This window comes from Pituophis catenifer, unplaced genomic scaffold, assembly GCF_029215685.1.
Source record: "Pituophis catenifer annectens isolate HBS135680 unplaced genomic scaffold, rPitCat1.0.hap2 SCAF_9, whole genome shotgun sequence".
Taxonomy (NCBI): Eukaryota; Metazoa; Chordata; class Lepidosauria; order Squamata; family Colubridae; genus Pituophis; species Pituophis catenifer.
This window is the reverse complement of record NW_027256889.1, coordinates 28475288-28545978: the sequence shown is the minus strand read 5'-3', so window position 1 is coordinate 28545978 and position 70691 is coordinate 28475288. Positions and strand designations below refer to the sequence as shown.

At 48.4% G+C, this 70691-nt stretch overlaps 2 protein-coding genes across 3 annotated transcripts in view; one reads left to right on the top strand and one right to left on the bottom strand.

Annotated features, from left to right (window-relative positions):
- The window catches only part of HPCAL4 (hippocalcin like 4), a 12999-nt gene extending 9968 nt beyond the window's left edge, over positions 1 to 3031 (bottom strand). Inside the window, exon 1 of the mRNA XM_070949362.1 lies at positions 2973 to 3031. The gene's annotated coding sequence lies outside the window, so the exon portion shown is untranslated. The remainder of the gene's footprint in view (positions 1 to 2972) is intronic.
- A 36338-nt stretch (positions 3032 to 39369) lies between these two features.
- LOC139321073 (CYFIP-related Rac1 interactor A-like) lies at positions 39370 to 54162 on the top strand. Of its 2 annotated transcripts, XM_070949688.1 has the most exons (11): positions 39421 to 39439; positions 40805 to 40886; positions 42017 to 42138; positions 42510 to 42615; positions 43203 to 43339; positions 50702 to 50779; positions 51201 to 51317; positions 51532 to 51611; positions 51930 to 52056; positions 52614 to 52684; positions 54099 to 54162. In XM_070949688.1, the coding sequence occupies exons 2-11, from the start codon at positions 40814 to 40816 to the stop codon at positions 54160 to 54162; spliced, it is 975 nt and encodes a 324-aa protein (XP_070805789.1). In that variant the 5' UTR covers positions 39421 to 39439; positions 40805 to 40813. The 2 variants fall into 2 exon arrangements, with proteins under 2 accessions (XP_070805790.1, XP_070805789.1); XM_070949689.1 differs by lacking the exon at positions 40805 to 40886 and having other exon boundaries at positions 39370 to 39439.
- The last annotated feature ends 16529 nt before the right edge of the window (positions 54163 to 70691 follow it).

The window sequence follows — 70691 nt, the reverse complement described above, 5'->3', positions numbered from 1 at the left end:
GTTCCTCCCGGTGGCAGTTTATACAGACTTCTAGAACAGGCCTGGGAAGAGGCAAAAGTAGCCTTCAAGGCACCCCAAGTCCTAACGCTGAGCCCTCACATTCAGCCAGAGATTCCCTTTCTTGGCCTTTTCTGCATATTGGCTATTTTCTCCATAATCATGCTGGACAAATACTGAAGCAAAAATAGGCAAGAAGGGTAAAAACAAATTAGTCACGCCACAAAACTCCTCCAGGAACAGAATCTCCGCAGACATAGGAATATCCTGTCTGGGGCTGACCAATTTGCCTTGGATGAGAGAGACCTAACCCAAAGAGATGCCCATGGAAAGGAAGCCAGTGCCTCTCAGGGCAAGAGGCAAGTTCTCCAAATGACAAGATCAGCCTCTTCCAATTCACCACCCTGGCTGGGGGCCAACAGACACAATCCTTATCCAGCATGTCCAAAGACTGGCAAGGAGAGGAGTCACGTAGTCTGTGGTGGGCCAAGACCAGGAGGATCTGGGCACAAGTAGGTGCAGCTGATACCTTTTAATAATTGGCTAGTGGAAAAAGCTGCTGATCTGCTTCTCCTTAGCCTCCCTCTGAGTTTTGTGTGTGTTCTGTGATCTCAGAATCAAACTGAGAAGGGCCCTTTGAGGACAGCGAGCCCACCCTTTTGCTCATGACAGATGGCTGTCCAGCCTCTCCTTGGACCCATCCAGGAAGAGGACACTATGGTCTACCTGGGAAATTGGCTCAGCTCTCAACCTGCCCTCCCTGTTGGGAATCTTTTCCATTCAGTTGGAACCTGCCTTCCTGTTGCCTGGAACAGCAAGTTGTTCCAAGTCCAGTGCTGTGGAGCTCTAGACATGGATCATGCCCATGGGGTGCTCTTTCAGGGAGCAGGATGCTTTTTAGTAGGAAAGAGCTGAGCTACGACACCCTTAGGACTGCCATGCATTCACAGCAGGAGCCACAAAACACTCCGCCTCCTTCGCTTTGCCACAGGAGAAAATGCTGATCTCATCCGGCTTACAAGATGTTCTGAACATGAGAAAACGCTCCAAAAGGACTCCCTATTCTGGCTGCTGCTTGGCATTTTCTGGACAACTATGATCCCTGTTCAGACCTCCAGGAATTCATCCTCAAAACTCAAGGAGGAACAGTTTCATCGTGGACCTTTCTCCCCTTTCCCTCTGACTTGCCTTCACTCAGACTTTTGCAGACTTTTTTCTTGCTCTGTTTTCCAGCCTGGAGCCAAGGCATCAAGGGATCATCCAGACTGTTCAGGGCTCAGTGAATGCAAGAGAGCTTGTGATGCTTGTGATCAAAATGATTTGATGACCAATAAAGACTTTAATTTAAGCTACAGTTCTTACGCTGGTTATTCTCTGGGTTCACATAAACCATTCGATCAGAAACCAAATCCAGTGGTGTGGGCCCACTTACTGAGCCCCCTCCAAAACAACACCAAGGTAGCTCCGTTGGGTTAATGCAGCTGACTCGGGTTTGTAACTGATCCGTCTAAATATGCTTATGAATTCCCTCCTCTACAGCCACTTGCAAAATAAGGCATTCTGCCCATGCTCAGCCCACACCAAGGGTCTCTTCACTGCTGAACCCATGGCTTCTTCCCTAGCAGACGACCCTGGCCACTTTTACCCCCTCGCCCTCAGATAAGATGATAACTGGCTCTTAAAGACAGGCCAGAGGAGAGCAGACCCACAACTGCCGTCCTCCCAGTGAAGGGTCTGACTGGCTCTTCCAGTTCCTGACCCAAAGACGGGGGGGGGGGGGCAATTACAGCCAGACTGGCTCATGATTAGCCAATCAGGTCACTGGCTGCAGTCAATTAAGTGGACCCAGAATAACAGTCAGTCAGCTTCCCTTTCATAAAGATGTTCACACAGTGGGTATTTCTCCCATTGAGGTCGGCTACACCAGCAAAGGAGGAGCCTGTTCCATTTCCCTCTTTGGGTCAGGTATAAACTGATCTCCAGGAAGACGCTTTGTGGGCTTCAGCCTGCTGTCCTTGGAAATGCAGGCATGAGGGTTTCAGACCCAAGACCCCCTTGGGGCCTCCTGATGCAAGGGGTGTGTGTGTGTGTGTGTGTGTGTGTGTGTGCGTGTGTGTGTGTGTGTGACACAACAATGGTTTGCTCACCAACCCCATCCGCCCAGCTGCAAGTTTTTTGGACACAGCAAGAGTCTTTTCATCAATCCCTCTGCCCAACCAATTGTTGCAAAGACCCTGATGGATAAGGGAAGCCCTTGGGGGGTGGGGGTGTATGTGACCTTTTGGATACAGAGAAGCAGGTTACAATCAAAGATCAGCACTTCCTTCTCTAGGCCATTTTAAAAATCAGCTGGAAAATAGGAAAATGCCTCTTCTCACCCCCTCCCACCCCCACCCCGACTTCAGAGACCAGATTTATCATTTCTCTCCTTGGCTGAGAAGAGGCAACAGCGCAGCTCCTTTGCCTCCCCCTCCCCTGGTTTGCAAAGGCAAGAACCTTACCCTGCACCCCCCCACCCCCACCCCCGACAGAGAGTTCTTAAAATCAGGCGTTGACTTGCTGCAAAGAAGGAGGGGGGAGGGAGAAGGGGGCGGGGGCGGGCAGGCATAGGGATGAGCCCAACGGGGCTTGGGGGCGAGTGAGGAGGGGAAAGGGACCGCTTCCCATCTCGCCTTCCCCGGGGCCGGAGGGCCGCGCCCGCTTCGCGTCCCAGCGCTCGGCTCCAGACCGCCCAAGGAAGCCTGAAGGCGCGAGGCGCGCTTCTGCCCGGTCGGCACCCACCTGCGCGCCCCTTGGCCGGAGGAGTCCGGCGCAGCCCTGGGCCAGGAACCCACCGCAGCCCCACCAGGAACAGGCTCCGCAGCTGCCCTGCCAGGGATGGGGGTCCGTCTGCCGCCCGCGAGCCCGGGAGCGGCGGAACTGCGCCAAGCGGCACCTCCCCTCCCCTCCCGTCCCTCGGCGGCGCCGCAGCTCACCTGGCGGGCGCGGGTCGGCCGGCTTGCTTGCCTGCCCTCTCGCGGAGGCGCGCCCGGTGCGGAGCAGGAGCCGCGGGAGCAGCGAGCGCTCCACCGGGAAGCGGAGGAGGAGCTCCGCCGCGCTCAGCCCCACCTGCGCCGCCGCCGCCGCCGCCTTCAGCACCTTCCTTCTCCGCCTCCCCGGGAGCAGAATGTGGCTCACCCGCCCGCCGCCTTCGCGCGGAGCCTCATTGGCTGCGCCGAGTGGCACTCATGCCTCTTTCGCTCCTGGAGCCCCCCCCCCCGCCCGCGCTGCGGAGGGGCCCGGGCCCCCCGGGAAAGAAGCGGCCGTCCGCTCGGCCCAGGCAGGAGCGGGCAGCTCTTCGGGGCGCTTGGGGGTTGGCGGGGCCGGCGGCAGCAGCTGCTCGCTGCGGAGGCGTCGCTCCTGCAAGAGCCGCTGAGGGCCGTCGAGCCTCCTTGGTGAGGCGGCTCGGTGCCCTCGTGGGGGCTGCGGGGCTGCGGCGAGAAGGGCTGCCTGTTCACAAGATGGCTGCCGGGGGGGGGCGAGTATGGAAGGCGGCCCAGATTCACCTGAAGGCTCCTTGCTGTAGCCCCCTCCCCCTCCCTTGTTTTGCCCCTTTTCTGAAGATTGGGGGGGGGCATTGGCAACAAAGAGCGTGCAGGGGCTCACTAGCCGTTTCCCACACAGCTTCGAATTTCTGAAACATTGAAATCGTTTCCCATTAGAAATAGTAGCTGTCTCGTGTAACCTTTAGCTGGAGGAGGAGCCCAGCAGGGGCAGGGATGCGTTGGCCCCTCAGCTGTAAAGCCTCTCTTATCATTCACATTACATAGAAATCCCTCCCCTTTGCTCTATCATGTCTTTGGTTTGGCTTGGGATATGTGTACCCTCCTATGTCTGTCCTCTTTGGGGGGCTACCCCCTTCCGCCACTGCTCAAAGCAAGTTGCTCAGCCCTTCTTGGCTTCCTCTCCATTCCTTCTGCCCTTCCTGTCGACTGGCAGGGCCATCCTGCTGCTCTTTCTAGGATAAGTGGTTGCACCTTGTAAGTTCACTGGAGCAGAAACTCCTACCTACAGAGTTCAGTAGTGATTGTGTGATTGTGTTGCCATCAAGCCAGGATCTACTCTTAGCAACCATATCAATAGATTTTTTTTCCAGAAGGTCCTGTCCGTAACCTGATCCTTCCCTGCTGTGTTCTGAGTCCATCTGGTCACCTTCTCTTTCTTTCCCAGCATTAGAGCTGTCTCTAGCAAAGTAGGTCTTTGCATAATGAGTGGGTTGATCTGGGGTCCATTTGCTTGTTTTCCTGCCTATTTGTGGCATTCTCAGCAGTCCTCTCCACCACCAATGTTCAGAAGCACCGGTACTTATCTATTTTACTGCTTCTTCAAAGTCCAATTTTATATTTTGTGGGCTGGTGCCGGATATAAATAGCAGCCAAATGAGACCAGATGGGTGACTGATCTTCCCCCATGAATTCTGGAGGTTGCTTTGTGCTTTCGTATCATAAGCCCAAGTGGTGAATCTACTCCAGACAGAAGCCCAGTTCTTCCTCCAGGTCTGAGGCCTCACCGCTCGGTGCCTGCCTGGGTTGAATCGTCCTCTGCCCATCACTTTCCAGAATGGAAGATGCAGCTCCTGTTAGCGAATTTTGGAAACTCAGAGGAAGTGTTTCCATGACAACCAGCCAAGATCTCTGTCCTGACATCCTCAGCACCCTTTGCGGCAGCAGTCTAGATTGGTGTCAGTTTGGGATTTTGGGGGCTCCTTTTGGATAACAGTGGAGGTGGGGGGGGTGAGGTGGCTTTTTTGAGACCCCATCTGTGTCTTGGGAAGATCATGGGGAAAACGGCCCAGGTGTCGTTGCAAGGTTGAGGCTGGTGTCTGAGCAGGGTCCTCGCCCACCCCAGAGACACTGTCCGCTGCTGCCATTCCCAGTTCAAAGGAGGAAGGAAGGGGAACAGCCCTTCTCCAGGACAGAGGCATTCTACCCTCTGAGGACCAGCAATCTGATACAGTAACATTTAAGACCAGCAGGAACAGCTCTGCTCAATGGCACCTTGCAGAAAAGCCACCAAGGTTAGAGCAGAGATCTCATGTTTGAATGTGCAACAAGGAACTGGGAGCAGGGATGGGAGGGAAGGGGGGCAGGTGATCAAGACCATCTTGCTCACCTGCCTTCTATCAGGTTCTTCTATCAGGTTTGCCTGATTCATCAGTTGCAGCCCTTTCTGGATCGGGATGCCTTACGCACAGTCACTCATGCCCTCGTCACGTCCCGCCTGGACTACTGTAATGCTCTCTATATGAGGCTCCCCTTGAGGAGCACCTGGAGGCTCCAACTGGTCCAGAATGCGGCCGCGTGGGTGGTTATGGGGGCGACTCGATGCTCCCATGTAACACCTCTCCTGCGCAAGCTGCACTGGCTCCCGGTGGTCTTCCAGGTGCGCTTCAAGGTATTGGTTACCACCTTTAGAGCGCTCCATGGCTTAGGACCCAGGTACTTACAAGACCGTCTTCTGCCACCAGTAGCCTCCCACCGACCAGTACGCTCCCACAGAGAGGGCCTCCTCAGGGTGCCGTCGACCAGACAATGCTGGCTGGTGGCCCCTAGGGGGAGAGCATTCTCTGTGGGAGCACCTACCCTCTGGAACGAGTTGCCTCCAGAGATACAGCGGATCCCTGACCTTCGTGCTTTCCGAACTGCCCTAAAGACGTTTTTGTTTCATCAAGCCGGGCTGGCCTGACCTACTCTTTTTAAAAAGAATTGTTTTAAAAAATTAGGGGTTTTAATATAGGGTTTTTAACTATGGGCCAAATTGATTTAATTGGATTTTAATATTGTTTTAAATTTTGTATCTGTATTTGATTTGCTGGCTGTTCACCGCCCCGAGTCCCTTGGGAGAGGGGGGGGGTATATAAATATAATAAACTAAATTAAACTAAACTAAACTAAGACCAAGCGGTCTTAGCCAACGCAAGAACACCTCAGAGAACTTCCTGAGGGAGGGGAGTGTTGTGTCAGTTCCGTGCTCCTATTGCCTGTAATCATACTCATTTTTTAGCCACGGAAGCTGGGATCTAGGAAACAACTGCTGCCATGTTATTTTTTGCCCAGGTCCCTGAATGCATAAAGTGATCACACTTTGGTGGCTTCTCTTGAGTTTCATTGTCTTGCTCATCCAGTCATATTTTTTTCAGCATGCAAAAATCTGTGGTCTCATTTACTGGAGTGAAACTAAAAAGAACTGCTACACATTTGATTCTCCTTGTCCACCTCTGGTGGGCAACTCATAGGGCAGGTGTGACCCACTGGCATCCCAAGATCACATTGCTCAATTTTTGAGAGATTATGAATAGGAACAGTAATAGTATCTTCCCAAAGGCCTCCCACTCCCATCCTGAAACTTCCTCTAAAATGAACCCCCAAATTGTCATTAAATGGCTTGAAGAGATTTAGCTGCAGTCCTGCCTTGTTCAGATGTTGCCTACAAGGCCTACCTGGACTGCTGCCCATTGGTCAGAAAAGGTATGGTAACAGTTGTCGGAATCATCCTACTTGAATGGGGAAAAAGCTATCTGCTCAAGTACACTTTTTTTTTTTGTCCTGGTTACCCAGGCTGTTCCTTCTGGCTTATTTCTAGAGTCCCTGGTCAACTCACTAAACTTTTTAAGGCTCATGATTGAACAGGAAGTGCTGTAGGAATTTAGAGATAATGATAAAATAAGGAAATGAGAGACACATTCAGAGAGTTGTTGGTTCTGAGGGATTCTGTGTGGGGTGAAAAGATAATGTCCTAAGCAGTTGCTGAACGCTTTGGTCACTACTGGTTGCCTGCTGTGGATGATTGAATGGTGGCTTCCTATTGAGCAAGCAGAGGCTGGTGCGGCAGGGCAGCCAGCTTTCAGGGTTAAGCTGAAACCCAGAAAAGACAACATGGAGAAATAAATCTTTCTATTGGTGGAAGCAGCTTAGAAGAGGAATACATACAACTCTGCAGTTGTAACCTGCAGTGCTTGTGGCATATTTGTCTTCCTGCCTGAAAAGAAGATGGCATGTTGGGGGGGTGCACGAAGGGAGGCTCAGCCAATCTCATTGTATACATGTTGTACTCTGACAATAAAGGACTGAATTGAATTGAATTGAATGAGTGCAGCAGATGCATGAAGGAAACAAGGAGCAGCAAGTTATCTTTCAATTCATGAGGAAAAATGAAGATTTATTAGATTAAGCAAAGCTGGTACTGTATCAAGCGCTGACAGCGGAAAGAAATCTCCAGAAGGAAGTGTACCAAACAAAGGAATAAGCGCAGTGGATGAAAATGACAAGCAGAAGCAAGAGACATAGAAGATATTCACTAGTTTCCACAGGAACGGCTTTGAGGTAAACGGAGCAAGTTTTGAGCTTGAGGGGAGAAAAAAACCCGAGACCTCTAATAGAAGAGAGAAGAATGAATGCCTGAAGAGTGGGATGATCTCACAGTGTCTGGCAAGAAGACTAAAATATCCGTGGGAGCTTTGATTAATCGCCATGAGGTTCAGAAAGAAATGGATGCTGGGCACTGGGTTCAGGGAAGATGGTTCCGTGATGCCTATCCATGCCTTTCAACTGCTCTGTATATCCAACTCTTTTTCTTGGAAGCCTGACAGGATGGGATTTAAAGGTAAAGGTTTCCCCTGTCCAGTCATGTCTGACTCTGGGGGGTGGGGGGAGGCCGGTGTCCATCTCTGTTTCTTAGCCGAGGGAGCCAGCGTTGTTGGAAGACATTTCTGTGGTCATGTGGCTGGCATGACTATACTTGGAGGTGCACAGAACAAGTGATATCTATTTACCTACTTGCCTTTGCATGCTTTCAAACTGCTAGGTTGGCAGGAGCCGAGGCTCACCCCACAGTGCTTGGATCTCAAACTGCCAAACTTCTAGTTGACAAGCCCAGCATCTTAACTGCTAGGCCACTGCGTCCCCTATGGGTGGGATTTAGGCACTGCCTAAAGTTGACAGAATTTTGGCAATTAGTTTAATTCAGAATTAGCTCAGTGGTCGTTTTGAGCTAATGATACCCCAGCATGGATGGAATTTGGGGATTTCCTGATCACAATTTATGATGTTCCCAGAATCCAGCCACACGGACCTTGGAGAGATGACTTCTTTGATTTAGCTGCTCAGCTTTTGAATTTTCCATCTTGCTTCATGCGCTGACCATAAAAATATGTTTTCTCAGAGTTACGGTTTTCTCAGTTGTTACATGGATGTGGACCATCTAGAGAAAAATCAATGCCTTTGAATTGTGCTGGAAATCCTGAAATATTTTGGACATCATTGGCAAAGACTCTGACGCTTTGATAAATAGAAGGTGCTTGATAAAGAGGCAAAGAAAAGACATAGCGACTAGATACCATCCGATACCACCAGCAGATGTTTCAAGCACTTTAAAGAAGCTGATCCTGGCAGACAGTCTGGTGAAATAATTTCTGCTCGGTTCTGACAGTTAGAAGGAACTTTAGCCCTCAATAATGACAATGTTTTGTTTAAGAAACCTGAAAGAAGTCAAAGGCAAATATGTTTTATCCCGGTGTGTTGTGTTAGCCCAGGTTACTTTATGAGGTTGGGGTTGTTATGCAAATCCACGTAGTTACTGTTTTGCTGTTGAAGACTTTCATTTGAGAAAATTATGGTATGCTCGTGTGCATTTGAGACTTGTGTGTGTTGAGACCAGGGGTGGGTTCTAATTTTTTTTACTACCGGTTCTGTGGGTGTGGCTTATTTTGTGGGAGTGGCTTGGAGGTCATGTGACTATGTGGGCATGGCTAGCTGGTCAGAATCATTTCTGATAGGTCCTCGCACTTATGACCAGTCCTCGCACTTACGACCCAACTCATTTGTTTGCTTTTAACACTAATCAGCTGTAGGACGGCCCTTTGAAGGCCCGCTGCAAGAGTTTAAACAGTTTTTTTCCCTCTAGTCATCAGCTGGGACTCAGGAGGCAGCAATAGATTGGGGATGGGACCAAATAAAAGATAAGAATAACGTGGGAGGGGGGGAGAACCGATTCGGTAACGTCATATCGTCACCGCTACCGGCTGGGCTGAACCGGACCGAACCGGGAGGAACCTACCACTGGTTGAGACTCATTCCATAAATAGCAATAGCACTTCACAGAGCTCTCTAAGTGGTTTACAGAGTCAGCCTATTTCCCCCAACAATCTGGGTCCTCATTTTACCAGCCTCAGAAGGATGGAAGGCTGAGTCAACCTTGAGCCAGTCAGGATCAAACTCCAGGCTGTGGGCAAAGTTTGGCTTGCAATGCTGCTGTCAGACCTGCCTCAAAACAATCATTTAGGAAAACAGACTCTCGACTCCCAATTGATTGAAGTGAAAAGAACTTTTACTAAAGATGTCAGTTGCAGGAAGGTTAGGCGGAATCTGAAGTCCCCACTCACCGATACAAAGAGCCAAATCCATCATTCCCCATACCATCCTGCAATATCTGGTCCATTGCCACCCAATCCAGGATTGCTGTGATGTTGTGGGAAACTCTGAGTTGTTTAGGCTGCTGGAATTTCACACCCAGGGCAAACGGTCTTAAAGATACCTGGTGTAACCAGTACACACAGCTCTGCTCCTCACATATCAGCTCCCCCTCCCCATTTCCCACCATTAGATACACAGGTGTGGATTGCCCCAAATGCCTCACCCCCCTTCCCTCCCCTTTGATGGCGAGGCGCCAGGCCAATGATGGAGATCCTGACAACCGCATTCTAACCACTGTGCCACCACAGCTCCTATAAATATGTATGTTTGCAAGTGTCTGATTGGCGTGCTAGCTAAGTGTAGAGGGAACACCCCCACCCCCACCACCCCGCCTGCTCTTTACTCCTTGGATTCTCCAAAGGCATGAAGGATTTATGACTTGGTTACTTCCCAAGTGCAAGACAGAAGCGGACCTGCTTAAGATGCTGTTTGATTAGGCAGTTGTTGGTCTGGCTGGCCCTTAACTTGGTTATTTTTAGGGCATGTGAAGCATGAAATAATTTATTAGAAGGAATTCGGATTGAGGACAGGAAGGAAGCTGCATGCAGGGCCAGAGGTGGGTGGGTGGTTGAATAGATGAATTGAAGGAATGGGAAGGGGGGAAAATGGGAAAGGAGTTTGATCAGTAGGACCTGAATTTGGTCCTGGATAAAGAAAGCAACTGGAGAGGGGGAAAGAGAGGGTCACCATCTTCCATCAGGCAGTTGCAGAGGTATGAGGCATGGAAGAATTGGGTGGAATGGAGAGGAAGTGGCCAATGTCCATGGTGCCATCAAGGCCTGGTGAGGGCGATGGTCACTGGGATGCTGAGTGAAGAACAAGAGGGGGGAGCGAAGGAGAGCAGAGGCAGTTGGAATTGGGACCACTGGAGGCCCCATAAATCAGCTGCTACCATGTTAGAGTGGAGAAAGAAATTGAACCGCCATTGCTCTTGAATATTGCCAGACATTTTCTGCTGCCCCCAAGTAGGGGAAGGAGGGTCCCACTTGCTAATGCACACTTCTTGGACCACCATCTCCTCCTGCTGGCTCTGTGGTTCCTTTCCCGCCACACTCTTAGTCTGGCCATCTCTTTTCAATGCCTTGGGTCACTCGGCTTCATTTCAGCCAGACGGTGCCTCTATTGTACCTGGGAAGAAAGAACTTTGCCTACTGAAACCATTAGTCCTTTTGGGGCTCATGTCACTCCACAGGTATTCCAGAGTTGTCACACCCTTTCAAATATGGCTACATGACATGTAGATGTCATGCATCTGGAGAGCGCAAATCTGGATTGGATCAATGTTTACTACCTTGGCTGGCTGGCCTGCACTTGTGGCCTCCGTGAGAACTGGGCAGATACTCTCAGCCTGAGAATGGGCACAACTGTGATCTGATGTTCTGGTTAAGCTGCAAATTGCAGGCCATCCACGTTGATGGACCTAAGTAGGATGGACTTCACCAAGGGCCTAATGGATCCCAAGTTTCTGGATGGCACTTGGAGAATTCCCCAACTATCTGATAAGCATCGCAGATGGGTTCCTGGTACAAGGAAGAGGCCACAGCACTTGGTATAGTGCCCCTCATCAATCCCAGCTGGTCTCCTGATCCTCAGAGGAGTTTTGGGATATGAAGAGCATGAAAAGATGTTTCAGGACTCCCAAATCAGCGGATATACCCAAAGTATATTCAAGTACACTTAAAACAAGCAGCAATTTTGCTAAAAGCCATTGAGAAAGTGAAATTGAAGAGCCTTGATAGTACAGGGGTTTAGTGCACCCTGTTATTAACACAGCTGCCTGCAATTTCTGCTGGTTCGAATCTCTCCAAGGCTCAAGGTTGACTCAGCCTTCCATCCTTTCTAAGGTAGGTGAAATGAGGACCCAGTTTGTGGGGGCAATAAGCTGACTTTGTATAAAATATACAAAAGAATGAAGGCTATTGCTTAACGCATTGTAAGCCGCCCTGAGTCTCCGGAGAAGGGCGGCATATAAATCAAATTAAAAAAAAAGAAAAGAAAAAAAAAGAAAGCAGATCAGGTGTTTTCCCAGAGTGTCCTGGGATCAGAGCTGCTTTGTATGATTCCCAGGAACCATGAGTGATTCAGGGGCAGAGGGTGAGTTTTCTTCCCTCAGCCAGTAACTGCTGGACAGCTGTTGCTTCTTCCAAATAAGGTATATAGGAAGGGAGGCAGTTGAAGTGACCAACTCAATGAAAGAGGAGACTCCTTGCTCGCTGAAAGGAAAGTCCTCCAAAGCACCTTTCCACTGTTTCTAGGCAATTAGGTTTCCTCCACTTTGTGTGCTTCTCCTGGCCCCTATGGGTGCCTGGGGTAAAAATGCCTCTTTATGCCTGGCTCTTAGAAAGTGGGCCATCTTGTTCTATCCTCTTCTAGTCTGATGGATTGATTATAATTTCAGATTGCTATTCAGATTTTTCTACAGTGCTCAGTCATGAGATGGGAGTGGAATAACAAATACATTAATAAATTCATAAATTTGACTGCCTTTCATGGGCGTGGAAGACTTATCTTCCAGGGGTGAAATTCACTTACCTTCACTACCAGTTTGCAAATATGAGTGTGTGCTCACATGCATGCGCAGAGGGTCAAAAACAGGACGTGATAATGTCCGGGTGGGTGGGCGGAGCCTCCCACCGCTGCTACTGTTTCGCCCGAGTCTGATAGAACCGGCTGAACTTCACCACTGCCTTGATCGCTTCCTGGTTGGACTATGGCAATGCATTTCATGTGCAGCTGCCTTTGAAGGCCACCAGAGGTTAAACTGTTCAGAACGCAGCAGTGCACACAGCCTTGTTTTGTCCATATGATGCCACTGTTGTGCAAACTGCACCAGCTCCCAGTTTCTTTCCAGGTGCAGTTCAAAGGTTCTCAGTGCCATTGTAATTTTGAATGGTCACTAAACAAACTGTTGTAAGTCAAGGACTACCGTGTTTCCTCGAAAATAAGGCCTTGTCTTATATTTTTTGAACCCCAAAATAAGCACTGGGCCTTATTTTCAGGGAGGTCTTATTATTTTGGGATGGTGTTCCTCTTGCCATCTTACCTGATTTCCAGTTCTGCGTTTAAATATTTTCAGGGAGGGCTTATTTTCAGGGGGGGCTTATTTTAGCACATACACTCAAAAGCCCGATTGGGCTTATTATCAAGGGATGTCTTATTTTCGGGGAAACGGGGGTACCTTTATTGCTTTTCTCCAATGTGATTGAAGGGGGAATGCTTAAACAAAGGCGATGAATAGCTTCATAATTACCCCTCTATTAATAATCTCTCAGCTGCATATTAAGAAATAAAACCCTCAAAGTAGAGAGAGAGATGACCATAGACAATAGACGCACCATCTGAGAGCCTGGAGCATGCGGGAGGGGGATTTTGCTGCTGGGGGAGGAGGCTATGTTCCCTCAGTTTACACAGAGATATAAGAGCTTGGGCTTCATTATAGGGCAAAAGAGATTGTCTGGTTTCTTCTCCTTCAGTGTTGTACTGAGGTCCTTGTCAGTCCTGGCAGTGCGACTAATTGCAGTGGCTGCATCACTGCCAGTCTCTGCAGCAGCACTGGTGGCAAACTCCTTTCTTCCTTTACAGCTACCCTCACCACAAACCTGCCTAAACAACTGGGTGGGTGGGTGAGCGGCCACCCCTTAGTAGAGACAGGAAAGCAAAAGGGAAGCTAATTCCAGGTCAGTCTTGTTTCCTATTAGCTCCAGGATCTCCACAAAGCTGCCAAGTGTGGAGATCCTGGAGCTAATAGGAAACAAGACTGACCTGGAATTAGCTTCCCCTTTGCTTTCCTGTCTCTACTACAGGCTGCGGAATTCTGGGAGTTGAAGTCCACAAGGCTTAACGTTGCCAAGTTTTGAGACCCCTGTATTAGCTCAAGGAAATGTGAAGATCACTGCAGCTCAGCAGCATTGAAAGCCCCAAATTTATCCTACAAGAACAAGGAACAAATTCCATTTTGGTGCTAAACCCAAACAGAGACAAGTGAAAGGCATTCTGCCTGCCCACCTCTGAAACCCCAAGATACCAATTTCTTTGATCTGGTGCTGCTTGACACATTAAACCAGGGAATTTTTTCCAGTCTGGGTCAAATTGGAATAAGGTCTTGAATTTAATCTGCTTTATACCAGGGTCCCCAACCTCCAGTCTGCAGCATGCCAGAAACTGGGCCATGCAAACAAGCAAAACCCCATCCACAGGATGCAGGCAGCACATGAAACCACGCCTCCTCCGGTCTGTGGAAAAAACATTCTCCATGGAACCGGTCCCTGGTGCCCAAAAGGTTGGCGGCCACTGCTTTATACAGACGACTTAGAAACAGAGCTAACAAAAAGTGATCCTAGCTCCGAGGACAACACCATGACCGTGACCTTGCCTGAGTGGTTTAATCTTTAAGGTGTAAGTTATTCATCTTCATAGTTCTGTTTCATTCATTGTTCCTCGTTATTTACTCTAAATATTTATACATAAAGCTTTTACATTAGTGCTCTTTAAATCAAGACATTTGAAGGAGGATCCTAGGGCAGTTTATAAAGGCACTGAAAACATTTTGAAAACTACTCTATGCAGTAATTTCCAAAATTGCCCTTTGTCAGTTTGTGTTTAATTTGTTAAAGTTCCTTTAACAGATTGTGGCAATGAGCTAGACTTAATATATCTTGATTTCCACAAAGCATTTTACAAGTTTGGTGGCCAGCAAGGTCTGGTGAAAAATGTCAAGATGGCGTGATTGAAGTGTGACTCATTTTTTAATGTCAGTTACATTAAACAAAAGTCAGAGCTTTGATCCTATTGTTGGCAGCTGCCATCTTGACTTTTTTTGCCTATACCTGCAGGACAAATGATAAGGCATTGGGATTAGCAAGCTAGTCGAGTGGGGGCTCCAGAATCACAGGCGTGCTTCACACACAAAGAGTGCTCATCAATGATCCCACATCGAACTGGAGTCAAGTATCCAAGGATTGGGGTTGGATCTGTCCTTTGCCATTGTTTTAATGGCCTGAACAGAATGGATGCAGAATCCAGAGTTTTTTGTTTTTTTAATTTGATTTATATGCCGCCCTTCTCCGGAGACTCAGGGCTGCTTACAATGCGTTAAGCAATAGCCTTCATACTTTTGTATATTTATACAAAGTCAGCTTATTGCCCCCACAATCTGGGTCCTCATTTTACCTACCTTTGAAAGGATGGAAGGCTGAGTCAACCTTGAGCCTGGTGAGATTTGAACTTGCAGTAATTGCAGGCAGCTGGTGTTAATAACAGTGCTTTAGTCTACTGCGCCACCAGGGTTTTGCCAAAAAAGACAACATTAGCACAGTGGTGAGATTCAAAATTTTTACTACCAGTTCTGTGGCGTGGCTTGGCGTGGCTTGGTGGGTGTGGCAGGGGAAGGATACTGTAAAATCTCTATTCCCACTCCACTCCAGGGGAAGGTTATTGCAAAAATCCCCATTTCCTCCCGATCAGCTGGGACTCAGGAGGCATAGAATAGATAGGGGCGGGTTAGGGTTGGTATTTACCGGTTCTCCGAACTATTTAAAATATCCGCTACCGGTTCTCCAGAATTGGTCAGAACCTGCTGAATACCACCTCTGCATTAACATCATGCTGCATGCTGCACATTCTGCCCCATTTGTGGGTATCTGCAATGTCAACACAAACATGCCATGAGGGGAGAGAGTGTGTCATGACCTCACAACTCTCATTTCATCCTCTGCCCTCCCTGACCGTGTATGTGTGTGTGTGTGTGTGTGTGTGTGTGTGTCTGCAGGGCACGGTCCAAAAGTCCAGGTGGCAACCATATCCATGAGAGCAAAGCTGCACCACTGTGCTCAAACAACAGGCAGAGCTCTGACTGCCCCCACCCCCACAGGACTTTTCTGCCCAGGCTTTGCAGACACCCTGCTTAGCACAAGGTGCAGTCTAGAAGATATCAGGCAAACCTCTCAGGCAGAAGCAAATTGCACCCAGCCCCTCTGGGCAAGGGAGCAGCCTTGGCCCTTACTGCTGGAGGAGCAGGAGGCAATGCCTGATCTGCCTCCTGCAACACTACAAGTCCCATTCCCCTGGCTGCAATTGCTGGGGCTTGGGGTTTTCTGAGAGCTCAGGCAAGGACATGAGGAAAGGCCCTTGGCTCAGCCCACCTGTGCTGGGTTGTTTTCACGGGGAGTCTGTGCCAAGCAGCCTGCAAAGCCAGAGCCCCCCCGAGATTTGTTGCTGTCCACACTGAGGTTTTCAAGGTCTGACTAAAACCACAGCACCAAAAGCAATGCCCCCCCCACCGCCAAAAAAAAAGAGAAAAAAGCTGGATTGCATGGGCAGGCCCTGCCTGTTCCCCCTCCCGCCCTGTTTATCCTCCATGCAAAAGAGACAGAAGCAGCAGCATCACTTCTATGGGGAAGCGGGGGGGGGGGGTTGTCACTCTGTGGCTGCTCCTGCCCCTCAAGGGCTTCTGGGCACTGGAGGGCAGAAGAAGGAAAGATTCGGGTTCTTGGGATGGGGGGGCAACCGGGGGCCCTCTGACCTCAGCTCCCATCAGCCCAGCCACCTTGCAGAGGTTATGGGAATGGCAGGCCAACTTGCCAGGGGACTCCAGTCTCCCTCCTTCGTCTCTCCTTTTGCCCCCAGGCAGCCCGTCTCTCATTCAGGGGTTTCAAACCTCTGCTCTGGAAGAGTCTGGAAGACTCTGGAAGACTCTGGTGAGTCTACGGCCTCTTCTCACATATCATATTCCACCTATAACCAGTGGTGGGATTCAAATAATTTAACAACCGGTTCTCTGCCCTAATGACCAGCTGGGTAGGCATGGCTTGTTAGTCATGTGACCGTGTGGGCACGGTCAACTCAACATCACTCATGTCGATGGGCGCTTCGCCTTAGCTGTTACAATGTAACAAGGGTTAACCAGAGAGGCAGTTTCTGCAAGCAGGGCAATAAAGATTAGGCTAGAAACAACACCAGAATGTTTCCTTCCTGCCTTTCTTACAGGATTAGCCCTGTAAAGTGGGGGGAAAAAAGTAAATAAGATTTCTTCCATCAACCAGTTCTCCGAACTGCTTAGAAAGTTAACAACTGGTTCTCCCAAATAGGGGCGAACTGGCTGAATCCCACCATTGCCTATAACATTATAAAGCAATCGTATTACAGGTAGTCCTCTACTTACAACCTTTTGTTTAGTGACAGTTCAAAGTTACAACAGTGCTGAAAAAAGTGACTTATGACTGTTTTTCACACTTACGACCATTGCAGGATCCCCATGGCCACTTTATCAAAATTCAGACACCTGGCAGCTGATTCATATTTATGACAGTTGCAATGTCCTGGGATCACATGATCACCTTTTGTGACACTCTGAGAAGCAAACTCCATGGGGAAAGCCAGTTTTACTTAATAGCAGTGTCTCTAAATTAACAGTTGCAGTGGTTCACTTAGCAACTGTGGCAAGAAAGGTCATAAAATGGGACAAAACTCACTTAGCAACGATATCACTTAGCAACATGTTTTGGGCTCATAAGTCGAGGATTCGCTGTGATGTTCAAGCATAATTTTTAGAAACATTCAGGCGGCCACTGGATGGCCCAGGAAGATGAGCTGAAATCGCTTAAAGACAAGTAATTCAGGTAGCTAAAACGTTATGGTGCCACAGCCCTATTCATCTCTTTCACTGTGCACAGCCAGTCCTGGACCAGTCCTTCAGCGCTCATTAAAGCAACGGAGGCTGCCAGTCAGAAGATTTGTCATTCCCACCTGCAAAGTTTTACCGACCTGGGAAGGACGGAAGGCTGAGTCCATCTTGAGCTGGTGAGAATTGAACTGCTCAACTGCTGGAAGCTGATTTACAGGTAGTCCTTGGCTTATGACTGCAAGGGAGCGCAAAATCTCCATTGCTATGCAAGACAGATCTTGAGTGAGTTTTGCCCATTTTATGACCTTTCCAGTTGTTAAGTGAATCACTGCCATAGTTAATTAAGTAACATGGTTGTTAAGTGAATCTGGCTTCCCCGTTGACTTTGCTTGTCAAAAGGGCGCAAAAGGGGATGACATGATCCTTGGACACTGCAATTGTCACAACTGTGAACCAGTTGCCAAGCATCCAAATTTTGATCAAGTGACTCTGGGTATGCTGCAACAGTGGTGAGAAAAATTGTCATGTCACTTTTTTCAGTGCCGTTGTAACTTCAAACAGCCACTAAATGAATGGTTGTAAGTTGAAGACTACCTGTTTGCCAGAATCTGCCCCCTTGGATCTAATTTTGCTTTTCTCTTCTCTCCTCCTTCCCTCCCTCCCTCCTTCCCTCCCCTCGGCCCGACAAGCAAATGCACCTTTTCCTTGTCTCTGGGCAATGCCTGGATTGAGCCTGGTTTGCTGAATTTTCAGGTGGGAAGAGCAGACGGTGGTCAGCTTAGATGGATGAGATGAAAGAGCAGCTTTCAAGGCAGGCCCCAGGAGCAACCAGGGGATCCCTTTGCTTGGGGAAGGGTGCTTGGAACCCCCCTTTCCCCTTCCTTTCCTCCCCAGGATTTCCTAAACTGTTCCCAGCCTTTGGTGTAATCTTCTTGTGTAGGTTGCGGATTCTTGCTTTGTTCATTGAGTTTCAGGTGGCTACAGTTGCTTCTAGAATCTAGACCTTTATGTTTTCTTCTAGTAATAGATATTAATTTACATTTGATACATATAATAATAATAATAATAATTTTATTTCTATACCACCCTTCTCCCGAAGGACTCAGGGCGGTGTACAGCCTGTTTAAAAACACAAACAAAACAACAATATAAAATTTAAAATAATTAAATAAAGTGGCTCAGATTTAAAACCCCAATAAATTTAAATATCCCAATTTAAAAGCTATTGTGTTGTTAGTCCGGCCTGGCGGAATAATAGGGTCTTCAGTGAGCAGCGAAACGCCCGGAGGTCGGAGATCTTACGAATTTCCGGGGGCAGTTCGTTCCACAGGGATGGGGCTCCCACAGAGAAGGCCCTCCCCCTGGGCGCCGCCAGTCGACATAACTTGGTTGACGGCACCCTGAGGAGACCCTCCCTGTGGGAACGGACTGGTCGGTGGGAGGCTATTGGTGGCAGGAGACGGTCTCGGAGGTACCCGGGTCCTATGCCATGGAGTGCTTTAAAGGTGGTAACTAACACCTTGAATCGCACCCGGAAGACCACTGGGAGCCAGTGCAGCTCGCGCAGGAGGGGTGTCACATGGGCACAACGAGTTGTGCCCATAACCACCCGCGCGGCAGCATTCTGGACCAGTTGGAGCCTCCGAGTGCTCTTCAAGGGGAGCCCCATGTAGAGAGCATTACAATAGTCCAACCGGGAAGTAACAAGGGCATGAGTGACCGTGCGTAGGGCGTCCCGATCCAGAAAGGGCTGCAACTGGTGAATCAGGCGAACCTGATAAAAGGCCCCCCTGGCCACGGCCGTCATATGCTCTTCTAAAGACAGCCGTGCATCTAGAAGGACACCTAGATTGCGAGCCTAAATATATAAATATATAGTTTAGGTCTTCTGTGGGGATAAGCTTGATATATTTTGCAAGTCATTATAATGTCAGTCTCTATTTTTATGTTTTTTTTTTGTTAAAAAAATAAAAATTATAAAAATTAATATTTTCCCCGTTGCAAAGTGTTGCCATATTTTTTGCTCCATAAGACGCATTCCTGTTTTTGGCCTCTGTACGTCCCATTTTCAGCCTCTGGGTGCACCATTTTCAGCCTCCATTGTGGAGGCTGAAAACGGGATGCACAGAGACCGAAAACGGCCAAAGGGTGGGGGTTGGCAGGTGGGCGGGGCTTCGGAAATATTTGCTCCATAAGATGCACAGACATTTCCACCCACTTTTGGGAGACAAAAAAGTGTGTCTTATGGAGCGAAAAATACGGTAATTTACAATCATCTACAAAAGTTCTTGGCCCTTTGTTCTCTGAATAACAGAGAACAAATAATAACAGAGTTGTAAGGGATTTTGGAGGTCTTCTAGGCCAGGCCCCTGTTCAAGTAGGAGACCCAAGACTATTTCAGATAAATGATTGATTGTCCAATCTCTTTTTAAAAACCTCCAGTGACAGAAAACCCACAACTTCTGGAGGGAAGCCATTCCAGATTGTTCTGTCAGGAAATTTCTCCTTAATTCTAGATTGACTCTCTCCTTGATTAGTTTCCATCCACTGTTTTGTGTCTTGCCTTCAGGGGCTTTGGAGAATAGGTTGACACCCTCTCTTTTTTGTGGTATCCCTTTACTATCGGAAGACTGCTATCCCGTCACCCCTGGTTCTCCTTTTCATTAGACTAGACATACCCAATTCCTGCAACCGTTCTTCACATATTTTAGCCTCCAGCCCTCTAATCATCTTTGTTGCTCTTCTCTGATTCTTTTTCCAGAGTCTCAACATTTTTCCCACATTGTGGCGACCAAAACTGGCTGCAGGGTTCCAAGTGTGGAACACTTACCAAGGCCTTCTAAAGCGGTATTAACCCTTCACGTGATCTCCACCCTGCCCCTCTGTTGATGCAGCCTAGGGTGGCCTCGGCTTTTCTGGCTCCTGCCTCACGCTGCTGGCTCATACTAAGACTCCAAGATCCCCCTCGCAGTCGCTGCTGTTGAGCCAGGTTCCACCTATTCTCAACCTGTACATTTGGTTTTTCTTTTTCAGTGGCTGAAGGCAGCCTCACACCAATACACCGACTCTGCTGGCTTCCACTGGGCACGAGCAGAGATTGCGTCTCGGGTGCAAAGTGCATGAGACTGGATGACCTTTGGGAGCCCCGACATCTCTCTGAATTCCTCCCTTCTTGGGCTCTGGGCGGCTGGCCCCGGCAGGCAAGGGTTAATCTGCCCCGGCTCCCTCGCACCGCAGACGTCAGCAGGGCTGGAGCAGAAGGGGAGGGGGCGCGTGGGGGTCTGGGGGGGGCATGTGATGCGCCGAGCCCGCGCGAAGCAGCTGCACCAGCACCGGCACCGGCACCGCGCCCTCCCCGAGCCCAGCCCGCCGCGCACCCGCGCTCTCCGCCGGCCCATCTGCAAGGGCGGCAGCAGGACCCCCGCCGTCCGACCTGCGCCTTGGCCTCGTCCACGACCTCCGTGCAAAGGTGGGCACCTCGCCCCTCGGCCGGCGATGGGGAGGCGGGCAGGGCGGCGGCAGCCTGGATTCTGGGGGCGTCCCGGAGCTGCGGACTCGGTCGGGGACGAAACTGGTTCCGCAGAGCGGCTAGGCGGGAGGATTCCTTGGGCGCCCCTCGCTCCGCTGCGGCCGAGCCCCGGCAGCCCCGGCTCCTTCCCTCCCTCGTTGCCGAAGAGCGCAGCATGCTCAGCTGCCCGCCCCTTTGGGGACCGAGCCTTGCCGGGGATTCTCCTTCGTTGTCGCTTCTGTGAAATGGGCCGCTGCGGATTCCCCCCTCCCCGCTTTGCCTGCGGAGACAGGAAATAAGACCCCCCGCTCCCCTCCAAGAAGCCCCCAGAATTTGCCTGCTGGGGAAGTTCGCAGAGAGCGGCTGCCTCTCCTTCCAGCAGTCCCAGGCGCAGGGAGCAGCCCAGGATGAGTGGAGCAGGCAGGGGCTCCCCCAAAACCTCTGCTTCCCAAAGGGGCCGGGAAGTGGCCAACCTCGAGCAGGGCTCCTCCCTCCCTCCCTCCCTCGGAGATGGCTCACCAGAGCGTAACCTTCAGCGCCCCCAAACCCACCCGCCGCCTCTGGGGCGCTTGGAGGGATCGATCCCCAAAGTCTGCTGCAGTAACGAAGGGAGGTTTCTGTGGGGGGATCGGAGTTGAAGCCGGAGAAAAGGCCGGGTGAGGGGTGGACACTCCGGAGACGGGATACTGGAGTAGCTGGTCCTGGTCTGAGCCAGCCAAGTGTTCCTTGGGCAGGTAGGTGAGGAGGAGCTTGCCGGTGGGGGATAGAGGTACCCTGGGCCAAGGTAGAAATGATCTTAGCCAACCGGGGTAAATCTAGGGCTCCTGGAGAGGATTCTGCCTGGCAAGATCCTTGGAGATCTTCTCTCTGCAAGGGAAACAGCCCTGCGGAGACCTCATTAAGAATAAAGAGAAAATCTCCCTCAAAGCCCACAAGCTCTGGCCTGGCTTAGCTGCTCATTGATGGAATTTGAATGAGGGAGAGCAGAGCTTTGCATTTCTTTAAGAGTCTTCTTGGGGAGGGAAGGTGGACCTCTCTTCTCCGCACCCTCGTCTGGCGGCCCAGCTTCCCTTGCAAGAGTGTAGAGCATTCAGGCTGTGATGCTGCCAGCAGGGGCTCTGGCTCTGCCCTGTGTCTGCAACCTCTGGGTGCACCAGACTGGCACAGAGACTGGCCGCTCTCCTGCTGGGTAGCAGACTGTCCTGAAGAGGAGGGAAGTGGGGAAGGCTGGGCAGGAAAGGCAAAAGGACTCCACCTGTGGAGCAAGCATCCCCTTGGCCTCAACTCCTGCCAAAGGCAGCGGGCACACAGAGCGTGGTCCGGCCTCTGCTGGACTCACTCAGGGGAGGGACCATAGGGCCTCAAACTCTCTTCCTGCTAGGAGCTTTTTAGAAATTCAATAGAGGATGTATTTATTTGCCTCACATGGATGCTGTTGAATCATAAAGGCCTGGGGCAGCTAACAATTTCATCCTAAAATAAAAACATCCACAAAAAAGAATAAAAAAAAGAAAATCCATCCCAAATACACCAAAAGTACACACAAGCAGGAGTGGTTAGAAAGTCAAGATGGCAGCCGGAATGGCACAATTGGTGCTCTGCCCATTTTTTGTGCATGCATGCAGAAATTGGGGGGAGCTTCACTTGTGCTGCCATGACTACCCTCTTTTTAAAAAAAAAAAAAACCAACCTTTTTTTTAACCACACCCTATAAACACAAAGGAGAATCAAAATAAAAAGCAGAAAATACCAAAGTCACATTCTTGGGAAGCCCCACTTCAATCAGCACCACCTCCTCCTGAACAGGTGGGATGGAACAGACGGGACCTGTCCATCTTCTCAGAGGGTGGAGCTGGCTGAAGGGCATAGGGGGGCATATGTAGGGAAAGGCTGCTTCTGGGCCCCACCAAAGAATACTCGCAGGGAGACAGGAGTTGGAGGGGATCCTCTCTGCTCAGTCTGGTCAGACAGGTGGAGGAACATGGGAGACAGTGTTCCCCTAGCCTAGATGACTGGTCTGGAGCCCTCTAGGTCTTCCCCCTAAGTGGTGTTCTGGGCTCTGGATGAGAGAGAATAGGGTTTGTCCTCCTCCTGAGTGACATTCTCTTGGTTATTTGGGAGGGCTTTCATTAGATCCTCAAGGTCTATTGCTTAATGCATTGTAAGCCGCCCTGAGTCTCCGGAGAAGGGCGGCATATAAATCAAATTAAAAAAAAAAAAAAAGGTTGTCCCCATCTTCTCTCCCCATGGCTGAAACTATCGAGGGCCTTCACTGCCTCCAGATTCTCAATCATCTTAGCTGCCATTTCCAGAAAGTCTCCCAATCATTCTGTCTATTAAGTTGACAGCAGTCTTGCAATCTACTAATGTTATTTGATAAAAAAAGGAAATAAAATTAGTCTGGCAAGTTTTATTTTTAATCAATGCATGCTCACTTTTTTTGTAATTAGTGTGTTGCTTACACAGTGATTTCTTTAGTTGTAGCACTTTCTTTAGCACTGATGACAGGTTGCCTGTTTTTGTCGTTCCCTGGGGTTCCTCTTCCTTTCTTTGAAGACAAGGGAGAGCATCCTCTTTCTTCCAATTATCTTCTTTCTGGAACGTTGCTTCGTGCGTCAATATTATAATATTTCTTTTGTCCAGAAAATCTTCATTGTCTCTTATACTAAAAGGTGGTCACTCACTGGGCCATGTCCTTGTTTCATTGAGTCAACCAACTGCCACAACTCTTTGTCTTCTTGCAGGGTGCAGCTGCATTCACTCTGCTCTTGGAGGTCTCCCCTTTTGCCCCCTGTTCAACGTGGCCTCATTTTCCTCTCTTGAAAGCTCAGAAATGATTATTGTTTCTTCAAGAGGCCCAGAACTGTTTTGGTTACAGCAGTGGAGAATATCATCTGCACTCTCATTTTTATGGGTCATTCTTATGAACTCAGGAGCCCCTTTGCTTAATTCTCTTCATTTTGAAAAGTTTCTTCTCTGCTCCGTTGTATTTTGTTTGGCGTAATAAATCTTTGTCGTCCCTTATCAGTTGATGGGCCCACCTGGTCTTCTGTGCTTTTTCTTCCAGGACAGCTAGAAGTTTAATTTCAGGCAGGAATCCAGATATGCCTGACAAACATAGTTTATGATTGGAAAGTTGTATTTGTTCATCTTCATTTCTGCTTCTTTGGTTTCGTTTGTTTTTGTTAAGATTCCCTCCTCTTTTTGGCTTCTGCTTACCTGGTGTACACTCTTAATAGAGGAAATTGTGACGGCTTCCCTGCCCCATTTCTATTAGCTCACTCAGTTGCTCAAAAAACAGCTGACCTATATTTTGCCTTTTCCTCTGCTGCAGCCTCTGTCTGTTGGCTCAATAGGGAGCAGCCATTCAGCCACCCCCAATGGGCAATTGGCGGCAACACCCTCACCATGGAAAAAAGGAAACCGCCTTTTCTCTCTGCAGTGTGCACAGATCTTGGTCTCTCCTCCCTTCCTCCTGTGGCTGACGAATTCCTGTTGGGGATTTAAAAGCTATCTAGATTCTTTTTATTCAAGTATTTTATTTCCCAAACTTCATCAAATGGTATTGAAAATCACACTTCTTCTGTTATTGGATAATTTTCCAACTGTTGGATTCCTAGGATGATGATATGAGAGGGCAAAATGCATTTTCCCCCTGTTAGCAGTTCTCAACCTTGGCAAGCTGAGTTAGGGTTAGTTGCCCTAAGTGAAAGACACAAATGTGGTTCCGTGATGGCCCTCGGGCCTCTTTTTTTAAAAAAATAGGAAAATTAATGCAATAGCAGGTTTAACATTAAAATTAAATGATCACATACACACAGAATCTGAATTAAAACCTGTAAAAACAATTACCATGCATCCGTTTTGAGGAAGGAAATACTTCCCTTAGAGATATTCTTTTGAATAAAACTACCATACTTTTATTCCTGAAATGACTTTTTTCCCCCCATTTTTGCTTTCTTTCCTCAGCATTTCACTATCAGTTACCAATGCCCTAAGAGTGAGCAGTATCACTTTCAGCTGGCATTCTTGCCAGTACAATCAATTCTTGACTCATAGATCTCAAGTAAGTTTAATTAGTTTCAGGGTTTTGTGGGGGTTTTTTGAGAATTGTTTTTTGAGAATTCACCCTGTGGTGAATTTACTGGGTCGGGGGTGGTGGTGATGTTTCAGTGTTAAATACCATGAACTAGAAGATGTTTTTGTTGTGTGTTTTTCACCAGATTCACTATGATGCACTTTTTCTCAGATGTCCCTGTCAGATGTGTCATCAAATCCTTTCCCTGTTTTTCTCATTGGCTCTGAAGTGTAAGCTTCAAAAGATTCACCCGGAGATCCTTTCACTTTTGCTTGACATTTGTACTGTTCCATCCATCATTTCCTTCTCTGAGCACCTCCAGTTCTACAAAGCTGCTGCAGCAATTGTTTCTTTCATCCACGCAAAACAACAACATTCCATCTTCTCAAATGTCAATCAGAATAGAGCTGGAAGGGATCTTGGAGGTCTTCTAGTCCAACCCCCCTCCCACTCAAGCAGGAGACCCTCTATCATTTCATATAAGTTGCTGTCTTGACTCTTCTTAAAAACCTCCAGTGATGGAGCACCCACAATTTCTGAAAGTGAGCTGTTCCACTGGTTAATTGTCCTCATTGTTAGGATGTTTCTCCTTAATTCAAGGTTGCTTCTCTTTGATTAGTTTCCAACCATTTTTTCTTGTCCTACCTTCTGGTGCTTTGGAGAATAATTTGACCCCCTCTTCATTGTGGCAGCCCCTCAAATACTGGAATATTGCTATCATGTTGCCCCTAATTCTTCTTTTTTTTAGACTAGCCAAACCCAAAATCTGTAGCCGTTCTTTATATGGTTTACTCTCCCGGCCTTTGATCATCTTAGTTGCTCTTCTTTGCATTTTGTCCAAAGTCTCAATTTTTTTTTGCAATGTAGTGAACAAAACTGGATGCAGTATTCCAAGTGTGGCCTTACTAAGGCTTTATGAAGCGGTACTAATACTTCATGTGATTTGGATTCTATGCCTTTGTTTGTACAACCAAGGATTGTATTCGCTTTTTTGGCTTCTGCTGCACACGGCTGGCTCATGTTTACGTCATCATCCAGTAGGAGTCCAAGGTCCCTCTCACAGTGACTGTTTTTGAGCCATGTCCTCCAGGCTGTTCTTGTAGAACTCATTTCTTGGGGCCTGTTGATTATCAGTCTCTTGTTTCCCATCCATGGGAAAACTTCTTCCCATAACTCCCATCTCCTCATCCAAATATACAACAGGATTTGCATCACCTCCTCCTCTGCCCTGTGCACTGGCTTAAATGGACAGCAGCTTTCCCTGCTCCTCTCCAGCCACGAAAGGCTGCACAGGGGATGAAGATGTGTCTGCTGCTGCTGGGTTCCCTTCGGGGCAGCCCCTCCCAGGCCTTGCCAGAGGACCCACAGTTGCAGGGCAGCAGACTCTGTGATGCTAAGAGAAGGGCCTGAGCAAGGGATGGCAGCGGCTCAGCCTGGCCACTAGTGGGGCTGAGAATGGCCACTGGCCCAGAGCATTCATTAAAAAGTCTTAAGAAAGGAGAGCCTGACAAGGGAACTTTTACACTGTTTATTAACACAATATTTTCAGAGCCATATGCCTCATTCAGAGCCATATGCCTCATTGTCTCATTCAGTCTAACATCATCCAGTTTTGCATACAAGAATGCATTCCAGGGGCATTCCATAAACATGCTGAGTGTCAGGGAGACATCCTTGGCTTACATTTGGTCAGTGCTGAATCATTCCTTAAGCTTTCTGCATACTTTCAAGTATGCTTTGCTTCCATCACAAACCACTCCTGTGTAATTTATCATTGTACTTTCAGCCCCATAGAATTTTCGACAAGTCAAACCTCTTTCCTTAATCATTTCTTTCCCTAAACATTTTGCTCATTCTCTTCCTCACACCTTCCAGTCTGAATGCTGCTAAACCCAGGCAAGCATAAATGTCCACCAGGAAGTAAAAAAAAAAAAGACTCCCTATGGCAGCCCCACCATGTGATCAGAAACCCCCCCCCTCTTTTTGTGTGTGCTGTGGACACTCCTGCTGCAAGTGGGTGCGCTTAGCAAATGAAATCCCTCTCTAATTTGCACTCGGGATTCAAAAGGAATAAATGATAAAGAACCTAAATTAACAGAAAGAAGAAAGAAAAAGAGAAGAAGGAGAAGAGGAGGAGGAGGAAGAGGAAAGAAGGAAGGAAGGAAGGAAAGAAAAAAAGAAAGAAGAAAGAAATAAAAAGAAAGAAAGAGAAAAAGAAAAGAAAAGAAAAAGAAAAGAAAAGAAAAGAAAAAGAAAGAAAGAAAGAAAACCTCAGAGGAAAGAAAGGATTCATAGATCTTAAGGAAGGGGTTCTAAACTGTAGAATAGAGTTAATAAATATATGCAGGGAAGTACAAACACAGGTTTCATTGTGAATGAAAGGGCTAAAACATAGGTCAGAAAAATGTCACCTAGTGTCATCTCAGTTGTGTGTATATGAAAGTAGGAACTAATATTTATTAATAGCGTATGATGTAAGGGGTAACTGTGATAGAGCTGGATATGAGTTTTGAATGAATGCAGTCCAGGAGAAATTTGTTCCGCTGCTGCTGTGTCTGTGTGTCTGTGCTGTGCTGTGAATGGGACGGGAGGGAATGAGGTGAGGCGAGAGGTGGAAAAAGTGTCCTGACTGGGCTATTCAGAGACCCAGGAATGAAGAAGAATTGAGTATCTGCTTAGAAAAAAGCCTTTTGTTTCAGAGGGGTGATGAAAGCATCTGTCTGTTCCTGCATGCACATAGCAAAGAAAGGAATTTAAATTTAAAAGCATAAGTCACTGTTAAATAGAAAGTTACGCACATAATCAACAGATTTAAAATGTGATCCTTAGAAATGTGGGTTCCCTTTTATTTAGGGGCGGAGGCTCTAGTACCCAGCTTTACTTGCATGGATTTGGTGACAGCTGATTGACCTGACCCTCATTCGCTTTAGGACATCTTGAGCACAGAAGGACAAGCAGCCTGGCTTAATGCAGCTGAAGTCTGTGCTCCTAGCAAAACTTTGGGCACACGTTCCTGGGCACCATTGACAGGTGCCTCATTTTTCTCCTAGCTAAGCAAACCTTTGAGTTATCTTCTTCATGAGACCATTTAGAAGACAATAGTTCAAAAGCATTCACTTTTGGAACTTGGTCTAGCTGTCTCAGAGTACTTCTACCCGATTGTCTGAAAGATAACAAGTCAGTATTCTTTTAAAATCTGCCCCAACTGGACTGAAAGTGCTTAAATATTGGTCAAAGGTGGTGGATCTTTAAGGAATGCTAAACATCCAGGCAGGTCCTGCCAGAGGTCCCAATTTAGTTTCCTGAAGTTGAGAAGATCCTGCAGCTGCCCAATTCTTTCAAATTGCCATTGTTCTGGTAGGCTTCTCCTACAAATAGGTAACAAACCCCAAACCATTGCTTAGATTTGGGGTGCACTATATAATCATGAGTTTTGAAAGCAAGCTTGAAATCTTCTTGAGCAATATTTGGCTTTATTTTTCAATATACAAAGAGTTTTCAGATTTTTCTGTTGTTCTAAGCAAAGGGAAAAAAGTAGGATTAGTACTAAGACAATAACAGCTTCTTTGCAGCATCAATACTTCATTAACCCATCAGCAGCTTAAAATTCTCTTAGTTTATGGGAGTAACTTAGACTTCAGCATATCCAAGTTGAAGCAAGGCCAAATGGCTTTGTGACATGGGAAGTAATGTCACATGTGTTCCACAGGCACCGCCTGGTCTGGCAAAGAGAAAGAAAATGGTGAAACAAATAAAGGTGCCAATGGGTTGTTTGGGTCTTCTCTGAGACAAGGCAGTCCCAGCAGTGAGGTTGCCATGCTTTGAAAAGTTGGGTGAGACTGTTCAGCAGTGCCCATCAATGTTCTCTTCAAGCATAAAGAAATGGGTGTCCATGTAGATTGCTTAGGTAATTGAGGGACTTCCTTGGCTTGAGGATGGCGAGCATTGGACTCCCAGAGTTCTAGATAAACTTTGATGAAACAAACAAAATAAAAATAAAAACCAGTAGGGCGTCAATTATATGGTTATAGAAATCATCTTAACCTTTTTTTAAAAATCCCAACCCCCAGTTAGTTATACACAAATTAAATCAGGGGTGTCTGACTTTAGCCACTTTAAGACTTGTGGACTTCAATTCCCCAGCAGCCATGGGAGTTGAAGTCTACAAGTTTTACAGTTGCCAAGGTGGAATACCCTTCGACTAGATCAAATCACATATTTCACAAGTATTAACCACCCATCTCCCTTAGACAGAAGAAGGGATGTGAAATTATCTTTCTTTGCAAGCACATTTCTATACTGCCTTACTTCCTAAGACTCAAGGTTACATTGGAGAAGTTAAAACTGTAGTAACATCTAAATATAACATCATAGGAGTTAAAACTGGAGGTGCCCCAATATATGACCCAATAGCCTGTTTGAACGGGATAGTTTTAACTGCTTTGTAAAATATATGCAGACCCAGGAATCTAAAATAAACTGCCTTCCTCTGCCTCAGTTAGCTTCATGTGAGAATGGGACCCAGGTCAGCTTCTCTCAGGAGGAAGTACACAGGTAGAAATTTCCTGGCCAGGACCCTGCAAACCATGGGATACCAAGCTGGGTAGGACTTTGAAGATTAAAACCAACATTTTGCATTAGGATGAGAAGCCTACTAGTGCCGTGTTTCCCCAAAAATAAGACCTATCCTGAAAATAAGGCCTAACATGTTTTCTGCGAGTGTGCCCAATATAAACTCTACCCCCAAAATAAACCCTACTTAAGTGCCTGCCCATTCCATCTGATTGCTTGCTGTGCCACCGATACAAGGTGAGGTGAGGCGAGGGGGTGGATGGAGCTATCCCACACGCACACCAGCTTACCTCATGACCCCCACAGCCAGGCCATCCACACCCTGACATCTGCCTTGCTTCGTGGCAACGGCCCACTTCTTCTTCTGGCACTGGTGCATCACTTGGCCTCCTGCTCCAGTGCTGGAAGAAGAAGTGGGCTGGCGCCGCAAGGCAAGGCAGGTGTTGGGGTGTGAATGGCCTGGCTACAGGGGCCCTGAGGTAAGCCAGTGCAGGGCACATGGAGCAGCTCCATCCTCCCCCGCCTTGTGGCAGCACTCAAAAGAAATAAGACACCCCCAGAAATAAGCCCTAGTGCTTATTTTGGAGCCCAAAAGAAAGTAAGACCAATTCAACACAGGTATCCTTAGTAACCAAAAATATTGCAAGAGAAGAGGTCAAAATAGTCAAGATGGTGGCTATGGACATTTGGTTAAAGCCCTGCTCTTTTTACTTGTGTCACAGTCATATAAAGGGTAAAGTTTCAGTTAAAATGCTACCACCATCATTTTGAGCTTTTTCACTCTTTACCAGTGGACCCCTCTTCCCTGTTAGTGACCACATTCATAAATCAGAAGCATCAGTCTTCTTTAATCCTTCCTCAAGATGCAGTGTCAAACCTTCACAGCCACACATTTCAACTGGTAAGATATGTTTTTGATATTTGTTGCCATGGAAATAGTATATTTTACAATCCTTTACAGTACAAACTCTTGGGTGTTTCACAGCATAAAAACAATATATATATATATATATATATACAAAAGGCATATAACAACAGCAATATTACCAGAAGATGGGAATAGTCAACAGGACAAAAGGTGTACACCCGAAGGGGTTCCAACCATATTTGGTCCAACACCTGGAGGAGGAGCCAGGTCTTTGAGGCCCTCTGGAACAGGGGTGGGTTCTAAATTTTTTTACTACCGGTTCTGTGGGCGTGGCTTATTTTGTGGGCGTGGCTTGATGGCCATGTGACAATTATTTAGGATTTAGCAGAGGTACTGGTCTACCAGGCTTTTAACTGCTTACAGAGCTGTACCGATCTACCCATTTATTTTTGCAGGCACTGATCTACTCATTTGTTTTCTTTTACCACTGATCATCTGCAGGGCGGCCCTTTGAAGCCCCGCAGCAAGAGTTTAAACAGTTTTTTTTTCCTCTAGCCATCAGCAGGGACTCAGGAGGCAGCAATAGATTGGGGGTGGGGCCAAATAAAAGGTAAGAATAACGTGGGGGGTGGGGGTACGGAGGGGCGCAGGTGGGCAAAACCGGTTCGGTGATGTCATATCGTCACCGCTACCGGCTCGGGAGAACCGGGCCGAACCGGGAGGAACCCACCACTGTTCTGGAATCATCAGATGGCAGGTGCCACAAGAGAGAAGGCATATTCTGGGGTGCCAATAGGTGGCACTGTTTGATCAAAGGAAGTGTCAGCCCTGGGCAGAAACCATAGCAGGCACTCCCCCAAGTAACCAGGCCCTGCGCTCTCTAGGCTTTATAGGTCATAACCAGGATCTGGAAGCAAAGTGGCCACCCGCACAGCTCATGAAGCAGGAGTGGTCAGCTGGGCAGTGCACCCTGCTTGGCGGAGGAAGTGCTGCCCCATCCAAAGTTAAAATGAATATCTCCAGATTTAGGAGGTGCTAATATCCACAGCCACTTGGTAGAATTGAATCGAGAGGGTTCCTCCTTGTCCAAACCTCCACATCTTCCAGGCACCAGGAAGAAACCTTGTCAGCCTCACTTGGCTGGCTTGGAGTCAAAAGATATAATTGTGTATAATCCATGTAGTGATCGTAGCAAAGCTGAAACTTCCAAAGGACCTCACACAGCAGTTTCATGTGGATCAGCGGTGGGATTCAAAAATTTTTACTACTGGTTCTGTGGGCATGGCTTGGTGGCGTGGCAGGGGAAGGATACTGTAAAATCTCCATCAAACTTACGACTGTCCTCACATTTTGCGTTTTTGCCCTATCTTGTCACCATGGTGAAGAGAAGCAGTTGTGAAATGAGTGACACGGTTGTTAAGAATGCTACAATGGGCATAAATGATGACCAGTCATAAGTGTGAAGACCGGTCAAAAGTGCGAGGACCTGTCAGAAATCACTTTTTTCAGCCCTCTGGGTAGTCCTTTTGTGCATATGGACTACTCAGAGGGCTGAAAAAGTTATTTTTAACTGGTCCTCACACTTTTGACCAGATTTCGAATTTACGACTATCCTCACATTTTACGTTTTTTGCCCTATCTTATCACCATGGCGAAGAGAAGCAGTTGTGAAATGAGTGACATGGTTGTTAAGAATGCTGCACGGGCATAAATGTGAGGATGGTCATAAGTGTGAGGACCAGTCAAAAGTGGGAGGACCTGTCAGAAATGACTTTTTTCAGCCCTCTGAGTAGTCCCTATACACATAGCCATGGCCACCCGGTAACATGACCAGCTAGCCACGCCCACCCGGTCACATGACCTCCAAGCCATGCCCACAAAATAAGCCACGCCCACAGAACCGGTAGTAAAAAAGTTTAGAACCCACCCCTGGTTGGGGGTCACCACATCATGAGGAACTATTAAAGGGTTGCGGCATTAGGAAGGTTGAGAACCACTGCTTTAATAGATTCTTGTTTGTTGTAAAGGTTCTTCAAATCAAACTTTCCATTATGATGGAAACCTAGAGTTCAGGGACTTCAGAGTTTAACTATTGCATACTGTGCTCAGTGAAAGGTCTCCTAAATCACTCAGACAAATGGCTTACCATTGAAGGTTTGAAGACCTTCCGTGAAAGCAAATCTACCACTTCAGGAGGCAGCCTATTCTACTGGTTGACAGCTCTTATAACAGAAATGCCTCCTAATACCTAACCTGTATTTACGTCCCTGTGGTTTCAAACCCTTGGTTCTATTGCTGCCTTTGGGTGTCAGAGAACATCCATTCCATCTTCTGTCTCACAACTCTTTAGATACTTGAAGACTAATATCTGTCCCAAGTCATTTCGTCTGTAGGCTAAACAGGTTCTTCCCAGATCCTTTTCTTCATGTTCTTCCTCTGAACATGCTCCAACTTGTCATGGTTGCAATGCCCAGAACTGGACACAAGACTCTCAGAAGGAAGAGCCCAGGGCAAAGTACAGGCAGACAATTATGTCCTCTAATCTGGACTCTGTACTCCTGAATATATCCCCAAATAGCATCTGTTCTTTTAGCAAGGGCAGCATAACTCATATTCCACTTGTGATCTACTAGAAGGCACAAATCTTTTTCACATATATTACAACCAAGCCAGACCTCTATCTTATATTTATAGGTTTCATTTTTTTTATCCCCAGCTGCCCCCAGAGTGGACATTTCTTATTGTTAAATTTAATCCTTGTTAAATTTGTACCTGCCTATCAAAGTCATTTTGAATATTGTCTTTTCTATATGTTAGCTATCCCTCCTAGTTTTGTGTCATTTGCTTATTTAATGGATCTTCTCCTCAACCTCAGGTTATTAATAAACGTGTTTAATAGGACAGGCCAAGACAGAATCCTGTAGCCCTCTACCTGATACGACTCTTCCACCTGATGTAGAACCATTTGTGAGCATCCTCTGGGGTGTTGATTCCGACCACTTGTGCAATTTAGTTCAGGGGTCCCCAACCTCTGGTCCATGCTGGTTAGGAACCGGGCTGTGCAGCTGGAGATAAGCTGAAGGTGTATCTTCCACCTCCAGCATGCAGTGAGTCTGCAGAGGTTGGGGCTGGGACTGGGGCGGGAGGGCAGCAGGGCAGAAGCCGTCTTGCCCAGTGTAAAGGTTCCCCTCTGGCTGCACTTGCATCTGGCTTGCCATTCCTGGGCTCCATGTCCTTCCTCCTCCTGCTCTTCCTGGTCCTGCTTACTCTTGTTCCTGCTACCTCTTCTTTCTCCTCGTTTTCTTCACTTTCTTTCTCTCCCCCTCCTGGCACCCCAACCGGGCTCACACACCCTTTGTGCAGCTCTCCAAGTTTGCAAGCCAAACGCTACCAGCTTGCCTTGTAACGGAGGGCTCCCCCAAGGCCTCGTTGTAGGGGGACCCCCCAAGGTGTCTGTGTAGGAGGGGTGTCTTTTCCTCGGAGTGCAAATAGGAGAGGGGAGAAGCTTCCTTCCCCCTTAAGTGCTGCATCTCTAAGGGAATCCCTCTCTAGTCTGAACCTTTTCCGAGACCACTGGGCTCTTTGTGCTTCAACTGGTGTTTACGCTTTTGTTTTGTTGCTCGAGGATGCCTCATGTGCTTTGGCCCCTCATGCTGTCTTCTTGCAGTCTGGTTTGGTGTGTGCTTGTCTCTGTGTTTGTGGGTGTGTTTAAAAGGCTTTCACTGCTTGGAAACCAAGTTATGCAGAGTTGGTTTGGTCTTACTCTTTCTTCCTCTTCCTCTCTCCCTCCCTCCCTCTCCACCTCTCTCTCTCTCTCTCCTCCCCCTCTCTCCCTCCCCCTCCCCTTCATGGTTTTCTCAATGTGCTGGGTCTTTGCCTTGTTTTGCTGGAAGGCTGAGTTAGGATTGTCTTTTCCACCTTCCTTTCCTCTTTCTTAGAAACAGAAAGTTTTCAAAGAGGAAATAATGTTTAACAGAATAACATAGTTGGAAGGGACCTTGGAGGTCTTCTAGTCCAACCCCCTGCTCAGGCATGAAACCCTATACCATTTCAGACAAATTATTGTCCATGTCCATTTTCTGCTTAAAAACTTCCAGTGTTGGAGCACCCACAACTTCTGGAGGCAAGTTGTTCCACTGATTAATTGTTCCCATTCTCAGGAAATGTATTTAGCTTCCATCCATTGTTTTTTGTCCTGCCCTCAGGTGTTTTGCAGAATAGGTTGACTCCCTCTTCTTTGTGGCAACCCCTGAGATATTGGAACCCTGTTATCATGTCACCCCGAGTCCTTCTTTTCATCAAACTAGACATACCCAGTTCCAGCAACTGTTCTTTATATGTTTTAGCATCTAGCCGCCCTGAGTCTCCGGAGAAAGGTGGCATATAAATTGAACTAATAATAATAATAATAGTCCCATGATCATCTTTGTTGTTCATTTCTGTTTCGTGCTGTTTCTAGAGTTTTAATCTAGAAAGTTTTTATCATGGTATCCAAAACTGGACATGATATATATCTATATATTTTAATTTTGATTTATATGCCGCCCTTCTCCGGAGACTCAGGGCGGCTTACAATGCGTTAAGCAATAGCCTTCATACTTTTGTATATTTATACAAAGTCATCTTATTGCCCCCACAAACCGGGTCCTCATTTCACCTACCTTAGAAAGGATGGAAGGCTGAGTCAACCTTGAGCCTTGGAGAGATTCGAACCAGCAGTAAATTGCAGGCAGCTGTGTTAATAACAGGGTGCGTAAACCACTGTACTATCAAGGCTCTATTCCAAAAGTGATCTTACCAAAGCAGTATAAAGTGATACTAACACTTCATGTGACTTTGATACCATCCCTCTATTAATGCAGCCTAGGATTGCATTGGCTTTTTTGGTAGCTGCAGCACAGTTCTGCCTCATATTTAAGTGATTGTCCACTAAGACTCCAAGATCCCTCTCAGAGTTACTACTGTTGAGCCTGGTACCACCTATCCTATACCTGTGCATTTTGTTTTTCTTGCCTAAATGTAGAACCTTACTTTTTTCACCATTTAATTTCATTTTGTTAGATAGTGCCCAATGTTCAAGTCTGTCAAGATCCTTATGTATCTTGAGCCTATCTTCTGGAGTGTTGGCTATTCCTGCTTGGTGTCATCTGCAAATTTGATGAGTTCCCCATCTATCCACTCATCCAAATCATTGATGAATATGTTGAAGAGTCCTGGGCCTAAAACAGAACCAGCTGCTAAAGTCACTGGTAAAGTCACTGGTGTAATCTGGAAGGGAAACACCATGCTGAGCCCTTGAAAAATGGAGGTGATGGTCATCACACCTCTTTCTGCTTCCCCGGGGTCTTTGTTTGGGGGTTTTCTCTGGAGCAGAAGCAGAGAGCCTCTTCCAGTGAAGGTTTCTCTATGTCTTCTGGTTTTCCTCCAGAGCAGAACAAAAACAAGAAAGCCTCTTCCCACGAAGGCTTTTCCATGTCTTTTTGCTGATTTTCCTCTGGAGCAAAATCATCTGATGACAGGCCTTAAGTCAGAATCCCTCACACTTTTTAGTCCGTGCATGGCCTGCCTGTTATTTTATTTACCACTTGTGTCTGTGCCTCTTTCCCATTACTGAGCATTTGCCTAAGTCATAGTTTTGGTATTTCTGACATCCTATCTTTGTGGAGCAGGGTTTTCTGCAGGGACAGCAACCAAAACAAAATACCGAGTAGACTGGACATAAACCACACACTTTGGGTATCACTATCTCTCATCACCCCCAGATGGGACTGTCTAGTTTCACGAAAACAAGCTCAGGACTCCCACTGATTCTGCATTATGATGAGCTGTATAATTAGTTCATTATATATTACAGTGTAATAATAATAGAATAAAGTGCACAATTTATTTATTTAGAAAATTTACAATAAATGTAATGCGCTTGAATCATCCTGATACCATTCCCCCTCCCCCACCACCACCCCCTGGTCCATGGAAAACTTATCTTCCATGAAACCGGTCCCTGGTGCTAAAAAGGTTGGAGACAACTGATTTAGTTCCTATTATACTTTTTTTATTAAGGAGAACATAATGAGAAACTTTGTCAAGTGCTTTGCTGAGGTCAAGGTATAGGAGTTCCCAGAAATTTCAGTTGGAGATTCTGCTAGTTCTTCTGTCTCCTAGGGCGTAATTTATCCAGCCTTGGAGAACTGAAGTCAATTAACTGAGCGAATGGTTCTTTTACTATATTTGTTTGCCTGAGCACCAGTTCCCTCCTTTCATTAGCGGCTCAACGTCCTTGGTGTGTTTCACACAACATCATGAACTACCCAATCCAAAGGCTTTCATGTAGTCAGGATGACAGAGTCTTCTTCTTGTTCTTTCTTTTAGTTGGCCATCTTACACTCACAGTCTCATTTCCTTCTGTCTGTCTTGAAATCTGCCTGTTCATCCGAGTTATTCTATTTGTCTTCGCAAGATCTTAAGCAAACCTTTAATTACATGAATTCAATTATTGCACACTTTGATCATATGTACATTCTACATTCTTCGGGATACAAATACACATTGGTCTTTTTCAGTCTCCAGTCCGCACACTCCTGTTCTGTATTTGTTGACCCAGAACTGTTAGGAGTCATCACTGTATGATAATGCAAAGATTTTCCAACTTTCCTCCCCAAAGGGCACAATTATATCTACTCAAGCTGAACAGACTCCACCAGTTTGCTGTACTCTCTTCAAAAATAGTTAATTTCCACTCTCCACCAAGTGACTTTGATAGACATTGATTGGGGTCAAAGCTAAGGAAATCATTTGTAACTGCATGAGAGACAGGAAGGAGGAGGAGATGAATGACGGGGGTTGCTTCTAAATATTTGGCCTATTCATTCGGATGAGGACACTCATCCAGCTCTCTTCTGAACTTCCCTATTTTCAGAAGACCTCCAGAACTTCATCCTCTATAACTTTCTCAATTGTCTGCACTAAGAATTGGTGTAAAATAGTGTAAAATAATAATCAGAATAGAGCTGGAGGGGACCTTGGAGGTCTTCTAGCCCAACCCTCTGCTCAAGTAGGAGATCCCATATCATTTCAGACAAGTGACTGTCCAGTCTTTTCTTAAAAACCTCCCGTGATGAAGCACCCACAACCTCTGATGGCAAGCCCTTGCACTGGTTAATTGTCCTCACTGTTAGGAAGTTTCGCCTTAATTTCAGGTTGCTTCTCTCCTTGATTCGTTTCCATCCATTGTTTCTTGTCCTGCCTTCAGGTGCTTTGTAGAATAATTTGACCTCCACTTTTTTGTGGCAACCCCTCAAATACTGTAATGTTACTATCATAAATATTGTGAGGTTGCCCACCATCACCTCCTAATATACCCAGTATGGTTGTATTAGGTTTCTTTTTCTTAAAACAGTACCCAACATTGTCCAAAAGGTGCTTTTTCAAAAGGCAACTTGACTTTTTTGGTTTTTTCCTTAAAGCGGTTTTGCTTCTCATCCAAGAAGCTTCTTCAATTCTGACCTCAGAACTGAAGAAGCATCTTGGATGAGAAGTAAGGAAAAAACCCAAGAAAGTCCAATTGACTTTTGAAAAAGCCCCTTTGGGACAACCATGACCTGGATGATTGAGAATTTCCACAGACAGTACCCAACATTGTTTTACATGTCCACATTGATTTTGTTCCCCAAAGTTGTCCTCAATACTCAATGATGACAAATTCTTCCTGATGAAGTAAAAATGTTTTCGTATCGTATAATTAGGGATGGGGAGAGTACCCCCCCATTGCTACCAGTTGTCTCTCCTCTCCCCTTTTTCTGTTTTGACATTTTAATTGCTGCTATGTATTGAGATAGTGGCTTTATTATGTTTCTGAGGCATTTATTTTTCTCTTGTGTTGTTCAGTCTCTTAATACTTCTGCAATCCATCAAAGAATTCTTACTGTTGGTGGGAGAAATAAAAATCAGAACCAATCGATAAGCACAATTGCTTTTGGCAGCTGAATCCTTTGGCTCCCTTCTGTGTGGAACAATGGATGAAGCTTCTCTTTCTGACCTGAGGTGTCCATTTTCGCATCCTCAGTTTACACCAAGGACATTGCTCTCCCGCTGAGACACCCGAGACCGGCCCTCTGAAGGGAACTGCTGAGCTGGCCAGGAGGGTCTGGAGCTGGAAGCTTGACTTACACACACACATATTTCTCTTCCCCTTCCTCACTGCAGGATCCCCCCAGCTGATGAAGTGTGTCACGATCCCCACAGGACTCCAGGACTCCTTGCTGTAGACATTGCCCAGGCACCATAAACAGAGGTAAAAGGGCCACCCCTGCACTGCACAAGCCCACCCCGGGCCCTCTTCCACCCCACCAATGCTTAGCTCTGGCCTTCCCACCTCCTGAGGAGGCAGAGCCAGACTTCGGGGGTGGGGGTTGCAAAGGAGGACGTTCCTACTGTCCAGGTTGTGGCTGCTTGCAAGAAGCCAAAAGGGCACCTTGAGGGATGCTTATCCAGCTGTTCTTAATGCAAAGGAGCATGAAAGCAAAGAGGGGCCCAGCCTGCGGTCTGCTGCCCAGGGCCCAGGTGAGTAGGTCCTGACCTTGAAGTGCCAAAATTGAAAAGACTTGTGAAAAGCAGAAAAAGCAAAAGATGGTAGCGGCGCACTCTGTGAGCCATCATGGCTCAAGGGTTAAATGTAATTTTGCAATGTAAATACTGTGAAAATGTCTGAGGAAAAAAAACATTGGTCCGAGGCTGAATTCCTAACCAGATGGAAAGACGAACCCAACTGCAGGGGGCGCCAGAGGGCCAGAGCCTCACACAGGCTCCAGTGCCTGACAGCCCAGAGGATCCTCAGCTGGGCCCCAGGGGCCCCTCCCAGATGAGCACAGCTGAAATGGGGCCATTCGTGAAGGGGTGCAACCAGGCTGGCCAAAGTGGGAGCCTGAGGTCCAGCTCCCCAGGCGTCAGTTCCTGCCCCCACAGCCCAAAGGGGCAGTGCTGCTGGCACCCCAGGGGAGTTGTGGGAGGGGGGTTCTCCCGGAGACAGTTGGGGTGAGGGGTGCTTGATCCTCAGACAGCTGCCAGCAGGGCTGAGCAGCAGCAGGATTTGCAAGCTGGTGTTTTGGGGGGGTGGGGTGGATGTAGGAGGCCTGCTGGGCTTCTGACGGTGAAGGGGGCTGAGTGAGGGTGGCCCTCTTTCTCACCCTCGTCACTTTCTCCTGCTTTAGGTCTGCCGCCATGGGCAACCTGATCAAAGTGCTGGGCAAAGATTTAGAAAACTGTCCTCATTTCTTCCTGGATTTTGAAAGTAAGTCCCGGACACAAAACAAAGGGGGAGGTGAGGGGCCCATAAATCCTGGCAGGGGAGTCACTGTTCTCCACCAGTTTGGGGGGCCCTTGGGCCATGGCCTCCTTTGGCCTCCTTGGCCTCCTCTGCACAGAGGAGGCAGGTTTGCGCTACAAAAAAGCAGCAACAGGGTTGCTGCCAGGCAGTCTTACAAATTCTCTCTTAGGAAGGGGCAGGCACAGTTTTAGAAGAGATGCTTAGACGTCCCTCAAAGTTCAGGTGCAGAGTTCCCCATCAAGCCAATTGGGGATCATTCAATCCCTGCCCCTTTTTATCAGCACATGTGTTTCAGTTTGCACCCCCTCTTGCCATCCTGGGATGCTCAGAACAGATGACAGATTGGAAAACCAGAAGTAAAAAGCAAAACCATATAAAGCATTTACAACCCAGCTAAGTCAGGGTCTTTCAATTGCAGGCAAGGCTGCATCCGTCAGTCCAGATGAAAAGGGCTGCTTGTAGGCTAGAAGTCTTTCCCCCCAAGTCTTTGGGGATGGGGGTGCCCAAAGCAAGACTTCCTTAGTGTGGGAGGGATTCAAGACCCACTGAATCACAGGCCTTTCTCTGAAGCAATATTTCCAAAAGTCCAAGGGAGCCTCCGAGATGCTAACAGTCCGACTCCCATACAAGAAAGAGAGAATTTTGTTGGCATTGTGAAAAGCTGGCACAAAGACAGAGGCAAAAGGCTTGTGTATTTCTTTCTTGTAATTAAAAAGCTTTACGTTTGGGATAAAATTAACAGGACGTTTATTGATTGTGCTCAACTGAGCTGCCATGGCTGGATTGGCTAAGAGTATAAGATACACACACTCGTGTTGCTCAAGTGGGTATCTCTTGCCCTCACTGCTTCCACCTACAAAATGGGAGCAGTGATGCTGACGGCCTTTGGAAACGCATTCTAGGAGTTACTGAGAGAAGCCCTAGTTTTCAATATTGCAACCAGGGGACGCAGAACTGCTGTACTCCAGCCCCGATGGACCACCCCAGGCCGGCCTGCCACAGGGGTGTCCCCCCCATGTCAGAGAACAGTGGCTCTCCTCTTCCTTATCATTGGTCTTCCTCACCATCAGCCGATGCTCTCCTCCATTTGGGGCAGGAAGAAGCAGGCCAGACCAGTCCTAGTTCAGCTTGGACACCCCCAGTGCATGCCTGGGTTTTCTTGCCTTTGGCTCTGCATTGAATTTGGTCTGACCAGTTCCCCAGGATCTGCTGGTGGTCTTGCTGGAGACTCTTCCTGTCCCAGATGAGGAGCCATTCCCAGCCCCCCCCCCATCCTTGCCCCCTCTCATGACCCATCATGCTTTTCTCCTCTTGTCTCTTCTCTTGCAGGTGTGTCAAATGGGGAACCTTCTTAAAGTGTTGACTTATAATGAGCATGACCAAGGCCCTAATTTTTCCCTTGACTTTGAACGTGAGAAGGGTTTTTAAAATTATTTTTGTCTTTATTTTAATTTCACAAATTCTTTCATTAATTTTTGCCTTATTCACATTGATTTTCTTTCATTTGGTGTTATTTTGCTGGGCGGTAGCTAGGCAGGCTGATGGAGCTGGGAACCAAGAGGGCAAAAGAGAAGGGGGCCACCATCCAGGCAGATAAATGGCAGTTGCAGAGGAAGGGAGGGGGCAGGCCCATTAAAGAGGGGGCCAGGAAGGGCTTCCAAGAGGAAAGTGGGATCAGGAGCTCCATCTCCAGAACAGCATAAAGACCTCTAGTCTAGGTATCATTAGCTGTATTGCTTGTAGAGGGACCTCCAGTGACCAATCAAAGGTGCCACACAACTGTGATCAGTGATCCCTCCCCTGGTTCTGCTCCTTAAGGACATGGACCTCTTTAGGGAGCAACCTGGGTCCCTTTGCCTGATAGTTGACTTCATCTCCCAGAATTCCTGGCTGGGGAGCTCTGGGAGGTAAAGTCCATTCTTCAGGAGGACACCCTCACTGGGGAAAGCTGCTGAAAGAGGAACCCACATTGGGGGAGAAGTGAATGGAGAAAGGCCCATCAGACAGTCCCTGGGGGTGAGAGGGACCCCTGCTTAGTAGCAGCCAGGTAGCCCTGACTTAGGTTGCCACAGCTTAAAGCTCTATTTCATGCTTTCTATTCTGTTTGGTTCTCCTGTATGTTTTTCTGTATATTTGTTTTCTACAATTTCTCCTGCCCTGCTCAGGGCCAAAGGTCTTGGCTTGACAGAGCAAAGCAACTCATGAGTCATGGCTTTCCGGTGAAGCCCCAATATATTTCCCCTCCCTCCTCTCTCTCTCATCCTTGGTGAGGGGGCAAAGGATCTGGGGAAAGAAGCTCATGGCTGCCATGTGGCTACTTCACTGGCTCCCTTGAAGATCCTCCTTCTCCAGGCACCAGTTTGGATTGACTAACCAGCATGGGGAGGCACTTTACGGACTTACAAGAATGCCCTGGCTCCTTCCCATCCCTGGCCAGCCAACCATCCTCCTCCCTGCCACGTGCTCCTCTCGATGGCAACCCCTTTGCCCCCTAGCTTCTGAACTTTGCCTCCCTTCCTTTCTGGGTGGGGTGTGCTGCAGATGCTCAGCCCACAGAAGCCGAGACGGCCGTCTGGAACCAGGTGAACGCTGTCCTGGAGGAGGCCCAGACCATCCTGGCAGAACTGCAGTCCTACACCGGTGCTGGCCAAGAGATCCGGGAGGTATGAGCGGAGCCGAGCTTGCAGCCACCCCAGGCTGGGCCATTCCCGTGGCTACGGTGGGTGGCTCTGTTCTCGCAACCGAGAGCTCCAGCACCAGGGATTCTGCTGGGGAGGATCTGGTTGCTCAACGTTTTTGTCTTGCTGGCCTTGGTTAGTCAGAGCACATCCTCCAGATAGACTGTTCCCAAGTCTTGGGGGCTGAGGGTGGGCCTTTCCCCAGCTATCCCCGCTCCCGGGAGTCAGTCCCGCAGTTGACCCACCAGGGAAAACAGGCCTGGCTGGGGTTGCAGCTGCTTCTCTGGGAAAATAAAACGGTAGCAATGGAGGGTTTGAGGAAGAGCATGCCTAGCATTGCTCTTTCCCTTCTTCAGGCGATCCAGAACCCCAGCGACCTGCAGCTTCAAGAAAAGGCCTGGAATGCTGTGTGTCCTCTTGTGGCGAAGCTGAAACGGTTTTATGAGTTTTCTCTCAGGCTTGGTAAATGTAGGCCTGCCTGGTGTGCGAAGGGAGGGAGGACAGGGGCGAGTCCATCACACACAGACACGCATTGTGCAGCCTGTCTTTCAGAGCGCACCTTCATAGGCAGGGACCGTCATCTCTTTCTTGGTTTATTGATTATACTTACATTATTATTATACTGCCCTTCTATTATATTATACCGGGACCCTGGTAACCTAAGAGAAGGCAGTCAGTGTTGTGCCCAAGTGTCCTCTGGCGCCAAGGGGACAAAGGATCTGTTTGAGGGAGGGGCTTTTCTGGACACGGTGGTCCCAGGGTTCTAGTTTTCCCCTTTGAAGAAGTTATTCTTCCTTATTCCTTTGAGGGGGAGGACAGGGCCCCCACTTCTTCTGCCTCTTTCCTGAGGCTTTCTCTTTTCAGCGGCTGGTGCTTCTCCTCCTGCACAGCTGGGCACCAAGAGCCTGACCAGGCTGTGCACACCTTCATCTCCTGACCTGAGGGAAGGTGATGGGCTTCCACACGGGCCTCCTTTGCCACCCTTGTAACATTGTGCCAGCTCCCCAAGTGGCACACAGGGACTGACCTACCCTTTCTTCACCCCCCAGAGAATGCCTTGCGGAGCTTGCTGGAGGCCCTGACCAGCCCCCCCTATGCCCCCACCCAGCACTTGGAGAGAGAGCAGGCCTTGGCCAAGCAGTTTGCAGAAATCCTGCATTTCACCCTCAGCTTCGATGAGCTCAAGGTACCTTGGCGGGGGCAGGGATGGAGGGCAGGAGAATGAAGTAAAGGGGTTCCTGGGGAGGTGCGGCTTCAGGCTCCCAACTGGTCTTAACCATGTTTAATCATGACTCTGTTGGGATTTTTCCTTTGGGCAACCAAAATGCACCAAACCTGCCAAGGCACAGAGGCACCTGGATCTCCAGTCTGTCTGGTGGTGTCAGGTATGCTTCCTTCAATATCCAGGAAAGGAAAACCCAAACTCAATCATTTTAAAGAGATTAGTACTTTTACTGAATATGAAATGATCGCAACCCAGGTAAAGCTGGAAGTGAGCAAAACGCGCAAAATAGCATCTACTAAGCTTCTCCCCCCCCCCCGTGTCCATTGACCATCATCCAATCCAAAGGTCTCCCAAAGGTCAGGTGGCATCATGTCTGGCAGCGTCATTCATCAGGAATGTAGGGCAGTTGGTCAGCCGGCCCCTTTGGAGATTCACTTTCGTTTCTTGGGAAGACACCTCCTACAATGGAAAAATACCTCCTGCTCCCTTCCCCCCCCTTCGCTCCCTTTACTAGTCCCTCCCCCCGTTTCTTATGGCAGCTGAAGCAGGCAAAGCTGAGGCTGACATTCGGCTCCTCTTGCAGAAGAGACGTTATTCCTAAATAAGAGGAAGGAAAAAAGAGAGAGACAGAATATATACAATAATTATGGTTTATCTGGGTATTTGGTACAGAATTGCTGTATTTTCTTGGGAGCTCGGACATCCCGTTTATTCACCCATTCAGCCTGAGACAAAGGGAAATGTTTCCAGGCTATCAGATATTGGACTTTACCATGGTGTTTCCTAGTGTCCAAGATTTCCTTAACTTCAAAATGTTGCTCCCCCTCTATGAGAATGGGAATTGGAGGGGTGCTTTGATCAGCCCTTAGGGGAGACGAGTGTTCAGGTTTTAATAAACTAACATGAAATACAGGATGTATACGTCTCAACGTTTTTGGCAATTCCAATTCAACTGTTACTGGATTAATCAGTCTAATCACACGAAATGGTCCTACATACTTAGGGCCCAGCTTTTTTGACTTCTGGGTAGTCTGTAAATATTTAGTAGATAAATAGACTTTATCACCTACTTTATAAATGTGAGCTGAGGACCTTTTCTTATCGGCTTGCGCCTTATGGGCCCGGTGTGCCTCATCTAATGCCTTCCGAGTCACTGCCCATGTACTCTTTAATTGTTCAATCCAATCCATCAAGGAGGGATTCTGGGGATCATCTTGTGGTAGCTCAGGAATGGGTACGAAATCCTGGCCCGATGCGACCTTAAAAGGAGTGAATCCGGTGCTACTGTGTACGGAATTATTATATGCCACTTCTGCAAATGGCAACAAGTCTACCCAATTGTCTTGCTGATAATTTACGTAACACCTCAGGTATTGTTCTAGAACCCCATTGGTTCTTTCACAGGCCCCATTTGTCTGAGGGTGGTGACTGGAACTCAGCCCCTGGGCTGAGCCTATCAACTTCAAAAACTCTTTCCAGAAACTGGAAGTAAATTGCACACCCCTGTCAGAAATTATTCTTTTTGGAGATCCATGTAGTCGGTAAATCTGCCGAATAAACAGTTTTGCAAGGGTTTTTGCTGAAGGGATCTTTGAGCAAGGGATGAAATGTACTTGTTTGGAAAACAAGTCAGTTACTACCCAAATGACAGTGCAGCCTTCACTCTCTGGTAAGTCCACAATAAAATCCATAAATATTTCCTTCCATGGGGCATTCGGTCTGGCCACACCTTGCAGTAATCCAGGGGGTTTTCCTGGAGGTCTTTTAGCCGAGACACATACTGGACAGCTAGCCACATATGCCTCTATGTCCTTTTTAAGTGCAAGCCACCAAAATTGCCTCTTAACAAGATGTAGAGTCTTGACAAATGCAAAGTGTCCTGCGGCCTTGGCATCATGAGCATATTTCAATACGGTTGCTCTTAATGTGGTCGGAACATACAATTTCGATCCAACCCAAGCTAGTCCGTCACGAAGTGTGCATTCATTCGAGTGGTTCTTAAACCACTCGTCAGTTTTTAGCGCTTCTCGCAATTTTTCGAGTAAATCCCCCGAGAGTTCTGGTTCGGGTTTTCCCTGTGCTCTGGTAGTGATAGGTGTTGCCAATTGTGTCGAGGGGATCATAGGTTGAACCACCTCCTTCTTGATGCTGTTGTACTGCGGCAATCTGGAAAGTGCATCCGCCATGAAGTTCTTTCCACCAGGAAGGTAACGTAGGGTGAAATTGAAACGATTGAAATGTTGGGCCCAACGAGCCTGTTTTGGTGATAGTTTGCGTGGTGTTTTTAATGCCTCTAAATTCTTGTGATCAGTCCACACTTCGAAAGGATGTTTCACCCCTTCTAAAAATTGTCTCCATGTTAACAGCGCCCATCTAACTGCAAACGCCTCTTTCTCCCATATGGCCCATCTCCTTTCCGTTTCTGATAGTTTACGGGACGTGTAAGCACAGGGTTGTAATATCCCGTTTTCATTCTTTTGCAAGAGTATTGCTCCTACAGCTACATCACTGGCGTCAGCTTGTACTACAAAAGGTTGTTCCATGTCTGGGTGTTTGAGCACTGGTTCAGCCGCAAACAGCCGTTTCAATCTTTCGAAAGCGGCTTGACAGTCCATACTCCATTCTAGTGGTTTCGAGGGTTTGGGCTTTACTTCCCCTTTCGTTTTTAGCAAGTCTGTAATTGGTAGTGCGATTTTCGTGAAAGAGGGGATAAATTATCTATAAAAGTTAGCAAATCCCAAGAAGCTCTGTAACTGTTTACGGGTGCGTGGTGCGGCCCATTCCAGCACTGCCCGGACCTTTTCAGGGTCCATCTCTATTCCTTCATGCGATATACGATATCCAAGATAGTCGATTTTGTCTTGGTGGAATTCACATTTAGAAAGTTTGGCATAGAGTTCAGCCGCTCTGAGTTTCTTCAAGACCGTCCGTACCAACTTTACGTGGTCGGCCATGTTGTCAGAATAGATCAGAATGTCATCCAAATAGACCAACACCCCCTTATACAGGTGCTCATGCAATACTTCGTTGATCAACTGCATGAATACAGCAGGGGCTCCCTGTAGTCCAAAAGTGAGTACTCTAAACTGGAAGCATCCCAGTGGGCAATTAAATGCTGTCTTCCATTCACCCCCCTCTTTTATTCTCACTCGGTAGTATGCTTCTCTTAAATCAAGTTTGGTGAAAATTTTTCCCTTCCCTAAATGGGCTAACATGTCCTTCATGAGTGGGAGGGGGTAGACATTTTCTATGCAAATCGCGTTTATATTTCTATAATCGACCACCAAATGAAAGGATCCATCTTTCTTTTCGCGGAACATTACTGGTGCCGCCACCTTGGGTTTGGCTCGTTCGATGAATCCCTGTTCTAGGTTTTTGTCAATAAAATTTCGCAATTCCCCCAATTCTCGAGGTGTCATGGGGTAAATTTTTGGTTTGGGAAGCTTCACCCCAGGGAGTATTTCAATGGTGCAGTCAGTGGCCCTGTGGGGAGGCAGAGCATCCAATGCCTTTTCGCTAAAGACTTCCTTGAGATCCCAATATTCCTTTGGAATCTTTTCTTCTCCCTCAATATAGTCAATGGCTACTGCCGCCCTTTCTGGCTTTATGTCGTCCCTCAGGGGGGGACCTTCCTTTTCCGGAGTCGGTTCTGCCATGCGGATGTGCAGGACCCCCGTCTTCCAATTTACCCGTGGGTTCCATTTTCGAAGCCAGGGCAGTCCTAGAATGAGGGGTCTCTCCATACCAGGGGCTACAATAAATCTGAGATTCTCTACATGATTCCCCAACTGCAATTCAAGGGGTTCGGTCATAAAGCTAGCTGGGCCCCCTCCTGCAATCGACCCGTCTAATTGACAGAATGCAATGGGTCTTTTTAAAGTTTTTAGTCTCAGTCCCATTTCCTCCACCACCTTGGGGCTAATTATGCACCTAGTGCACCCAGAGTCCAATAGGGCTAACATTTGCACGTGGGCCCCTGTGGATGGCACCCTTACTTCTACGGGGATGAGTAAGGGTTCTTCCGTGTGACTCACCCGATCGTCGGTGTCGGAGTCGGAGTCCGTCTTGCTGTTGTCATCGTTGGTCGGAGTTCCCAACTCACCCTGGTTTTGGGGAGCGAACTCAATGACTTCTCCTTTCAGGGCAGTGCCGCGGGTTTTGGCGGGTATTTTGTCGCCTTTCTTCGGCCCGGGCCCGGCAGCTTTTGGTAGTGGCTTGGAGAAGCATTCGGCAGCTCAGTGACCTTCTTTCCCACATTTGAAGCAGGTGAAGGGCTTTGACTTGGGTTTGAATTCGGTCTTCCCCCCAGCCATCTTTAGTGCCCCTTTACGGTGAAAGGAAGATGACTGGTCCCCCATACACCTTCCTCGGAGTTCGCTCCGTCTCAGCTCGATCTCCACATCCTCAGCTACTATGTACCATCTCTGCAAATCTTCGGGGAGCCCCATGCTTCTACAGTCTCGATATATCTCTTCATTCAACCCATCTTTGAAACTCTCCAAAAGAGCCATTTCTGACCAGCCTGTCATATAGGGTGCCAGTTCACGAAACTCTTGGATATACTCTACCACCAGTCTCCGGCCCTGCTGAATGCTCTTCATTCTGAGTCTCGCCTTTCGTTCAGCTAAATGGTCTTCAAAGCGCCTCCTAAGGGCCCCCATGAACTGGTTGTAATTTCTCAGCAAGAGGGAGTTGTTATTGTGGAGAACCACAAAGCCCGTCATCAAGATAGGCCCTCGATAAAGTGGAGGGCCAGGCCTGCGAGAGGGGGGAGTCTCGCAGCGCGAGAAGGTCGGCTTTTTGGAGCATCAACCGAACCAAAGATGGGAAAGAAAGGCCAGTCCGGGGGTCTATCATAGTCCAAAGGGATAACTGAGCATAAGGATCACAAAATGTCCATTTGTAGAGCTGGACTCCACTGTCCTCTCACGACAGGGAGAAGGTCCAATGTTCTTTTTCTCCAACAGAGGCTAATAGCCAACCATCCTCTCACGACGGCCGGTCCCGTTACAAGAGGTTAACGGGGACAGTGTTCTATCCTCCCCGTTGGGATACAAAAAATCCCTCAGTTCTTTCAAATGGTGCTCAGTCTCCTGCCAGCGAGGGCATGAGTGGAACATGGTGGGGGGGGGTCCAAAGTGTCCAGAGTGTAGCAGTTCGTAAGCCCCTCCCCCATAAAAAGGGGGGGGCAGGAAGGCAGGGAGAGGGAGGGGGGGAAACAATATCCCCAGAGGAGGGTAACATCTCTTCCTCTGCCGATCTATAAGTCCAGGCCTCCTCACTTCAGCTTCTCCTCTTCACTCTCAGCAGACTACCATTGCAGCATTCTGCAGCAGACGCCATCACCGGCGCCAGTGTCACCACCCCCCACCCCAGCACCATAACAGATGCATCTGGGGGGGGCAACCAGCGCCGCCAACTGGCCTCCACCGCCAGCCCCGCCTTGGCTCTGTTGCTTTGAGTGGGGGGGGGAGGGGGGGCATCGCCCCACGGCCGTTCGCACTACTGCCGGAGCCACCGTCCCCCTCCAGCCCCTCTTCTTTGATGGAAAATAAAGACCGCAGCCAGATGACTCTCTGCGGCCACACCAAGCTGCTCCCACCATCGCTGCTACCGCCGTTACCGCTGCTGCTGCCGCCGCCATCACTGCCATTCCCTTCTCGGCGCCCTCAGCTGTTTTTCGGCGCCCTCAGCTGTTTTACGGCGCCCTCATCACCGCCATAACCTCGCGGGGCTCCAGGCAGTTCCGCAGCGCCCAGGGTGGTTTCACAGCGTCGCCGCTGCTATCAATTTTGCGGCATTCTGCGGCGTCCTCGGCGTCCTCAGCACTCTCCAGGGCCTCTCCCAAACCGCTAGCCCCTCGCTCCAACCACGATGTCACAGAGGGAGTAAAAATCCTCCCCAGGTTGGGCAGGGGCTCTCCTCACTGGGGCTCAGGGTCGCAGATGGATTTAGCTACCCTACACCCCCCGAAAAGACCAAATAGCCCCCATCGTCAGACCGGGAGCTCACCCAACACCGCCATCTTTGAGCATGCGCAAAATATACTTTTGTATATACCTGCTTAGTAGGGCTTTCACACACACCCCCAGCGGTGTTCTTTTTTATACAAAGTCAGCTTATTGCCCCCACAATCCAGGTCCTCATTTTACCTACCTCGGAAGGATGGAAGGCTGAGTCAACCTTGAGCCTGGTGAGATTTGAACTTGCAGTAATTGCAGGCAGCTGGTGCTACTTAACAGTGTCTTTAGACATCCAAGTGGGGTTTTCCCTCCTTTTCCTCCATAAATCTTGCCGTTGGAATTATCTGTGATGTCTCCTTGTATGGCGGAGGCTGGGATTCAACCTGCCATTTCAGGTTGCTGCAGGCTTGACCCGTTTCCCTACCTCACCCCATTTGCAGGAGAATCCAGTTCCTTCAATGTGGGCTCCCCCCTCAAGTGGCATCCGTTCCCGTGTCTGCTACCTTGAAAGATCTGGCAGCAGGTCCTCAGACTCAGAGGGGTGTCAAGGATGGGGAGCTGACCCTTTCCCCATGAGGTCCCCAGTTCCATGGAGCTGTTTTACTCCACAGGATGGGACACCAACCCTTCCCTTCTCTTTTCTTTGCCAATTCTTCCTACCCTGGCAGCTGATCCCAAGGCTTTCCTATCTAGGCGCTTGGCAAGAGCAGGGCAGGAGCCGAGTCCTTTGCTGCCAGGTCCCCTCTTGTCTGAAGCTGCCCCCGGGATCAGAGTCTTGACAGGGAGAAAGAGGCTCCCACCACCAGCCATTGTCAGCCGGCTCAAGGGATCTTGCTCCACCCCATGGCCTGCCCAGAGGGCCTGCCAGCCTACTTTAAAGCAAAACTCCTTCCGAAGAGCACTAAACATGTGTTCAAAAATTTCCCACAAAACATTTAAAAATCAAGGGGTTGTAACATAAAGGGACACCTTGCAACCATTCTTTCTAATCTCAGATATTTTATTCTGAAAGAGTCTTAAACTCATTTGCCATGGAGAAAATCAATCTATGTACTTTCTAAGAATCAACACTAACTTTCTCCCTCCTCCTCCTCCTCCTCATCATCATCATCATCAAGCCCACATTTGAGAGTAGCCAGAAAGCATCTCATAGTTGCTGCAGGAAGCAACTAAATGTGGATTTCTCTCTGCCCTGTCCTACCCCTAGTGACTGCTAGGGGACCCAAATGTGTTGGGGATGATGAGTCTTACCAGTCTATGGATCAGACTGTAAGCCTAGGGCCTCCTCCCCAGGGAATTTTGGGGCTTCCAGTGGGGCTAGGAGGAAGCACTTTCCAAGTGTCCCCTTTGTCTCCCTCAGATGACCAATCCTGCCATTCAGAACGATTTTAGCTACTACAGAAGAACCATCAGTCGAAATCGAATCAACAATTTGCAAGTAAGGAAATGCTTCTCTGCTTTGCTAGGTTTTGGAGACATAAAACTCTGGTATTAATAAAGTGGAAAAAAGGAAAGATCGATGAGAGCAATGTGGTGATTAATTAAAACCTATTATTTGCTTATGAGATAGTGACCAATTTTACCCCAACCCTAATCCTAACCCTTTAGTCAGTTGTGAAAAATGCCAAGGAACCAATCAGGAGGACCAATGTTCCCCCTCAGCCAGGTGGGCTTTTGAAATTGGGGAAAGCAGCCGGTTTTGTTTTTCTCCTTGAAGGGTTGAGTTTGCTCATCCCTGATGGGGGAATGAGAGCAAGCAAAGCTGCCTCTTCCCCAGAGAAATTCTACCCCCACTGTGGTTCTGCAGTCATCCCCCCTTAGGTCACTGTCCTTGCCTTCCTTTGTGCCCACACCTGCAGCTGGATGTGGAGAGTGAGGTCAACAATGAGATGGCCAACCGGATGTCCCTCTTTTACGCCGAGGCCACCCCGATGCTGAAAACTCTGAGCAGTGCCACCACCAAGTTTGTCTCGGAGGTGAGCCACGAGATCTCCTGGGGACATTTTTGCAAGTCCCAAGAGGAGAAGATTCAGGCTGATGATGAGTGAAATGCACCAGGACTGCAGAGGCTCTGGGGAGGGAGGGAGGAAGGGGTCTGAGCACCCTCCTTTGCCCTGAATGTGCTTCCTCCTCCTGATGAAGAGGAAGAGATCTCTCGACCCATGGAGGCTCTTGCTCGCTTTCTTTCAGAACAAAACTCTCCCAATAGAAGACACGACTGACTGCCTGAGCACCATGGCCTGTGTCTGCCGAGTGATGCTGGAAACTCCGTGAGTTTTGGCTGACTCTTCCATGGACTGAACAGGGGCTTGCGCTGCGGAGGCTGCTGGGCTGCTTACACGACAGGCATCTTGCCACTCAGACCCCAGGAATGCTGGCAGGAAGGAGGGTGGCAGACCCGTGGCCAAGATTGTTGGTGGTTAAGTGCAGAAGGACCAGCGGTGAATGCAGCAGGAAAAGGCTGCAGTCTCCATGGCAAGCAGGCTTCTTTGACATGGTGCAGGCTCAGATCAGGATTGATGGCTTTTGGCATTTTGCCAGGAAGGAAAACTGAGCCAGTTCCACGTTTCTCTTCTGCTTTCCCACAGGGAATATCGCAGCAGGTTCACTAACACTGAGACCCTCCTCTTCTGCATGCGGGTAATGGTGGGGGTCATCATCCTCTACGATCATGTCCACCCAGTGGGGGCATTTGCTAAGACATCCAAAATAGACGTGAGTAACATTTTAGACACACACACATCCATAGTGCAGCCCTCAGGTTAAGCTCAGTTTCTGTGAGCTCCCCTGCCTCACTTGCACAATAAATTTTCAGTTGGAGACTCACCCCTGTTTTCTTACCATTTTTGGCTTCCTTTTTCCTACCAGAGAATATCCATTAAGAAGAGCAAATCATGTGGCTGCCCCTCAGCTATCTCTGCTCATGCAGAAGGACATGCATGAGACCCCTTACAGCCCCCTTGCCCTCCCAAAAGGAGGGCTGCTCTTCCTTTGGAGGTGAGGGGCAAAGAGGAGAGGGTTTTCAAAGGAATGCAACAGAAAGTTTTGCAGAAATCTCCCTGGCAAGGAAAGAATTTGCATTCCAGCTTAAACTTGCTGTTACCCATCTTGCTGCATACCCTTCATTCACAGTCAGAGCCCTTAGGGACAGAAGGAGCCTCTTGGGTGAAAATTCAGGAGCTGAAGTTGGCAGACCTGATTGTGCCTTTCCAGCCTTTTCTCCTCTCTGCAAAACGAAAGTCCTTCCTTCCTTCCTTCCTCTTTCCCTCTAGATGAAAGGATGCATCAAGGTTTTGAAGGAGCAGCCCTCCAACAGCACAGAAGGCCTTCTCAATGCTCTGAGGTACGGCAGCTCCAAAGGCCCAGGGTGGCTCTTGACCAGGCACTTTGTGTGCTGGAAGTACAGAGGGTCAGCCATTGCCCTTCTGGGAAGCTTCATGAGAATCGCAAGGGAGAACTTTCACAGGATGAAGTTGGGAAGAAGAGACAGGCAGAGATGGCTGGCCGGGAGGCGTTAATTGTACTGTCCATCTGATTATGTTGATAACTATTTGTGTTTTGCCCAAATACAAACAAATATTCCCATTTTTCAGACCAGGAAATGGAGCTTAGGATAAGAGTTCTCCCCACTCCATCCAGTGGATGCTTTGGCACCACAAATGATTTACAGTTTGCAGTTCAAGAGGACTCTGTTGGCAGTATAAGGCCATTTGCTTCTCCTCACTTCTATCACTTGGCTTGTTTGTACAAGTAGTCTTCAACTTATGACCACAATTGAGCCCAAATTTTTGTTGTTAAGCAAAACACTTTTTAAGTGAATTTTGCCCCATTTTGTGACCTTTTTTGCCACAATTGTTAAATGAGCACTGCAGTTGTTAAATTGCTAAAATGGTTACCAGTTCTGGCTTCCCCATTGACTTTGCTTGTCAGAAGATCGCAAATGGGGATCAAACGTCCCTGGAACACTGCAACCGTCATAAAAAGGAGTCAGTTGCCAAGGAACAGAATTTTGATCACCTGATCTCGGGGGTACTACAAAGGTTGTAAGTGTAAAAAACAGTCATAAGTCACTTTTTTTCAGTGCCATTGTAACTTCAAATGGTCACTAAATGAACTGTTGTAAGTTGAGGACTACCAGTAGAGTCTATCAGAAAATCTTATGTTCACACAGCATCCTTAACTGAGTGACTGAAATGCTTCTTTTGCACAATGCACTGAACCAGAAACAAACTAAAGAGGTCAGTGAGGTGTGAATGCAGCCCATCTTGTGCCTGTAAGGTGAGAGGTTGGTGGTGGGTAGGCTAAGTGCAAAGCCGGCAGGAAGGGCAAGTGGGCGGAAATGCAGTTATGTGCTGATGGATTCCACCAGGAAGAAATTAGGGTCCAGTGGGCAGACAGGGATTTTCTGCACTCTTCACACACAGCCACTGTCTGTCCAGTTTTGCACTCAGGGAACATGGCCTTAAGGGACACTTCTCTTCCACCCTGGTCCTGTTCTGGAGCTCACCTTTTTTTCCCTGGCTGTCTCTCTACATCACACACACACACACACACACACACACACACACACACACCTCTGCTAGCTTATTCCCGATTACCTTTCTTCCAGGGCTTTCCTGTTCATGCGCGAAGGGCCATCTGTCCATCCTTTGCCCACTGGGGGCCAAGAGGCTTTGGAGCTTCATACATGTCCCTCCCTCTTTCCCACCTCCACAAGGATGGCTGTGCTTATCCTCCCTTTGCCTTGTTCCTCCTAGGTACACCACCCGGCACCTCAATGATGACACCACTTCTAAGCAGATCCGGGCTTTGCTGCAATGAAACTTCCTGGAACAGCCATTCACCAGAGACACATGCAAGAAACCTCCAGCAGAAATTTTAATGTTGAAATGTTGCTATAAATAGTCATCATATCCCTCATTTTGTAAAAAAAAGAAAAAAGTTAAAGAAGAGCAGGTGAGATTGTCAATGAATATATATTATATATAGAGAGACAGAACTGCAATAGATATTCCAGCTCCAAGATGACCCCTGTTGAATGCTGGCCAAAGCGCAGGGACTAGTCCCTTGTCTCAAGTGGCTGTGCTGCTTCCAGCCCCATCCATGCTGGGGTCACCAGGTCCCCTGCATGTCATACCTTTGGAGCGTGGAGGAAGATTTCTTCCGAGCCTTTCTGGGATCATAAGATGGATCTACAAGCAAGCCCAGATGCCAGGAAAGTGAGAAGGAAGGATGGCTGCTCTCTTACCCGAGATGTAAATAACATATCTGGAAAAGCTTGATTGAATGAATGGGCATGAGCACCATCATTAAGCCTTCAATTCTGATTCCATTCTTAGTGGCTCAGTCACACCTTTTAGATTTTTAATATGAACAACTGCAACCATCCACCTATTATTTTGAACATTTTTGTGTCAAAATAAAAAGAAAAGTTAATGTGTGAGAGATCACAGCATGATTTTCTACTTTGCTTTAATCAGCAATGTCTGTGCTTGTCAACATTGGTTGGGTCTGTTGCCCCGAATATGGCTTCCACCATTAAGCTGCTTTCTTGCATATACCAGAGGCTGCCCCAGTTAGGATCAATTTTTAGGTCACTTTGCCACCAGTCTTTGCTCCTTGTAAGGCTGAGGAAAGGAGCTCCAGGTCAAAGAGAGAGCAAGGAGGCATTTTAGTTAAGACCTTACATTCCACTCTGGAAAAACCAGCTTGGCAAGTGAAAGGATTCTAGGAAGAGAGAGGGAGGGAGGGAGAGAGAGAGAGAGATCCTCTTCAAAGATCTTTGGCCCCTTCCCATCAGTACAGAAGGGTGGCATTGATCCAAGACTGGCACCACCATTGCACGTCCTTATTGTGCTGAGGGTTCTGGCAATTTTCACCCCTTAATAATTCCTCTGCTCCAGAAGAATCACCATGAAGCTTTGCAGCATTTCCCCTGACACTGCAAGGTGCAGCGCTTCCATTGGTGGCTTCTGGATTTGGAGTTCAGGTTATTCTTAGCATCGTTTGCTGACTCAGCTTGTTCTGAGCTTGTATTTTCAGGATCCCACCCATACCAGTTCAGCCTCCCCTTCTGTACTCCCTGTCCCTTTTTCCATCTTCTTTGTGTCTTTCACAAGCTCTCTGTGGTGCCACATTGCCTTCCAATTTTCCTCTTACCTGGAACTGTGTAATTGTGCTTTTAGTATCTCCTTTAGGATCTCCCACTCACTTGAGCTCCAATTCCGATTAGCATCTCCTTCCACAGAAGCTTACTCATCCTTTCCCTAAGTTCATTAAAATCTACTTTTCCAAAATTAAACTTGCAATTTCCCTCAGGTTTAGTTATTTTTAAAATAAGCAATCTCATTAATTACACACTCACATTCCCAAATATCACTGTTATGTCCACATGTTGGCTTTTAATCTTGCCCTTCACCATGATACAAGCAATCCTAGAAACAACTACCTTCTCCTCTTCCTCATGTTTTTTATGAGGAAGAGGAGAAGGTAGTTGTTTCTGGGATTGCTTGTATCATGGTGAAGGGCAAGATTAAAAGCCAACATGTCTTCATTTCACTGCTGACCCATATCTATGATGCCTTAAATATAGCCTTTTTATTAATTTCACTAATCTAGGCAAGGTGGCTTACAGCCAGATAAAAACAACACAATAAAACATAATATTGACAATAAAATTGACTTTAAAATTAATAAAGGTGGCAAAGAAGGGAGTAAGGTGCACACAGGGAGGAGGTGGGGTCTTTGCCCATTAACCATGGGTTAAAAACCCATGGGTTTTAATTTTTGGGAAGCCGATTCGATTTAATTCTGCTTTTAAATTATTTTAAATTTTAGTTTTTTAGTTAGTTAGTTTTAGTTTATTTGATTTGTATACCGCCCTACTCCCGAAGGACTCAGGGCGGTGAACAGCCAACAATAAAATACATAAATACACAAAATTTAAAAACCCGATAAAATCAAATTAAATTATTTGGCCCAGACAAATTAAAATACCCCAATAATTTAAAAACAGATTAAAATTTACATATTTAAAAAGGGAAGAGATTAGGCCAAGCCCGCTTGATGGAATAAAAAGGTCTTCACAGCACGGCGGAAGGAGCGCAGATCCGGGATCCTCCGTATCTCCGGGGGGAGCTCATTCCAGATGGTAAGTGCCCCCACAGAGAAGGCTCTCCCCCTAGGGGCCGCCAGTCGACACTGTTTGGCTGACGGCACCCGGAGGAGTCCCTCTCTATGAGAGCGTATTGGCCGGTGGGAGGCTATTGGTGGTAGTAGGCGGTCCCGTAAATAACCAGGCCCTAAGCCATGGAGCGCTTTAAAGGTGGTAACCAAAACCTTGAAGCGCACCCGGAAGACCACCAGGAGCCAGTGCAGCTCGCGCAGGAGAGGTGTTACATGGGAGCGCCATGTCGCTCCCATTACCACCCGCGCGGCCGCACTCTGCGCCAGTTGGAGCCTCCGGGTGCTCCTCAAGGGGAGCCCCATGTAGAGAGCATTACAATAGTCCAGGCGGGAGGTGATGAGGGCATGAGTGACCGTGCGTAACGAGTCCCAATCCAGAAAGGGACGCAACTGGCGAATCAGGCGGACCTGATAAAAAATCCTCCCGGTCACGGCCGTCAAGTGCTCTTCTAAAGACAGCCGTGAATCCAGGAGGACGCCCAAGTTGCGAGCCCTCTCCGTGGGGGCCAATGATTCGCCCTCAATAGTCAGTGATGGCGTCAACTGACTATATTGGGACGTTGGAAACCACAGCCACTTGGTCTTGGATGGGTTGAGCCTGAGCCTGTTCCTCCCCATCCAGATCCGTACGGCCTCCAGGCACCGGGACATCACTTCAAGGGCATCGTTGGGGTGATCCGGGGTGGAGATGTACAGCTGGGTGTCATCAGCGTACTGATGGTACTCCACCCCGAAACCACGGATGATCTCGCCCAGCGGCTTCACATAAATGTTGAACAGGAGAGGCGAGAGGACCGACCCTTGCGGCACCCCACATATGAGGGGCCTTGGGGTCGACCTCTGTCCCCCTGTCAACACAGACTGCGACCGGTCAGAGAGAAAGGAGGAGAACCACCGCAACACAGTGCCTCCCACCCCTAACTCTTCCAAACGGTGCAGCATGATACCATGGTCGATGGTATCAAAAGCCGCTGAGAGATCTAACAGGATCAGGACAGAGGAGCACCCCCTGTCCCGAGCCCTCCAGAGATCATCAACCAACGCGACCAATGCCGTTTCCGTGCTGTACCCGGGCCTGAAGCCCGACTGGAACGGATCCAGATACGTCGTTTCATCCAGGTGCTGGGGGAGCTGTTGCGCAACCACACTCTCAACAACCTTCGCCACAAAATGAAGGTTGGAGACCGGACGATAATTTACCAACATTGCCGGGTCCAGGGAAGGCTTCTTGAGGAGAGGCCTCACCACCGCCTCTTTCAAGGCGGCAGGAAAGACACCCTCACCCAGCGAAGCATTTATAATCCCCTGGAACCAGCCTCGTGTCACCTCCCGAGAAGCCAGCACTAACCAGGAGGGACACGGATCCAATAAACAAGTGGTCGCGTTCAGTCTACCCAGAATCCTGTCCACGTCCTCAGGGGTCACAGGATCAAACTCATCCCAGATAACATTCTCAAGACCTGCCCCAGTCCCTCCCCCTGAGACTACCCAGTCGGAGTCCAGATCTTCCCGAATCTGAGCAATTTTGTCATACAGATATTGAACAAAATCCTCGGCTCTACCCTCCAAGGGGTCCTCCCGTGCTTCCTGGTGGAGCAGGGAGCGGGTCACCCTAAACAGGGCAGCCGGGCGATTATCTGATGACGCAATAAGAGCAGCAAAATGGGTACATTTTGCTGCTTTTATCGCCACTAGGTAATTCCTAATATGAGCTCTTACCAGTGTCCGGTCAGATTCAGAAAGACTGGCCCTCCAACTACTCTCTAGGCGTCTTTTCCGGCGCTTCAACTCCCTCAGCTCCTCAGTGAACCAAGGAGCTAAATGAGATTGGCGCCGGGTCAGAGGCCGCAAAGGCACGACCCGATCCAGAGCTCCAGCAGCCGCCCTATCCCAGGCGGCCACTAGGTCTCCAGTCGAGGCGTGTGCCAGAGCCTCAGGGAATGGCCCAAGCTCCATCTGGAACCTATCAGGTTCCATCAAGCGCCTGGGGCGGAACCATCTTACCGGCTCCGCCTCCCTGCGGTGGGGTGTAGCGGTTCGAAGGTCGAGACGAAGGAGAGAGTGATCAGACCATGACAAGGGCTCGGTGACTATATCCCCTATCTCGAGATCACTCAACCACTGTCCAGAGACAAAAACCAGATCCAGCGTGTTTCCCTCCGTGTGGGTAGGGCCATGAATTAACTGGGTCAGGTCCATGGCTGTCATGGAAGCCATGAACTCCCGAGCCACCTCAGATGCCTCACCAACGGACGGCAAGTTGAAATCCCCCATGACCATAAGCCTAGGGGTCTCAACCGCCACCGTGGCGATGACGCTGAGTAGCTCGGGCAGGGCTGCTGCCACATGGCAGGGAGCCAGGTACGTGATCAGCAAACCCATCTGAACCCCGTGGCCCCATTTCACAAGGAGAGATTCACAGCCGGCCGTCTGAGGAACAGTGGCCTCCCTCGGTCTCAGACCTTCGTTAATAATAACCGCTACCCCCCCCGCCCCTACCCTGCAACCTCGGCTGATGGAATGCGCGGAAACCTGGTGGGCACATTTCAACAAGAGGGACCCCCCCTCTTGGCCCAACCAGGTTTCCGTAATACCTGCCAGGTCCGCTCCCCCCTCCTGAACAAGATCACAAATGAGGGGGGCTTTATTTACTACAGACCTGGCATTGCATAACATCAGACGGAGGCCAGGGCCCTGAGGATTTGCGCCACCTGGAAAACGAGTGGAGCTTTGGGGGCCGGAGCGCACCATCGCTCGAAGACAGCGGGCGCGCACTCCCCTAACATGATATGGCCCCCTGCTCCCGCCATAACTACCCCTCCCACCTACAGTACTGATGGTAAAAACCTTATCTGGATGAACTTTATCCCCCCTCTTGACCCCGGGCCCCCCCACCCCCTGTGCCGTGCTCCACAGCCATACCTGGCCCTCCCCTTAGTGGGTTATCCCCCATACCCACGGCCTTACTTCTGATCCAACCCTCCCCCCCACCGGAGCCCCTTAAGACATTTGCTAAAACTTTATATAAAAAACCCCTCAACCCCCTCTTCGCGACATGCCACCTCTCTGGGTTCCAAAGCCCTTCATCGAGGTAGGCCTTCGATAACATGGAAGGCCAGGCTTGTGAGAGGGGGGAGTCTCGCAAGGCAAAGAGCTCAGCCGGTGAATAAATTCCTGCAAGTCCGCCTGGGGAAATAGAGTCAGGCTAAGGATTCAATGATGGTACATTTAAAGGTCCAGGAGAGACAGTTCACCATTTTGGCGCGGATCAGAACCGGGGCTCCACTGTCCTCTCACGGCAGTGGAGAGGAGTCTCAAGCCGATGTCCTGAAAAACAATGACCAAGCCACCCTCTCACGGCGGCTGGTATCGACAGGTCTAATTCAGTGGCAATAACAGCAAGATGACTCCCTCGGTGACCGTACCCAGGCTTAAGCCTCTCCTCACAGCAAGGCATTGTAAATGTGACTGGGACTGATGATATAGCCGGAAACCGGGGTCAATTATAGTCAGGTCAGGTCAGATCAGGGGTCCAATAAGTCCAATGCAGTCCAGTGCCGGTGCAGATAAGGTCCAGATCAAATGGCCACAGCCCCGACCACGCCCATAACCAGACCGCGGCGGGGAGGGGAAAATGGATACAGGCCAGGGGGAGGCAGGCCAGTCACCCAACTTTGCCAAACCCCCAGTCTCCATAGGGTCTTCTAATCCCCTTTAAGCCCCGGTCTTCAGGGGTCTTCAGAAGTCAGCAACCAGTTAGACTGCATTCTTCCCTTCCTCCCTCCGCAGTAAATAACCGACCCTGGTAAAAAGGTCTAAAGTCGGTCTGAGAACAGCCAGGATAGCGCCGTTCCACCCAGCACCGCCCCAGCGGCCGTTGTTTCATCCCCAGCCGCCGCAGCCACTGCTCTAACCGTCGCGGCCGCTGCTGACAGCTGGGAACCATATCGGGGTGCTTTTCCGGGGGGGGGATGCTCCAACGAGCCGCTGTCTCCCCACACCCTCCCCGCTCTGGCCAACACTGGGAGGGCACCGCTGGGGGGGGCGCCGCTGGGGGGGAGGCCAAGGCAACCCGGCGCCGCCCCGACCTTGCTCCAGCCTCCCGTTCACCGCCGCCATAGCCTCGTGGCGTTTTTTGGCTCCAGCCACCCACGCCGATCATCCAGGGGAGCTCAAAAGCTCGCAACAGGCCGCCCACACATTCCTCTTGCTGGCCGTGGGCCAACAGCTGATATTCGGCCCTCCGAGAGTCCTCAGAAAGCCCTACTTCTCCCCCGAGGCATCGGAGCTTCACCTACGAGCCGCCATCTTCGCGCATGCTCAGAAGCTATTCTTTTAAATTATTTTAAATTTTATATTGTATGTATTTTAATTTTGGCTGTTCACCGCCCTGAGTCCTTCGGGAGAAGGGCAGTATACAAATTTAAATAATAAATAAATTAATTAATTAACCACCTCCAGAACAATGTGCCGCCATTGGAGCCCAGAGCCAGGTCTTCGGACCCTTCCAGAAGGCCAGGAGGGTGGGGGCTGATCTCACCTTGAGAGGCACAATATTCCAGAGGGCAGAAGCCACAGTAGAAAAGGCCCTTCTCCTGCATGCCCTTTGCCCAGTGCAGACCAATCCAATTGGGTTGATATGGTTCCTCAGATAGCCTGGGCCCATGCTTTTCAGTCTTAAACTTGTGTTTTTCTCCCTTAAATTGCCCGTGAGCCATCAGCTAATGTTCTTCACTGAGCATTTGTTCAGCGTTGCAGTCAGGTTGGACATGTAGGGGTGAAATTGGATCATGGCGCCCATTGGCCTTCAGCAAAGGTTGGCATGCTTCTCTTCCCCCTAGTTCCCGGGCATTATCTTTAGGCAACTGAGAAGGTGGTTCCTTCAAGTGGACTTGTCCCCCTGTAGCTGTCCGATCTCTTGAACTGATCCAGAGGTCCGAGAGCCAGTTGACCAGTGGTGGCACGGCAAGTGGGAGAACAATGTCCTCCGTGCCTGTCAGCTGCTGTCTGGATGGCTTTTGCACTTCCAAGAACATTGCCATGTTCAGAAGCAGCCCAAACAAAGTAAAACAGTTGATGGCTGCGATGGGAAGTAAGACTCCAGTATGAAAAGACAACCAGCTCCTACAATTTCCACCACACCTGTCAGCTACGGTTTGGGCTGCCAGGTATCTGGATGGATCAGGATCAGAGTAATTGCATGCAAAGAGCTGCTCTCTGTCTTCATCCAGAAAAGCTGGACCTCAGGCTGGGAGACGGGACAGTTAGGATGGGGGAGAGAAGAAGCCTGCAGATCTCGGCTTCTGCCAAAGCCATCCCCAATCAAAAGAACGCTGTGCACGTGGAGGGTTCTTCCTTCCTGCTGGTGACATTTGGAAGGTGGAGGAAGGGCAGACTTCCCTGCATGGGAAATGTGGGAAACCAGAACAGGTGGGGGGAGGGGTGTTCGCAAGGGAGACAGCAAACTGTTGCTGGTTCCAGACAAATGGAGGGCATTTTAGCTGAATCACGGGGAGAGGCCTAATGAGCCAATTGTCCTCAGCCTCTCTCCTGAGGAGAAAATTGTTAGGATGACACACAAGAGTTCCCTGCTAGGACCATGATTGGTGCAGTCAGGCTCCCAGCAAAGGTTGGGGTGTTTAAAGTGCTCCACTCTTTTGAATTGATGCCTCTTTGAAAGATCTGCAACTTCTTCCACCTCTTGGCTGCCTCTTTGATATCAGCCTCAACAGCAATGCTACTTTTATTCCTGCTTCCCCGTTTTTTAAAAAAGCTCAGATGCAACCATCAGCACCACCACTGGACTCCTTCCCTTGGACTCTGTGAATCCGTATTCTTGATTTTGTTGCTGAGCGGTTTAGTAGGTCCCAGTCTTCCTTGCAGTGGGCTAGTCCTTGCACTTACCTGGGTTGCCAACCCACTCAGAAGGTCACCTGAAAGCCCTCTTGACTGAGCTCACCCCAATGACGTTTTCTTCACAGCCTCTGGGAGATCCAGCTGGGCAAAACGGACTGCAAAGCCTGCACCGCCGCCTAAGTTGCCACTCCTGGCCTGGCTGCTAGGTGGCTCTGAAGGTCCACGAACGGCTCCCGGTAGAGCTTGCAAGGGACAGCAGAAGAATTCAGGGCATCTCCAACAGAGAGAAAGTGCACTGAGGACAATTTCAAACGAAACCACATCGACTCCACTGCATTACTGGAGCTTAGCTTGGCGGTTTCTAAAACTCAAGGAGTCTCTCGGGGCTCATTCACCTTTATGTGTTCTTCTGAGAGTTTTATTTTGCAGATGTTCCTTATATCCTGGTAGACTATTCTTGGTGGTCTCGTGCTGAAGACAATCCATAACTTCACGTTAGTGTCAAAACCGCCAAAATGATCACCGAACAACCTCAAGGCCACTTCCTTGGATAACAGCAATGCTGTGTGGACGGCTGCCTTTGTGTGCCAAAAATAATCATTCTGAAAAAAATGTAGCACCCAAGTACCCCAGTTAGGCTATTAGCATAGGTCTAACCGGTAAACTGGGTTTCATACGTGTGAAAAGCCCCTAAGGGCACCCTCTTGATTTAGACTATAAGTTACTTTTGAACTTCTGCTTATGTCACACACTTTATTAAGGCAGTTGCTGTTTACATTCAAGAAACATGTAAGCACAAATGGCCCTCTGGAAGATAGGCCCATCCCCATTCCCAGTTCCAACCAGAGCTCCCATAGCTGTCTCACTCTTAAAGACACTCCTGGAGGGACTGTCCAAAAGAGCCTCCGGCCAGTGCAAGAAGTCTGGGTCCCACCATCTGAGAATAAGGTCGCAACAGCCTTTCCTGAAATAAGACGAAGCCCCTGAGCTTTCGAGGCCAATCCCAGGGTCATCGGAAGGGCACCTGGAAGGGCTCAACCTCTTCAGGTTCCTAAATATGGCTTTGGAAGCCACAGATCTAAGCTTAGAGCCACACGGACGTGTCTCTTTAGGAATTCCAAGGGAGCGGAAGGGCTGCCATTGCACCTGAGCCCTCCTTCTCAAAGCTCATTGGAGCTTCTCTGGTGAGGTCTTTCATTGCCTCTTCGCCCCATTCTGAGTCAGCACACTCTCCCCCCAGGCCAGCCCTGGCAGCTGTTTCTCTAACTGTCACTTTTCAGGCCAAAGGTCCACATTCCCCGAGGTATCTTCCCAGGGTGTGCAAACAAAGACCTTTGCCGCCAAACCTCCAAGGCTTTCCCGCGGTGGAGACTCACCTGCCCTGAACTCTCCCTTTGACTTCCCTTGGAGCGGCACTGCTGGCACGAAACATCTGAGCAAAAATGTACCAGGATCAGGGAACGCCTTTGTGCGGCACCAGATCTGAATGGATGAGCAGCCAGGTTTTTCAGCTCTTAAGTCTGGACTTCAAATGTTCCAAAGGTGCTTTTTCAAGAGGCAACTGGACTTTGTTTTTCTTTGAAGACGTTTCACTTCTAATCCAAGCTTCTTCAGCTCTGACTGGATGGTGGGGAATGGAAGGATTTATATTCCATGCAAACAGCTGGTCATTTGCCTCCTTAGAGGGTCGTTGAAGCACTTGGAGGTTTATTTGTGTCCTCAGGGTCGCCTGAGTGGTGCTCCTGGTTCTGTAGTCTGCGATTTTTCTGGAAATCCGTTCCTACTCCTTCACCATTCAAAAGTAAAGTCTTACACTTAGGCAAGAAAAACCAAAAGTACACATATCGACTGGGTGAAAGCAGGCTTAATAAGCAGTAACTATGAGAGGGATCTTGCAGTCCTAGTGGACAACCAATTAAATGTGAGCCAGCAGAGTGCGGCAACAGCCAAAAAAGCCAATGCAATCCTACATTGCATTAACCGAAGGATACTATCAAGGGGGTACTAATACCCCTCTATAAAGCCTTAGTAAGACCACACCTAGAGTACTGCATCCAGTTTTGGTCACCACCCTATAAAAAAGATGTTGAGACTCTAGAAAAAGTGCAGAGAAGGGCCTGGAGACTAAAACATATGAAGAACGGTTACAGGAACTGGGCCTGGCTGGTCTAGTGAAGAGAAGGACCAGGGGAGACAGAATAGCAGTCTTCCTATATTTGAGGGGCTGCCACAGAGAGGAGGGGTCAAGCTATTTTCCAAAGCACCTGAAGGCCAGATAAGGAATAATGGATGGAAACTGAACAAGGAGAGATTCAACTTAGAAATAAAAAGAAATTTTCTGACAGTAAAAACAATCAACCAATGGAACAGAAGTTGCCTTCGGAAGTTGTGGGAGCTTCATCACTGGAGGCTTTTAAGAAGAGATTGGACTGCCATCAGAAATGATGTAGGGTCTGCTTGGGCCGGGGGTTAAACTAGATGACCTACAAGGTTCCTTCCAACTCTGTTAATCTGTATCTGTATCCCAAATTGTATAGCTAAATGTCTGTAGAGATTCTCAGTCATCCAGGTCCTGGTTGTCCCAAAGGTGCTTTTTCAGGAGGCAACTGAACTTCCTTCTTTTTTCTTTTGAAGATATTTCGCTTCTCATCCAAGAATCTTCTTCAGCTCTGACTGGATGGTGGGGAATGGAAGGATTTATTATCCTTGCAAACAGCTGGTCATTTGCATCCTTTGAGAAAGCCATTGAGGCCAATTGGGGGCTTGTCTGTGTCCTCAGGGTCACCTGAGTGGTGCAAATGGGTGTGGAGCCTTCTTGGAACTGCTGAAAGGACTGTGTTGTGGAGCTGTGCTTTTTGCAGGATGTTTTCTGCCCCGTGTCCCTTCCCTGTTGAAGACAGGTGCAGGCTGTGGGGAGGAGTCTATGCTGTCTGCATCTCAAACTGAAGCACAAATAGTTCCTGTGGTCTGCAATCTCCCACACCATTTGAAGGGTCTTCATCCCAAAGGGCATAGCTAAGGGTCTGGGGAGATTCTCAGCCATCCAGGTCATGGGGTAGTTTGTGAATTGTCCAATGCTTGGGAGTCTCTTTCCCCAAGGACACAGACATATGGGGAGCATTACCCCTTTTACCTTCTCTCCTTATTTACTCAGATACTGAGAGAGGCTGGATTAGAAAAAGGGGAGTATGATTTAAAACTACTAACTGAATTGGGACTGGGAACTCTGCCACGAAGCAACGCAGTCATAAAGCACAAATTCACATGACTGCACCAAGTTATGACGGCAGTTTCAGAGCTCCCGGTTGCCGTCTCTAAGCAAATACCCTGCAGTTACAGCATTCTGAAGATATGGGACTCCTGTTGGGAGTCTTTGCCCTCACAAGCTGGGAGTGAAGGTTGCAATTTCATCTCTCTCTCTCCTTCCCTCATCATCTATCTACCGTATTTTTCGGAGTAAAGGTTCAATTTTTTTACCCCTAAGAGAGGGTGAAAATTTGGGTGCGTCTTATACAATGAATGTAGCCCCGCCCACCCGCCAGCCCCCACCCTTCGACCTCTGCGCGTCCTCTCAAACAGATAGCCTCTCAAGCAGATTTTTTTTTCTTGATTTTCCTCCCCCCAAAATAAGGTGCGTTTTATACTCCTGAGGGTCTTATGCTCTGAAAAATATGGTATCTATCATCTATCTACAATATATCTGTCTCTATCATCATCTCTCTCTCTCTATCATCTATCTATATCTACATATATCTATCTCGTATGCTGCTCATCTCACCAGAGGCAATTCTAGGCAGCTTACAGATATTGAATTAAAATGTAGTATAAAACATTAAAACAATAAAGAAGGGGGAGGGAGCGAAGTGCACAAATGGCAATAACTGCTATTACAAGGAATGGTCATAAGTCTCCTCATTTGGTGCTGTTGTAATTTTGAACAGTTGCTGAACACGTGGTCACTGAATGAGGACTTACTACGTAAGGCATGCTATGCTGGTAACACTAATAGCTGAAACTGCAAAGGATCTGCAAGCTCCAGTAATAAAAGTTAAGGAAAAAAAAAACCAAAAACAAACGGGTCAGAAGGCCAAACTAACAGCAACAGCTGGAACAACCTGCCTTAGGACTGACAGTGAAGATACTGAAGTGGCAGATATCTCCTGCCTTCTAGGATCAGCCTCCCACTGTAAAGGAACAGGCAGTCAAAAGATACCGCACAGGCCAGGTCTTGTTAAACCAGCCATCAAAGCCTTGGAAAAGAGATTTCAAGGCTGTTAGGTGTCTATCCCTACAAAGATCAGCAGTGGCAGCAGCAGTCTGGGTCTGGTCCAGGAAAAGGGGGTGAGTGACAGGTGCCCCTGCCACTCCTTTGAGCAGGTGGCCAAGCATCTGCTGCCCAGACAGGAATGCAAAACCTCTCTCCTTAAGGCCATCAGTGCACCAAGCCTGGCCTTGGAGAAGCAGCTGCAGTTCAGTGCTGGGCTTACAGCTGACACTTCACGTATGCCACGTGTCAGGCTGCACCTTTCCAAGTGGAGAGTCTCAGCCCTACCAACGCCTCCCAGCCAGGAGGGTCTGAGGCCTCCTACAAAAGTTCAGAAGGAGGTTGCCTCAGGGCGTTGGGGAAAGCCCAAGCAGAGCAGCCCTGCCAGGGCCCCAGCAGCCCTTGCCCTCCCTGTTTCTTCCATCCCTGGATTTCAACCTATTTCAAGGGCAACCTTTTTCTCCCTCACCTTAGTGCAGGGATGGGCAGCTATGGTTGGCTCAGGAATTCGAGGAGTTGGAAGTCCACAGGTTGTAAAGGGGCCATAGTTGCCCACCTCTGCCTTTGTGTCTCCGTGAGGTCAGGGCATCGTATGCTGTGTGGGGCCAGGAAATGTGGTAGCCTTTGACATTCTCTTGTGACCACATATACATCAAGAATCGCTGCAGACTGGGAGACTCTCCACCAACTGCCATCCCACTCCACCCCCGACAAAACATGCTTTTGAAATTCAGTGGCAAACTGTTGGAACAAAACATGGTGCAATTTCCTGCCCATCTTGGTGGGAAACCAAAACCAGAGTGCCAAAAATGGCACAGAAGCAATTAGAGAAGTTGAACAGGTTCAAATGGCTTCCAGTTCAAGGTGCTTGAGGTGCCTTTAAAGGCCCACATGGCTTAGGACTTTGGTATCTACAGTAGTGTGTCTCTACCTCAACAATTATAGATGGCATTTAGATCCCAAAAAATTATCATGTATGTATCCTAATGTGCAAGCTAAATGTTGGAGATGTGACTGTGATGATGCAACTTATTATCATATATGGTGGACTTGTAGAAAAATCAAAGCATTTTGGATAAAGATTTGGTGGGTGATGCAGAATATTCTTAAAAAGAGACTGAAATTTACTCCACAGCTGTTCTTACTGGGTATAACTACGGACTGTACAGTTGCAGAGACTAAATTGATTTTGAACTTGATAACAGCAGCAAGATTGTTGGTAGCACAACACTGGAAGGACTTTTTGCCTACTATTGATGATTGGATATTGAAAGTAACTAATTTAGCTGAAATGGCTAAAATTTCAGCATATCTGAAGGATCACACACAAGAAAGGTATATACAGGACTGGAGAAGATGGATTGATTATATACAAAATAAGTATCAGACCAAAAAATATCAAATAGCTTATGAATGATCTCTTTTATTTGTATAAGCGCTATATAAGTGATATTAGAAGTATTATGTTTAAGAAATAGGATTTTATATATGGGGGGTTAAGAATTTTTTTTTTTTAGGGGGTGTTAGTTTAATGATTGGTTATGCAATTTAGTTTATTGTTAAAGGTAATAGAAATACCTTGTGTTCTGCTCTGGGAAGTCGGGGAGGGGGAGGGGGGGTTGGGAGGGAGGGTTGTGGGGAAATTGTGTTTGTTTTAAAACTTTTTCAATAAAAAAAAACAATGGTATGAGAGTAACAAGAGTTGGAAGGGACCTCGGAGGTCTTCTAGTCTGACCCCTTGCTCAAATAGGAGACAAGCGGTTGTCCAATCTCTTCTTAAAAACTTTTAGATGCATTGGCTGGGAATTCTGGGAGTTGAGGTCCACACATCTCAACACTGTACCAGTCCAGAGGACCACCTGCTCCCGGTGATTTTCAGGTGTCCAGAAGGTTGGGAAGGGCAGTCCAAGTCTCTGCTCTTAGGAGAGCAGGGCCACCTTCAGAGGCCCCAGAGTTGAGCCTGCTTAGTCGCAGCCTCTTCTCTTTGGCACAACTGAACTTCCAAGCTCAGATGAACTCCCCACCCTGTGGAGCTTCCAGAAAGTAGTTCAAAGCTTTTAAAGTCACTCCTGAAAGTGAAGACAGTCTGAGCAGCAGGACCCTTTTTGGAGGGCGAGTGCTAATAAAAGTTATTTTTTAAAAATAAAGGCTGAATGTTGATGTCCGAGTGTTCCTTGGATGCTGGAGCTTTATGATTATTTTGTTCTATTGATTTGCTTTCTTGATGAACACTTCCAGACTTCCCCAAATGTCAGCTCTTCTTCCTCAGGTCAGTTTTCCTCCCCCTGTAATGACTCAGCTCCACCCCACATCTTAGGGCTAGGGCTAGGGAAGAGACCAGCCACCTTCTGGCTGAGGCCACATACCCTCACACATGCTGCATTGCCCTCACTTGCTTCCCAGGTTCACGAGAATCTCTTCCCTTCTTCCCACCGGGCCTCTTGTTTACTCTGGTTTGTGCCAGGGGTGGGGGGGGGAGCGATGTTGAGGAGGAGGGAGTTGAGGGTTCACTTCTGTTCCGGCTTTGCACAACCCTGGTGTCAGCAATCACAGCAGCTGCAGAGTTTTGCAATCCATCCCTGGAGGGACTGCTCCAGGGTCCCCCAGATGTATATGGCAGCTCGGGGGTCACTTCTTCAGGAATCAACCAGAACAACCGTAGCACATCATCCAAGTTCCAGTTCCAGACTGGGCCAACAATGGCTGTGGCCAGAGGGCTTCTTCCCCTGCAGGTCCCCATCCAGCCCCTCCCCCACCTCTTCTGGGTTTGGGGTTCTGCTTTCCATCTGCAGAGTCAACTTGCTCTTTTCCTTTGGCACCCCTCCCCAGCTACTTCCTATTTGCAGATAGATTGCGACACTTGAGTCTCCCTTTTCTTCAGTTATAACAGGTTTTCCCTCCCTCCTCTTAATGTTTGGAATGAAACTACTGGAGAGACAGAGACAGAGAGAGAGGGGGGGAAGGAAGGAAGGAAGGAAGGAAGGAAGGAAGGAAGGAAGGAAGGAAGGAAGAAAGAAAGAAAGAAAGAAAGAAAGAAAGAAAGAAAGAAAGAAAGAAAGAAAGAAAGAAAGAAAGAAAGAAAGAAAGAGAAAGAAAAGGGAGGGCAGGCTGTTCTGTATTCTACGCCCGCCCATAAGAGTGCAGGATGGGAAAGCTTCCTCTTGCATGCATAAGAAGGCAAGTTCTCAGGACCAAACCTCCGGAGCTGTCCTTGAGGGCCTCTCCACCTTTCCTACCCAGGAAAGAGCTGCTACTTTACTTCCAACAAATGAGAATTATATGATCCTGTGATTTTCTCCAAGGTGTTTTGCCTGAACAAGTATAGAGTTTCCTGCTTGACCAGTGGGTTGGACTAGACGACCTCCAAAGTCCCTTCCAACCCTGATATTGTTATTTGTTACTCACGTGAGTCAAAAGAAGGGGGGTCCATGACTGTGCAATTGAAACCCCGCCCCCATTAATTATTTTGCAATACCTCCCAAAAGGGGATAGAGTTTTAGTTGTGTAGTTACAACTCCCGTCTTGCCTTCTTGACCTCTCTGCAGGCAACCCTGTCCAGGGAAGCTGATCCTGGGGAGGAATCAATGCAACCCACTTTGAAAGCAGCAGCCGATGCTCTTTCTAGTCCGAGAAGTCCCACCTGCTAAGGAGGCAACCCCACCTGAGCCTCAGGGGCACCTCAAAGGGCCCTCTCCTCTCCAAGGGACACTGGTCTTAGAAGCAGCCCGGCTCTTCTTAGGAGCAGCACCTCCCAAGCAGCTTCTGAGAGAGCTTTCAGCCCCAACTGAGTAGGCCCACTTTCACCTCTCCCCAGTGTTATTGGCCCCCTCAAGCAGGGACAGGGCTTAAGGGCTGGGAGGGGCTGGGCCTAATCTTCAGCTCAAGCTACTTAGCAGGATGGGCTGGGCAACTGGGGAAGCACCATGGGCCACCAGACCTTCTCTGCAGATCAACCGAGGATGGGTGGAACTAACTGGCATGCCCTCCCCTCCCCTCCATGTAGGCAGATAACAACAGCCCCAAACCGAGAGTGAACAGCTGATGT

Coding starts and splice junctions, on each gene's coding strand:
- LOC139321073 (XM_070949688.1), top strand. CDS start 40,814: ATGGGGAACCTTCTTAAAGTGTTGACTTATAATGAGCATGACCAAGGC. Junction 51,318..51,531: donor CCACCAAGTTTGTCTCGGAG/GTGAGCCACGAG, acceptor GCTTTCTTTCAG/AACAAAACTCTCCCAATAGA. Junction 52,057..52,613: donor CTAAGACATCCAAAATAGAC/GTGAGTAACATT, acceptor CTTTCCCTCTAG/ATGAAAGGATGCATCAAGGT.